Source organism: Lactuca virosa, chromosome 1, assembly GCF_052849685.1.
Source record: "Lactuca virosa cultivar CGN04683 chromosome 1, Lactuca_virosa_CGN04683_v6, whole genome shotgun sequence".
In the NCBI taxonomy this organism is placed as follows: domain Eukaryota; kingdom Viridiplantae; phylum Streptophyta; class Magnoliopsida; order Asterales; family Asteraceae; genus Lactuca; species Lactuca virosa.
Window position 1 is genome coordinate 131621985 of NC_136426.1, and position 72089 is coordinate 131694073.

Here is a 72089-nt window from a genome sequence, read left to right on the forward strand (position 1 = left end):
GATCACTGTCTTTTAGGAGTATTCCTAAATTCCCTAAAAGATGAATTAAAATCTGATGTATGAATTCACAAACCCCGTACGGTATATAGTGCTATGAGCCTGGCTTTGGAATTTGATTCTAAACTCACCTGTCATTGATCTGGAAAAAATGTCTCGGGGACCCCAAATTCGAAACCCTCACAAGCAGATCCTAAGCCGACCTCTTTCATCCCAACCCAAACATCAAACCAATCAAGAAATATTTCACGAATTTCCGAAAATGAGAAGCAAAATCGATTTCTAAAAGGGGAATGCTTCAGATGTGGCGAAAAATACAGACCGGGTCATCGTTGCAAATCTGGTACCCTCAAGGTTTTAGAAGCTGATGAAGCCGTTGAAGAGTCTTCGACAACGGATCTAACTGATCTTGATTCCAACCAACAGGAGACTGCTGAAATTAGCTCACATGCCATTCTGGGAAAGTCGCAACCTACCACAATGAAAATCCATTGTATGCTTCATTCTATAGAGGTTTTAATTTTAATAGATGGCGGTTCTACACACAATTTTATCTCAGATGTCTTAGTCAATGAACTTAAGTTGGCTTCTCAACCGGTAACATCTTTTGGTGTTCAAATCGGTAAAGGAGACCTAATTCGATGTGGTCAAATCTACAAAAATCTTTCTGTACAGATTAATGACCTCAAGATCACTCAGGATTTTCATCCCTTCTCTCTTGGTGGAGCTGATCTAGTTTTGGGTGTTCAACAGTTAGCTACGTTAAATACGGTTCAAGCTAACTGGAAGGAATTATTCATGATTTTTTCAATAGATGGAAAACGATATAAGCTACAAGGCATTTCATCCGGCCCTCAAAAGTCATCCAATTTCCAACACCTAGACATTGAACCAGAAACTACCCCTTGCATACCACTCCCATTGGAACCTGTTATCAACCAATACACCACCATCTTTGACGAGCCTCAGCATTTATCCCCGATTCGATCACAAAATCATTCAATCCCATTTATGCCAAACTCCACTCCATCTAACATCCGTCCTTACCGTTATCCCCACTCCCAAAAAAATGAGATAGAAAAACAAGTGGAACAGTTGATGGCCACTGGTTTTATTAAACCAAGCACCAACCCTTTTTCCAGCCTTATACTACTAGTGAAGAAGAAAGATAATTCTTGGCGGATGTGCATCGATTACCGAGCCCTCAACAAGATAACTATAGCCAAAAAAATATCTGATCCCCAATATTGACGAATTAATCGATGAGCTGCATGGTGCTACAGTGTTCTCAAAACTCGATTTGCGATCGGGTTATTATCAAATTAGAGTGCCAGCCCCGTATATCAAAAAAACAGCCTTCACACTCACTCAGGTCATTACGAATTCAAGGTCATGCCTTTTGGCCTAACTAATGCTCCTTCCACATTTCAGGCTATCATGAATGATTTATTCTGTCCATACTTACGACGTTTCATACTTGTGTTCTTTGACGATATTTTAGTTTATAGTCCAAGTATGGAACAACACAAATTTCATTTGGAACAGGCCTTAAGATTACTTCATGACAACCAATTTTTTTGCCAAACTATCGAAATGTTGCTTTGGACAAGAACAGGTGGTGTTCCTTAGACATGTGATCAGCTTGAAAGGAGTTAGTGTGGAAGAAGAAAAGATATCAGCAGTTAAATCATGGCCCGTACCATCGACAGTCAATGAAGTGAGAGGTTTTCTTAGGTTATCAGGGTACTACAGACACTTTGTTCGTAATTATGGTGTCATAGCCCATCCCCTCACTGCATTAACCAAGAAATATGGATTTCTCTTATCAGAAGAGGCCCTTAAAGCCTTTAATGACTTGAAAAAGGCTTTGTTGTCCACTCCAGTCCTACGGTTACCCGATTTTTCAAAACCTTTTGTCATAGAATGTGATGCTTCATGGAATGGTGTGGGAGCAATATTATCACAACAATACCATCATGTGGCCTATTTTCCATCTAACCGTTTAAATCGGCTTATGACAGAGAGTTGTTGGCATTAGTCCTGGCGGTACAAAAATGGAGTCATTACGTGCCTGGTCATCATTTTTTAATTCGTACCGATCATTATACCCTGAAATTTTTGTTAAAACAACGCATTACCACTACTAAGCAGCAAAGGTTGCTACTTAAATTGATGTCTTATGATTTCTCAATTATTCACAAAGCAGGAAAAGAGAACAAGGGAGCTGATGCTTTATCTCAACGAGCTCATTCGGGAGAATTATTGACACTAATTGTTCCTTATTGTGTCGAGGTGGCTGAAATCAAAGCAGGGTATCAAACCGACCCATTTACAAGAGACTTGATTAGCAAACTACATGAAGATCCTTCATCAATCACAGATTTTTCTCTTGCAAATAAGCTTTTGTTTTATCAAGGCGTTTCGTAATACATAAAGTATCTTCCCTCAGACTTAAACTGTTACAGGAAGCACATGATACTCCACTCGGTGGCCATGGAGGTTTTTTAAAAACCTATCAGCGACTGTGCTCTCGTTATTATTGGCTAAAGATGAAACAGGATGTAAGGGTTTTTGTGCAGCAATGTGTCATATGTCAACAACATAAATACCAAACTCTGTCCCCCACCGGTTTGCTTCAACCCTTACCCATTCCAAACCAAGTTTGGGAGGATATTTCTATGGATTTTATCGTCAATTTACCCCCATCAATCCGTTTCGATACTATCTTAGTCGTGGTGGATCGCCTAAGCAAATATGCTCACTTTCTCTGTTTGTCTCACCCATTCACGGCTAAAGGGGTAGCAACGATATTTTGCAAAGAGATTATACGATTACATGGTTTTCCTCGCTCTATCGTCTCTGCCCGAGACGTGGTTTTTCTTAGCAACTTTTGGCAAGAATTGTTTCGATTAAGTCAAACCAAACTGAAATTGAGCACAAGTTACCATCCTCAAACGGACGGTTTAACGGAAGTCTTAAATCGTTGTTTAGAAACATATCTACGTTGCTTTGCTAGTGAACAACCAACCAAATGAAGTACTTTCATACCATGGGCTGAATATTCATATAACACTGGGTACCATACATCCACCAGTACAACACCATTTACTGTTGTTTACGGTAGAGAACCTCCTTCTTTGTTTCCTTATGTTACAGGGGAAACCAAAAATGTAGAACTGGAACATCAATTACTTGATAGGGATGATATTTTGAAGCTCCAACGACAAAACCTCCAAAAGGCCCAAGACCGGATGAAAAACCAAGCAAATTTGAAGCGACGGGAACTCACGTTTGAGGTTGGTGATTATGCTTTCTTGAAGATTCAACCCTACCGTCAAAAAAGTTTGGCTAAGCGTCGATACAAGAAGCTGTCTCCAAGGTTTTTGGCCCATATCGTATTAAACGAATAGTAGGCTCAGTTGCTTATGAGCTGGAACTACCACCCAAAGCTAGAGTTCACCAATTCTTTCACGTTTCAATTCTTAAACCGGCGCATGGCTCCTTTTCTTCACTCCCGGCTGCACCTTTACCCATCACCAAAGACTGGGAAATTGATTGGCAACCATGTTCTGCCATCACTCATCGTTGGGTTCGTGAAGGTTTATACCCTAAAATGAACCTTGGAGGTGAGGTGTTTTTGGATCTAAGTGGCCTTGATCTTCCAAGGTGGTTCTTCAACCTTCTCTTTGCCTCAAAGACATCAAGATACACACTTTCAAGCTTAAAATGAACACACAAGATATTAGGGTTTGCTACGGACGAAATGAGGGTTGGAGGCTGGTGAGAGGAAAGAGACTTGGGACATAAGGATGCTTAAATAGGGTCCAAACCTTAAAATTTTGGGTTTGGGATCTTGCCACATACACCATGCGTACTCAATATATGCCTGACGTACGCACCCTCATCAAAAAATTACAAAAATGCCACTGTTGGCCAATTTGCAACAATTCTCACACATAAGGGTTGGAAATATAATTTACCTCTAATATAAATGTTACGGAACGAACGTAAATGAACAAAAAAACGAACGTTCACGAACATAATTGAACAAACAAGAGCATTGTTCATGTTCGTTCGTTTAACTAACCGAACGAGAATTTGTTTATTTATTAAATAAATGAACTTCCCGTCGAACGGTTCATGAACAGTTCACCTAACATTCAGTTCGTTTACAACCCTACCCAAAACAACAAGGTCAAACTTCATTTCCCCTTAGAGGATGCCTTATTCACACTACAAAGTAGATTTTCATCAACATCAAACAAAAGAAGTTTGGTAGCTGGGTTTGTCTTCTTTAATACTTCCCTTCTATATGCATAAAGCCCAAACACACTGTTTTAATAACACTCTGATTTTGTCATTCCACTACACAATGAATATGTAATCAGAGAATTTATTTTTGACTGGGTAGCAGCAAAATTACCACCTTTTGAAGAGTTTATATGTGAAACGAAAGCAGTATAAACAACCTTAAGAGACTGAAATAAAAAAATGAAATTAAAAATCTTAGACAAAACATCAAATAAAATTAAGAGTTAACAATCCTAAACGATTGAAATTGAAAGACCCAGTAGCACATCAATTAACCTTATGATATTGTATGCAAATCAAAGGAAAAATTGGATTCTAAACCATAAATAACTTTTTATAAGCTTTTAACTAAATTAAACTTCACCTGAAACCTTGTAAATTTGAAAAAATCCAGACAAAGCATACACACAAACACATACATACACCGAGACAATTTTGTAAATTTGAAGAAATCTAGATAGAGCATACACACACATACATGCACAGAGACAACCAGTCAAATAGATATACACAAGCACATTGATGTATAAAGGGAAAAAGTATTTAATAGACTTTACTTACAATAATACATACATTAGTGAAGATGAACTGGGACTCATAAAGGCCCACAGCTTGACAAATCTGAAAACATTCGTCATGTTAGAAAATAATTATTTTTTGGTGAAAACTAAATGAAAATGAACAAAGATTTTGAAACTCATATGTTAAGATAAACATGAATTGGTCCGCTATTCTGCATACCAACAACCACATATCCCTGGTTTTCATTAATCCCAAATCTCAACCAAATTATACACTATATAAAAGTCTCCCTCTTCCCCTTTCAAGTCTACTTTCACTGTTTCTCCTTTTGAGTCTGCCCCCTTGCTGTGTAAGTGTGTTAGGACCTTCTATAGGACTTTCTCTTAGATGCAGTTAGTCATGCTGAGATTGAGGCTTAGGAGAGAAAAGAAAGGTTTAAAATCAAGTATCAAATAACAAATATAAACTCAAAAAGTCGATATATACCTTTACCTTCATCTTCCATCTCAGGCTAATTGGTAATGTAAACTTTGTACAATGTTTTCATCTCCATCAGAAAATTAAAGTAAAAAACCAATTTAAGAATGGAAAAATAAAACCAAGATCTACCTCTTCCTCAGATTTAATCAGCTGCTACTAATTTTCATGACATAAAGCGGTTGTTGGAGTACAGATAAATCTCGAACGAAATGGTTGTTTGAAGCAAGGGTTTTGTTTTGGTGCCGAATCTGGTGATTGGAGTCTAAGAAGAAGATGAAATGTTGTCTCTTTTGGTTCAGCATATTGACAATGACCTTGTAGTCCCAACAGTACCTGCACGTAAAGCTAAAACCCTAAATCATAAAAAGATAGAATCGATTATGGTGGTAACAGGTCCATGAAATTGACATGAAATAGAGAGAGTGGCGGAGTTTTAAATACTAACACCATATTTGTTTGTGTTCTTGTTCCTCTTCATCCCTTCCATGTAAAGGAGATAGAATAAGGCCCAAAAATAGAAAAAACTGATAGAAGGTGTGAAAGAATAGAGGAAAAAATAACTCAAATGTTTTAGATCTATAAGGAACTTTTATTGCTGCTACACAAAACAAACAGAAAACTCCATTAGTTATATAGGCTAGAAAGCATACGCTAGTCGATAGGAGCAAAAGTAAGATTAAAGAGAGATTTAGAGATGAAATATTTAGGGTTTCTTCGGATATTGAATGGAGAGAATGATTTGAATCTAAGGCACACAAGTGGTCAACATATTTCAAGAAAAATTATGGTAATAGAGATTTTAAAATATTATAAAACAAATTTGAAGAGCTTTGGAGCCAAAAGGATCAAGCATTGGACATTTGTAAAACATGCTCTACAAGTTGTCTTTAAGACAATTTTTTAAACGATGCTTAATTTTATTGTACATCAACCTTTAGAACTTGTATTTAATCATTTATGGTTACTCAACTGTCATAATCATATATGATTATTCAATCTGTAAACATACATATATGTATAATAAGTTATGATTAGGCATATACGTATAAACATGTATAATCATATATGATTATACCTCTCTGCCATATAATCATTTATGGTTAGACATATCGGACTGCTGTCGTTATGCTGGAGCGTTTGAACGACAAATGAGAAATATGTAGCTGAGATTGAATCTCAAGATCTTTAATTTTTTTAATCTCAAGTAAACCGTCATCTCTCTCTCTCTCTCTCTCTCTCTCTATATATATATATATATATATATATATATATATATATATATATATATACACACACATTTTTCTATCTTTTTTGACGTTTAAAGTTAAGTTTTTTTTTTTAAATTGGATTTCTATGAATTTCAATTATGTAGAAAAATTCATAGCAGGATAACTACAAATTTTTTTACTTTGCATCAGAATAGCTACAAATTTTAAATTTGCAAGAAATTTTGTGACAGTTTATCTACGAAAAATGATTCTTTGGCAAATTTCATAGCTCAATAGCTACAATTTTTTATTTTGTGGTGGAATAGCTATGTATTTTGTTTCTGTTCATAACTTCATTGCAAATTAGTTATGGATTTTGATTACATAAAATATTATATAGCGGAATATCTACGATTTTTTATTTCGTAGAGAAATTCCAAAGCTATTTTGGATTTAGTTACTAAATGTAACTTATTAGCCATTTTCATAGTAAAATAAATACAGTAAGCCTTTCAGTACTAGAATCACTATCGATTTTGATTTCATTGCTATTTACGAACTTTCTTGAAGTGGTTCATCTGGTCTATGATATATGTGTTATCCAATACTCATTAATTAATCTCAGATACTAAAATCCAATATCCAAATTTAAAGTGAGGCTTCTCGATTAAAGAACGAGATTCAGTCGGTATACGTCTAGGTAATATTCGTTTATGGTTCATCAATCATTGATACATGACAATACCAATTTATTCAATATCGAATACTAAAACTATGTTAATGATAAGTTTCCCTCTAAATGCAAACTAATGCATGTTTACTAGCAACTGAAATTCAGTCCCTAATAAGTTCTCTTTAAAACCAAAAAATTCAGTCCCTAATAAGTTCTCTTTAAAGCCAAATTTGGTTTAATTCTGTCAAAGACCGAAGTTGAGTCCCTAGTAAGCTTCTCTCTAAAGTCAAACCTAACGCAAGTCTATCAATGACTGAAAATTCAGTCCCTAATCGATTTCCATACGTACATAGCAAAAATTATATATGTATATCATAAACAAAAATTCAATCACAAATAAGTTACCATACACATGTAATTTGACACAAACATATCATGGACTGAATTTCAGTCTCTAATAGGTTTCCCTCCAGAGCCAAAATTGTATAGAGACTAAAATTTAGTCTCTAATAAAATATCATCCACATGTAATTATGCACAAACATATATAGGACTAAATTTTAGTCTCCATTATGTTTCCTTTCAAAGTCAAAACATACCAAAGACTTAAATTCAGTCCCTCATAGTTTCCCTTCAAAGTCAAAATTATACATGTATATCAAAGACTAAAATTCAGTCTCTAATAAGGTACCCTCCACCTGTAATTTAGCATAACCATATTAATTTTAGTCTCTAATAGCTATTCTCACTCTCTAACGACTCACATACTGTCCCAAATATTATCAGGGGATGATTAATCAGCCCTAAATACATACCACTAACCATCCGCAATCCAATATACATGTTATCAAAGACTGATTCAGTCCTTGAATTTTTAGTTACAAATGTCCATTTTTCTTGTAGTGAAACTAGAGAGATTCATTATTGATACTGAGATGAAGCTTACAATTACATTGATGCTCTTTCTATAGAGCTACATATGTACAATTGAAATTGTTTATTAAAAAAAGTGGGGCACAAATATATTATCACAATTGGTATGGTAATTATATTGTTAAGTGTTAACCCATTTCCAATATCGGGCATACCCTTAATCCTCCACGAGAAGCAGTTAGTCTCCACAACTCAACAAGCTCAATAAGTTTGGTGTGGAATGTGAAAGAAACTAAAGAATAAGAAAACAACCCACAAACCCTTAGCTTCAAGGGATATGGTACATCATATGATGGTTCTAACTATCATTTATAACACCAATACATAGGCGACGTAAAGTGTTCAAGTACGAGGGATATGACCATCTGTTTAAATAATTGGGCCTTGAATTACATGAACAAGAAGGATACTTCTTTGGTGCTAGAAGATGCACAAGAGGAGCATGTATCTTTTACACTTAAGATATCGTTTGTGAGGTCTTCAGGGTGTGAAGAGCCTTACATCCGAACTCAATACTCCTGAAAAAGAGAAAAGGAAATAAATATCATATGCCTATTTCTAGATAAAATTTGCAATGTGGTCATGGATACAGTCGGTTGTGAATGTCACATACTCACATCTTCCACACTGGTGAAGGAGTTGCAGCTTCCCCCATAAATTCATCCACAACCCTACAAATTGCATTTGCCCAATTGTGGAAACAAAGATAACATGACTCATCAACCAGTAATTTCATTTTGTAATTGGTAATTATCAAGAAGATGTGATATGGGTTCACTACAAGAAAACTGCTTATTAGTGACCATTTTTTTAGTGACGACGTAAAATCTAGTCACTAAATGCACAGTTCATTGACCATATATTAAGTCGTCACTGAATTTTGTGTAATGCTACAAATTTAGTGACGAGTACTATTATAGTCGTCACTCACCGGTCACTAAATTATAAAATTGAATTAAAATATTTTTTTTAATATCAGAACAAATATTAGTGACTAAAAATAATGGTAATTCATTTACAAACGTAATGACCAAAATTAATGGTCACTGCATTGTAACATTAATGACCAAATATTGTGGTCACTAGAAAATTAAACAAAAAATATTATATTTTATTTAAAATAATTACGTTTTGAGAGTTAAATTTAGTTGAATATTATTTTATTAGAAATGTAGCAATTTTTAACCGTTGGGTCTTTTTTATCAATAAATTCAAAGATAAGGGTGTTTTATATAACTTTTCGAAAGTTAACTTTGCGTTTCCTCTAAATCCAGAATCTACGCTAGCGTTTGATTCTTTTACCAGGGTTACGTGTAGACATTTGATCGTCGATTTGAACCAATCTTCCAACTTCATCGCAAATTTCCCTCTCGGTCGGGCCCGAATCAAGTCGACATCGTAAAACGAACTGCAATTGGCTTCATCATTTCAGTATTTCTCTCAGTCGGTCACGAAGAACCAGTATTGGCGATCTTACTCTCGCAATCGTTGTCCATCGATAAGTTTTGGTGCCCTTCACCATCGGCAAGTCGATCGCTGTCTGAATTCATTGTGAGGAAGACCTCTGTCGGCCTCCACCGTCAAGCCGACGACCGCAATTTCAGGTAAGCTCTGTTTCCGTTTCTGATTTTATTGTAATACAATACTACTTTGTGTTATATTGATTTCCAAGCAATTATCACTGAATAAATCTATGTATGTATAATACTATTCTAAATGTGTTTGAGTTCAAGTCTTACTGCCTAAATATGTGTGTCTGATTTCAATTGTTGCTGGATGGATTCACTTTACTGGAAATTAGGCTCAAGTGTTTCAAGAGGTCGGTCAGTCTACCCTAAACTCTTTGATTTGCTAACATAAGTTTATTCAGGTTCTTTCTCTCTCTACTCGCACAAAGTTTAGCATTTTATATGGTTATTTAAACAAATCATGTGTTTACTTGAACATCCAAAATGAAAAATTATTTATATTTAACAACAGATAAAACTGAGGTGTATCTGTTCATCTGTTGTTATTTAAACAAATCATGTGTCAAAGAAAGATACTCTCAAAGCACGTGAATAGTCTGCAAAGTTTGTTTTCATTCCCTATTTTTTTTTAATAACATTGAGATTTTGCTATAACTTGTTGGAGTTAATGTATTTTTTTTGTATAGAACTACAACAAAAGTAAGTGAAATGTTGGGGAATGTGAATACAAACAGTGCCCTTTCAGCATTTGAGAAGATGGATGAAAAAAGTTCTCTTTCTTTCTATGTTCTATCTTAAAACAAAACAAAAGACATGAATGCCTTTCTAACTTTTTTTTTTTGATGTCCTGTTAGTTATGACCATGGAGTCTCAAGCAGAAGCCCTTAATCAGCTAACAACTGATGATCTTGAAGGAAAATGCAAGAACTTATAAAAAAGAAATGGGAGATGATTTTGTTTCTGTTGAACATCTTGTTTTGGCATTCCCTTTGGATAAGAGGTTTGGAAAGCAATTGTTCAGCAACTTGCAGTTAAGTGAGAAGTCATTAAAGGATGTTGTGCAAGTTGTTCGTGGAAGTCAGAAAGTAACTGATCAAAGTAAAAACATTTACCTTCTTAGTTTCACTTTCACTGGTTAATTCTTATTTCCTTCCTCAAACTTGTTATTTTGTAATGTCTGTTGTTTTTATACCGATCAAAGTCAAAATGAATGATGAGGTTATATGGCAAGTTCTCAGGCATAAACACTGCAGTTATATGGCCAAGTAAGTCTTGGGCAATTTTGTCATTAATGTGCTGAAAAGTTACCTAAATGTTAAAACTGTTTCATCCCACTTTTTATTTTATTTTTATTATTTATTTGATCAGAATTACTGCTGGAATTTTTTGCTGAAATGAGTACAATTTAACTGGAATTTGTAACCGAAGCTCATGTCCACTAGCCAATAGTCGTTATGCAACCATCCGTGATCATGATGGTATTTTTCTAAACCCTAAACCCTAGGGATAAAATTGTCATTTTTATAGTAAAATTATCTGGTTATATACTTTATGCATAACTTTCTATTTTGCATGAGTCTTTTACTTGTATATGAAAACCATAAAGAGAGCTCATATGCCAAACAAGCTATGGGAAAGAGTGAAACTGCCTCACAATTATGAAAAAGCCCTTGAAATCATCGACAAAAATCTGGTACAAAACTTTATTTATATCCTTTTGAGTTTCTTTAAATGAAATTAAAAATTAAAATCGAGTTAATATCAACAGATGTATTGGCCACAGTTTCTTGTACACAAGGCAAAACAACGGTTGACTAAAATGACACAAATGCGTATACGCATGAGGAAGCTTGCCCTTAAAACAAGGTTTTTTTTTTCTTTTTAAAAAAAATATCTTATTTGTTCTATTTCCATAATTATAATTAACCAAAATATATAAACTTTTATAGGGAAAAGATAATGACAACTCCAAGGAAAGAAAAGAAGAGAGAAGCTATAAGAGAGGAAAAGGCTGAAAAGGCAGCTATATTGGACAAGGTTTAATTTGTTATTTTTAAAAACTTATAAAATATTTCAGCTTTATTTTTTTTTAATAAAATGTTTTCATAATTTTAATAATTAATATTTCTATTGTCCAGAATATCGAAAAGGAATTGTTGGAGCGTTTAAAAAATGGAACTTATAGTAGTGAGATAGTTAATGCTCATGCTGAAGCATTTAATAAGTTTATTGAACAATTTGAGGGACCAGAAATGGATGTTAATGAAGAGTACGAGGTTTGTTAGTAGAATTTATTTTTCCCAAACTACCCTTTTGGTTTTTTCTTTTATTATTTTGTATAAATGTAAATATTTTCTGGAAAACATGTGGAAACGGAATTTGTTGAAGGCGAATATGAAGAGGAAGATGATATGGAGGATTACAATGGTCTTCCAACCGGTTCCGATGGTAAGTCGAGGGCGATTTTGTAATTTTCTTGACTTATTTTATTAATTATTAATTATTAATTAAACTATAAATAGATTAGAGGATGATGAAGATGAAGATGATGATGATGATGATGATGATGATGCTGAGGTGGCAGTAGATAGAAAGAGAGGAAGGAAAGATTCCAAATATGCTTTGAAGAAACAGGAGAGAGATGCTAAGAAGAAGAAAGGAAGAGTACTTGTTGAGGTAAAACTGTTGAACAACAAATTACAATGTTTATTTTTTCACCTGAAAAATATGGGAATGATTTGACCCTGAAGGGAAATATGAGGCACCTGAAAAATATGTGAATGATTTGACCCTGAAAGAAACTTGTTATTTTGTAATGGTTTTTACCGGTTCACATGAACACCAGTTTTTTGGCCTTTAAGAACCGTATCCGGGACCGGTTCCCGGTTGAACCGGTCGAACCGGCCGGTCCGGTCCGGTTTTCAAAACATGGGTCATATGTGAATGTGATGTAAGAAGTTCATATCTGATTTAAGCTCTTATACATTTACATTTCTGCAATCAAGTGTCATATTAATTGACGATTTGTTCAACAGGTTGCTGCAAAAGTTGCAAAAGGGGAACTAAACTCTGCATTTGCCGTTGTTAGACCTCCTGGACACCATAGTAAGAGTGATCAATATTCAATGCAATGATACATACAGTTTGTCAAATCAACCATTGACTACTATCTTATGAATTATCTAAATTAATTCTTCTTATGTATATTGCAGGAATTAGGTATTAACAAGATACTAATTGTTGATTGGGATGTTTATCATGGAAATGGTACTCAAAAGACCTTCTATAAGGACTCCCAAGTGTTGTTCTTCTCTGTACACAGGTAAATGATTAGTTTCCAATATTAATAATAAATCTCTTATTAAATTTTTTTTGGTTTAAAACTATAAATAATGCAGGGATGAGTATGGGACTTTTTATCCCTGTGGTGATGATGGATCATATGACATGAAGGGTGATGGAGAAGGTGAAGGATACAATATAAATGTTCCATGGGAGAATGGAAAATGTGGTGATGTAGATTATATTGCAGCATGGGACCATATACTGATCCCTGTTGCAAGAGAATTTAAACGTGTTCATATCTTGTAGTATGGTTCGAACATTCCATTTTTTATAAATATCATTGTTGATTGATTCTTTTTTTTTTTGTTATTATTAATGGTCTTGATTTGGCTCTTTTTGGTGCCAAAAAACATGCAATTGTGATGGACACATGCAACAAATATCTCTAGAAGAGAACCAATGGTTCTCATTACAGGTATCAGCATCAAAAACACTAAATTTTTAGCTTTTTTATATTGATTAATCAATTGTGAGTTTTATTTGTCTTTTAAGTTCTATATTAAGTCAAAACTTTCTTGATAAGGAATGAAGTATGTAATGGGGTTAGTTCTAATTATGAATATGAAATTCAGTATGGAGTAACAGATAGTGGCTTTTCTGGAGTAAGAGCTCTAACCAAGCTTTGACTGCTTTAAGTTTGTAAGTTTCTTTGATTGATGGATTTTTGTCAAGTAAAAAAAGTAAATCGTGTTAACTGAAATCGCATACATGTATTGCAGATTAAGATAACATCTTTGTTTGGGCATCATTTGAAAGAGTAATAGATTAATGTATTGCAATACTATTTCACCTACGTTGCTGAAAGGATCAAGAGAATGTAAAGGCATTTATTGTAAAAAAAACTGGGAAGAGTTGAATCTTTTCTTTATTTGGTTTTTTTTGTGTAATTTGCTGAAAAGTTGTATGTCTGCATGATAATTTAAGACTGTACCAAATGGAAAATATTACGGGTTTGTTTAAATTTGAGAATAATTTTTGTTTATCAATGAATAATAGTATATTTTACCATTGACTAGTTACTTAAGTGGGTCAAATGCAAAAAACAACAAAAATCAGTGACGACTTTTTATGGTCACTAATTGGGTAAACCAGTGACGACTTTGTATAGTCACTAATTGAATAACACAGTGACAAATTTTTATGGTCACTAATTGGATAAACCAGTGACGACTTTGTATGGTCACTAATTGATTAGTATAGTGACGACTTTTTATGGTCACTAGTGGGACAAAATAGTGACGACTTCCGTTGATTAGTGACAACATTTAGTGACGAAACGGGTCGTCATTGATTTAGTGACAAAGATATTTTAGTCACTATTTAGTGACTACTTATATGTTTTGGTCACTAAATCGGTTTTGTGACGGACCTATAGTGACGAAAAGTGACGACCGGGATTTTGGTCACTAAATCGTTTAGTGACGACCCTTTCTATTGTTAGTGACCATTTCATTTTGGTCACTAATTAGCATTTTTTTTGTAGTGGTTGTGGTGCGTATGGATGTGTCTCGTATCGTGTTGAGATGTCATAGGCAATTTGATCGATATGTGGTTCAGCATGGAAGAAATATGGAATATGTTGAGAAGGATGACTAGAGCAATGGGACATCTAATGCAATTCCAAGGAGATACTTTATGCTCGCTACTTTGGGTGCCAAATTGTTTGGTTTTGAGACATTACATGAGTAATGCATGGAGAAGGTTGATTTTGGTTCTATTTTTTTGAATTATTGCTACACAATTTTTTTACTGGAAACATGTTTGTTCCTATGTGCTCAGCTCAGGAATTACATGGTGGATCCCTGGATTTCTCTTTTCCCACTTTTGTTCGTTTCGGATTCATTCAACCCATAAAACAGAATAGTACCAATCGCTCTTTATTCCAATCTTGATGTTCGTCTTTATAGTTTTGTTCGTGATCCCCTCATTTCTTTTTATTACCTTGTTTCTTTCACATTAACTTCAATAATACATAATGGTTTTTAAATCAATTAATGATTAATATTTTAAGTTTAACACAGTTGTATGTCCTTTTGGGTGTGACAAAAAATTAAAACTTTTGTCCCTTTGACATCGGTCATACTCTTAGTCTAATGCATGCCAAATATAGTACAATCTGTTAATGGTAAGTCATCGAGTCGAGTCAATATGCGGTCGCACTCCCCTAGCTTGCTTTTACTGTGACAATGTATTAGGAATATGTTTACTTGTCATTTGCTCTCTCTCTAGATTGTAAATACCATTTTCTTCTCACACCATTCTTGCTTTGTCTATCAGCTAAGCAATTTGCATATCATGGGTCATCGGAGAATGAAGCCCAAGAGAAGGTGATCTTGAAGAACAGCTGCTAAGCACATCAATCGCCTGGTGAATTTCAATGTTTTTGTTTAAGACTATGCTTTAAACCATGTTTTATGTTAAAGATCTATGAGATTATCTTAAAAATCATGTGTTTAGTGGTTTGAAAAAAGCTTTAAAGATTGTTCTTTATATGGAGTCTATCGGTTTTTATGGTGTCTAAAGTATCTTAGAGATTGGTACTTTCATGGAGTTTTCTCTCATGTCATATTGCGTCCGATTCACTGTGACCAGGTTTTGACCTTTTTGTGATTTTGTGACAGAGAATGAATCATATAAGAACATAAGAGCAAGCTGGGAGGGACCTAAATGGAATATTTATCATTTTTATATTTACATCCTATCTAGAATATCTTTAAACTAGCATAAATAAGAATTAATCAGAGGGCACTTGGATCACCGAGTAATTTGGATTCTCATAGTCATTGGCAATAGATTGGGCAGGAGGTCCCTCTTTCGAGAGCCTCTCTTATTTCGGGCATAAATAATGATTAATTATCTTCACTGATTTGTTATTTTGAGTTCCATTTCAATTTCATAGTAATCTAGCATTCAATTCCATGTTCTTTCATTATTGTGTTAAGATTTCTATCATTTTCGTTGTCTTGATTCTTTATCAATAAAAAAGCTTCCCCTCTGTAGTGTGCCTTATCGTTAATAGATTTCATATAACTTGGGATTTGCGTATATAAATGCAATAACAGGAATTATGTTTGTTGTTTCTTGTGTTTTTGTTGACCTGTCTGGATCAAAAGCGATTTAACAGGTTCGTAACTGGATTTATATAACGAATTATCCGGGTCTTACTTTTTGTTTTTTAAATAATACAAAATATTATATGCAACAAGTGCACACGTACTCAACGCCAATCAAACATATTACATATGGTTAATAATATAAAAGAGACTATATTTTGTCAAATTTTTAGTTTAACCATCAAATTTTAATTGGTGCTAAAAAACAATCAATTTTTTTGATAAGTTTTACCGCGAGCATTATCAATTGCAAATTTCTGTCAAACAAACAGGTAATGCCCCCCTTTTTCCTCTACAAAAGTCACCGATATTTTCAAAAACATCTATCGCAACGACTATCTGTATTTTTTCTTTTCTGTTTTACGGCTTATTTTTACCAAAAAGTTAATATATAAAAGTTACAGTCTTTGTATTTTATAAATAGAGAACCGACATATGTCGGTACCAAACCTCAAAGGTCAGTTTTTATTTATTTTTTCAAAAATCATCCGGTTTTGGTTTCTATGATTTTATTTTAGGTTTTTTTTATTTGTGTTAAAATCGAGTACCGAATACGTAATCAATCACAGAAATTAGAAAGAACGCGTCAATTAAATAAGATCTGATTGACTCATTTATGTTTGTAAATAGTACAAAGGTTTGAAAGCGTTTAAAATAACGAATAGCACAAAACATACTCTCACCCTAATACTTACCCTATTTATAGGTTGTTACAGATGCACAAAAAATACAAGGATTAAACGTTCAATATCGAATTCGACATGTGCCTTGTATATACATACAATGTCGAAATCACTGATTTCGCACCGTAACAGACTCAAAAGAGTTTCGACTTTTCACTATCTACAATTCAAACCCTACAATCTCCCCCTTAGTGAGAAAAGTCGAAATTATGTCATGAGCTTCAAAGTCTGTAGAAGTACATTGCGAACCTCCATATACCATAAGATCGTCTTTCGAATCTCTGCCTTGTCTTCAGCTTCATTTTTCTTGCAGTTATTGATACGAACAAGGAGATTGGTATAATGAGCATTTGTATACCTCTCAAAATCACTAACTTGAAACAAGAAATTTGCCATCCTCTCATTCTTGTTCTTCCCTCGAAATACAACTCCTAGAGGTTGATGAATAATCTCCTCATCTTCATACCTGTCTATATCAATCTTCCCCTTCATCAATGACCGAAGAGCCTTTGAAGTCTTGTTAATAGCCATAGCAAGCTCAATATAAGTTATTGCTAGGCAATCATAGTAGTTGTCAATGAAAACCTTAATGTGAGCAAAACCAATAATGAAATCATCTTTGATCGACTCAGGCAACTTCGAAACATCAAAATTGCTAAGAATCCTTCGAACATGTTCTCTCGAGTGATGGACATCATCTTCACAAATTTACTTATGACCACACTTCTTCTTCATTTTTCCCCAATACAGCATGAAATCGCATCTTGAGCCTTTTGAACTTATCTTCATCATTGAAATTCTCTGCGATTTTGAACTGAAAAAAGTGAACAACATATGCTTCAAAGGGAAGTCAAGCTGATTGAAATCCGAGTTCTCAATGTCATAGCTGTAACATCCCGATTCCCAGGTATGAGATTTATTATTCTAAAGACAAGTTTCCCTTGGAACTCGTCGAGTTGATGGCCTCAACTCGACATGTGGAACGGCTTTGGGCTGCGCATCTTTTTGGACCAACTCGACGAGTTGGAGAGGAAAACTCGGCGAGTTGGCGGCTGTTTGTGAAACCCTAAAATTTAGGGTTTGCACCCTATATAACCTCCTTAAGTGAGGTTGATCTTTTATCAGCCTCCAAACCCTATTATCGGCTTTGTGAAACCTAATCTTCATTGCGCCTCATTGTATGAGTGAGTGTGTGGCTTTTTAGAGTAAAGAGGGAGAAGATTGAAAGAAGGAGGCAAGGATCTAGCAAACTAAGCTCACATCTGCAGTTTGGCACTCTTTGGACCATTGTAAGTATTCAAGATCCGATTTTTATCTATTTATGTAGCTAGATATTGAGTTTGGTCCCTTTTCCTCCTTATTCTTGGGTGTTTCAATGGATGGACTTCATAAAGTTTGCAACTTGATGAATCTCCAGGTCATGATGGTCTTATAGTGGGTTAGATCTGGTCTTTTGGCAAGTCTTGATGCCATGCATGGAGTTTAGGTCATATTTTCCTTTTTTGACCCATTTTGGGTTCAAGACATGCATTGGACATACATGTCTATAAAGCACCAACCTTTGGGGAGTTTTAAGGCTAGAATCTCTTCTTGAAAGGTTGGGTTCCAGATCTCATGGATTTTGGAGCAAGAGACGTTACAGCATGAGTATTTGGATTTGAGACGGGGTTCTAAGTCAGCGACGAAGATCACCATAATGTTCACGGAGAGGGCTATGTTCTGCTATGAGTTTACTGCATCTGAGCGGACTCATATGCCCCGTTACTTGAGCATGCTCAAGACGGAGATCATGCATTTTGTTTCTACTCAGCACTACAGTTCATTGTTGGAGATGCAGGAGGCCGCCAGGCGGCGTGAGATTGAGATTGATATGTAGACGACAGAGCAGAGGTGGGCCCCGTCGTAGTCGCAGCCAGCGCCAAAGCGGTTTTAGAACGCTGATGTCTGATCTGGGGGCCGAAAGGGCCGCACTTACGGGAAGTGCGGCAAGGCGCATGAGGGTGCTTGTTGATCATCGTCGGGGTGCCACAATTGTGGTCGGCAGGGTCACATGGCAAGAGATTACCGCCAACAGGCTCCATCACTCAGTTCCAGGATTTGTTATCATTGCGACCAGGTTGGCCATGTGAACGCCAACTGTCCATCGCTTACTGCCAGGCCGGCGCAGGCTCCAGCACCGGCCACTTTGAGGATCACTGACGGGATTCAGGGCAATGCGAAGCCCCCAAGGGCTTTAGGTCGCGCTTTCCAGCTCACTGTCGAGTAGGGCAAGATAGCACCCGATGTTTTTATTGGTATGTTTCTATCCCTTATCTTATTGATTATTTTTGTTTTCTGCTCATTTGTTTGTACCTTTCGTAGGTACATTTCTAGTGAACTCCTTGCCTGCTTTACTGTTGTTTGACTCGGGTGCGAGTCGGTCCTTTGTTTCTCGGTCTTTTAGTAGGGAGTTTGCTTTGCCCATATGGGATTTGGAGTGTCCGTTGCGAGTTTCTATCACTAACGAGCATGGGGTTTTGGCTTCTTCGGTCTATCAGGGTTGCGTTCTGGAGATCTTCGGGGTATCCTTTCCAATCAATTTGATTCATATTCCTATGGGGGATGTCTGCATGATTGTGGGTATGGATTGGCTGAGCCGTTTCGGTGCCATGATCGACTGCGAGGATCAGCGCATGGTAGTTCGAACCCAAAGTGGGGGAGAACTGGTTATTTATGGAGAGGGCACCAAGTTGGGTTCAGGGTTTTGTTCGGTAGCCAGGGCTCGACAGTATATTCAGCACAGACGTGCAGGTTACTTGGCTTATGTGGTGGACACGCGGGTTGGGGGTCAGGTGTCGGTTGCTGATATTCCTAGTGTCAGGGAGTTCGTTGATGTATTCCCGAAGGAGTTGCCCGGTTTGCCTCCTGAGAGGCAGGTCGAGTTTAGGATCGACCTTGTGCCAGGTGTGGCCCCTATTGCCAAGGCACCGTAACGATTCACACCACCTGCAGATGCAGGAGCTGTCATCTAAGCTGCAGGAGCTTCTAGGAAAGCAATTCATCCGTCCGAGCAATTTTCCATGGGGAGTACCGATTCTGTTTGTCAGGAAGAAGGATGGTTCATACCAGATGTGCATCGATTATAAGGAGCTGAACAAGTTAACGGTGAAGAACCGTTATCCCCTTCTGCAGATTGATGATCTCTTTGATCAGCTCCATGGAGCATCTTGGTTCTCCAAGATAGACGTGAGGTCTGGGTACCATCAGGTCAGGGTGAGAGAGGAGGACGTGGAGAAGATCGCGTTCGGACTCGTTATGGGCATTACGAGTTCGTGGTGATGCCTTTTGGGCTCACCAATGCTCCTGCGGTATTTACGGATCTGATGAATCAGGTATGCAGGCCGATGCTCGATCGCTCGGTCATCATGTTTATTGATGATATATTGGTATATTCCAAGACCAGAGAGCAGCATGAGGAGCATCTTTGTGAGCTTCTGGAGGTTTTGAGGTGAGAACGGCTTTATGCTAAGTTCTTGAAATGTGAGTTTTGGTTGCGAAAGGTTCAATTCCTTGGACACCTCGTCAACCAGGATGGGTTTTTGGTCGATCCGGCCAAAATCGAGGCGGTGATGTAGTGGGAGGTTCCGAAATATCCCTCAGATATTAGAAGTTTCTTGGATTTGGCACGGTACTACCGAAGATTTATTCAGGATTTCTATAAGATTGCGGTACCCCTCACTCGTCTGACGAGGAAGGGTGTGGATTTCCGGTGGGGCCCTGAGCAGTAGTCAGCATTTGAGACCTTTCGGCAGTGACTTTGTGCGGCCCCATTTTTAACCCTCCCTAAGGGAGTTGAGTATATTGTGGTTTTCTGTAATGCTTGCATCATCGGGTTGGGGGCAGTCCTCATGCAGAGATGAAGGGTGTTAGCTTATGCTTCGCGGCAGATGAAGCCGCATGAGACGAGATATCCCACACATGATCTTGAGTTGGCCGGTAGTTTTTGCCCTCAAGATTTGGAGGCATTACCTTTATGTGGTTCTTTGTACTATCTACACGGATCACAAGAGTTTGAGGCATATTATGGATCAGCCGAACCTGAACATGCGGCAGCGCAGGTGGCTAGACATAGTCAAGCATTATGACTGCGAGACCCTTTACCATCCAGGTAAAGCGAATGTGGTGGCGGATGCCCTGAGCCGTAAGACGGCTGGATCTTCTGTTTCGGTGTCATGTATGAGGATATTTGTGGATTCTCCACTTGTGAGTTTGATTACGGAGGCTCGGACTGAGGGTGTTCGAGAGTAGAATTGGAAGATTGAGAGGATCAGGGGTGAGATTACCAAATTTGTTCCGGACGGTCGTGGTTTGTTGACCCGTTGCGGTCGGGTATGGTTTCCTGTGTCTTGTGGGGTCAGACAGATTGTGCTAGAGGAGGCTCATAAGTCTCGCTTTTCTATCCATCCGGGGGCCACCAAGATGTATCGGGATCTGAGATTGAGTTATTGGTGGCCATGCATGAAGAGGGAGATCACCTGCTATGTCGAGAGGTGCTTGACCTGCAGGATGGTCAAGACCGAACATCAGAGGCCGTATGGAAAGCTGCAGCCTTTGGAGGTTCCCATGTGGAGATGGGAGAAGATTTTGATGGATTTCATCACCAAGTTGCCGAAGACGGCAAAGGGTTTTGATAATATTTGGGTCATCGTGGACCGATTGACCAAGAGTGCCCAATTTCTGGCAATTCGGGAGAGCTCATCGGCCGAGAAGTTGGCCAATGTGTATATTCGCGAAATCGTTGCTCGCCATGGCATTCCAGTCTTTATTGTTTCCAACCGTGATGTTCGTTTCACCTCCCGATTCTGGCAGAAGTTTCATGAGGAACTGGGCACGCGGCTGCATTTCAGCACATCTTTTCATCCGTAGACCTATGGCCAGAGTCAGCGGACCATTCAGACCCTCGAGGATATGTTGCGAGCATGTGTTATTGATTTTGGTGGGAGCTAAGACTCCTACCTACCTCTTGCAGAGTTCTCTACAACAACAACTTCCATTCTAGCATTGGTGCTCCGCCTTTTGAGCTCCTATATAGGCGGAGATGTCACACCCTGGTCTGTTGGGGAGAGGTTGGTCACAAAGTCATGGGTCGGACCGAAGTGGTTCTGTAGACTACAGAGATGATTCAGCAGATCAGACAGATATTGCAGACTGCACAGAGTCGGCAGAAGAGCTATGCCGACCGATGACGATCTGAGTTGGACTTTCAGGTCGGTGACATGGTGTTGCTTAAGGTCTCACCTTTGAAAGGTGTGATTCAGTTCAGGAAGAGGGGGAAATTGAGCCCCCGATATATTGGACCATTCCGGGTTTTTGACAGTGTTGGCAAGGTTGCTTATAGATTGGATCTTCCGCAGGAGCTCAGTCAGATTCATAGCATTTTCCACGTTTCGCAGTTGCGGAAGTGCGTTTTGGACGAGGATGCAGTGGTATCATTGGATGATATTCAGGTTGATGAGCACCTGAACTATGTCGAGAGGCCGGTAGCTATTCTAGAAAGGAAGGTAAAGGTTCTACGTAGCAAGGAGGTACCTTTGGTAAGGGTACAGTGGCAACATCGGAGGGGATCCGAGTGGACCTGGGTGCCGGAGGCGGAGATGAAGGAGCATTATCCGAATTTGTTCACCGCAACAGGCTTCGAGGACAAAGCCTAGTCCAAGTGGGGGAGAGTTGTAACATCCCGATTCCCACGTATGAGATTTATTATTCAAAAGACAAGTTTCCCTTGGAACTCGTCGAGTTGATGGCTTCAACTCAACGTGTTGAACGACTTTGGGCCGCGCATCTTTTTGGACCAACTCGAGGAGTTAGAGAGGAAAACTCAGCCAGTTAGCGGATGCTTGTGAAACCCTAAATTTTAGGGTTTGCACCCTATATAACCTCCTCAAGTCTTTGACGCTGATCTTTATCAGCCTCCAAACCCTATTATCGGCTTTGTGAACCCTAATCTTCATTCCACCTCATTATATGAGTTAGTGTGTGGCTTTTGGGAGTAATGAGGGAGAAGATTGAAAGAAGGAGGCACGAATCTAGCAAGCTAAGCTCACATCTGCAGTTTGCCACTCTTTGGACCATTGTAAGTATTCAAGGTCCGATTTTTATCTATCTATGTAGCTAGATCTTGAGTTTGGTCCCTTTTCCTCCTTATTCTTGGGTGTTTCAATGGATGGACTTCATAAAGTTTGCAACTTGATGAATCTCCAGGTCATGATGGTCTTATAGTGGGTTAGATCTGGTCTTTTGGCAAGTCTTGATGCCATGCATGGAGTTTAGGTCATATTTTCCTTTTTTGACCCATTTTGGGTTCAAGACATGCATTGGACATACATGTCTATAAAGCACCAACCTTTGGGGCGTTTTTAAGGCTAGAATCTCTTCTTGAAAGGTTGGGTTCCAGATCTCATGGATTTTGTGCTTAATAGTTAAGCCTTTGAGTTTTCAAGCCTTGTGGATGGGCTTTTGAGCTTTTGGAGTAGTCCCAAAGGATAAATTTGGAAACTTTATCCTTTTAGACACATTTGGAGGTTAGATCTGAGCTTTAGAGTCCCTGAAATCGAAGAATCAACTGTATGTTTTAATATGGGGAAAACTCGGCGAGTTGTCCAGCCAACTCGGTGAGTTGGCTGGGGTTTTCCCCGACTTTCTGAGTATTGTAGAACTCGACGAGTTCAAGAGGTACACTCGGCGAGTTTGGTCAACATGGACTATTGACCTTGACCTTTGACTTTGACTTTGACCATGGTTAACCAAGTTGGACTTTTGAGGGCATTTTGGGTATTTTGAGATTTTGATGGAATTGGTCACATGGGCATGCCAAGCTCATACTGAGAGCTTAGCGGTATTCAGTCAAATGACTGATTAGGCAAGCCAGACATAAGCTGTGGGATGAGGGCAAGCCAGACTTATGTTGTGGGCTCATGGGTAATCCAGTCTGTTAAGATGTGGACCCAATGCATGTTGTTATTATATTTTGTGCCATTTGTTATGTATCAGTATTTTGGGGGAACACACTAAGCTTTAGGCTTACATTTTGGATTATGTTTCAGGTACCTCGGAGGATCGCGGGAAGGCGAAGGCGTGCTCGTGCACCTCCTCATATTTTGTTTTTATGATTTTGGGATTTCTCTAATGTGAAACTTATTTTGAAAACAATTTGTAAACAATGATGGTTTGTGGTTTATTTTAAAAGTTTAAAATTTTCAAGAATTTTTCGAATGTTACAATAGCTCTTTTTCGAGACTTTGCGAAAGTAGTCGTTCAGCCCAATCGAAACAATGTCTTCAATGGGTTCATAACACCACTGCTTGTTGGAATCACCGTTATTTAAGCCAGGTGGGTCATTCTGCCTTTGCCACAGAATGCTGTTTATTTGCCTTTGCTTTTCAATTTCCAAGGCCTGTTGCTTTTTCTTTTTCCTCTTCAGAAGGAGTCACCACAATACCTTTTCCTTTATCCCCTTAATCATTTTTAGAAGATGGGTGGTTTTGAACTTGAACTTGAACCTCCAACTCCTTCGTTTATTGAGATCTCTTTCGTGACTTTTGATGGTTAATAAATTCTGGTAAATTTCGGATATCACCTATGCACCGAGTAAAGACTTTTCATGAAGTTTTATGCATTTCTAAGGGAGTTTTTTGTTGATTTCTAATTTTTTTTGGAGAGAAATAAATAGCAAAATATATTTATGAATGTCCAAAGCCATATTTCATAATTTTTGCATCTTTTAGACATCATAGATACTCCATGAAAGTTTTTCCAGATTTTTCCAAGACAATTTCTTATTTTTCCCGATTTAATGAATGTTTAAGGGATTAAATTGATGAAAAATAGATACACTTATCGAAAAATTATGAAACTTCATCAGAATATCTTATATTACATTTAAATCATGAATAAAAAGTTTAATAAATTTCTCTTACTATTTATTATTTTTCATGAATTAATGCTTATTTATGAGAATAAATCACGGAAAATAGTTAACCTATTCTAAAAATTACAAGAAAATCACATGACATCGTGTATTACAGTTTAAGCACAAATATAAAGTTTGGGCAGTTTTCTAAGCAATTTAGTATTTATTTTCTTTTTTAATTGAATAAATACACAAAAATCATAAAAATAGATTAAGTTGTTCAAAAACCAGTTTTGATATTTTTCTCAGTTTGTATACATCAAATAACAATCTTACAAAAATGTTGAAGAATTATCGAATCGTTTTGCTATTTATGCTATATTTCTTACACTAGATACACATAAATCCAAAACTTGGACTCCAATATATGAAAATCAATTTTGGTAATTTTTTCCAGCTTTTATATGTCTAATAACACTAGTACAAAGAGTTTGGGAAATTTTAGAAACTATTTTCTAATTATCTCTATTTTTGTTAGCATAAACACACAAAAATCATAAAATCGGGTTAAATTGCTTGAAAATCAATTTTAGTATTATTCCCAGTTTATATACATTGTATAACAGTTTCACAAAAATATTGGGATTTTTTATTAACTGTTTATCTTTTTCATAATTTTATGATATTTTCAAGGAATTTAATGGTGGAAAAAATAGTTTAACATAACTAAAAATCATAATAGTTAGAACTGAAATGCAATGTTTGGGAAATTTTAGAACTAAATTGATTTAGTTTTTGAATATTTAATCATTGGAACAACTCTTAAAATGTTAAATATTAACATTTCAATAATGAGAATTTTCCACTTAAATTGTTATATAACAATTGACACAATTCTATTGTAGAAGTTAAGTATACTAGTCTTAGATTTTGATTAGAGACTCACTAGTGTAAACCATTATTGTAGGAATCGGTAGTGGTACAAGTGGAACTTAGCTCAAGGCATCATTTGCATCATCTCAAAGTATTGTGAGTATTCACGCCTTCCCCTATTTTCGGTTTTTGTGTTTTGGGGTGGAAAAACGTGTCCAAAAAACTATTTATTGTTTGTTATATTTAAATTGATTTGTATCAAACTTGATTGCTATATTTTTCTACGTATGTTTGTGCAACTTGAAACCTGAGGCCTTATCGTCTTAAGTCCCTTCCACTTTACTCCAACCATTAACTCTTTGAGCCAATGGTGATTATGGATAGCGCTATTAGGATTTGACAACTCCCCACTCGCTCGATTGCTTGAGTGCATGATACCATATTAATCAATGGAACGATAAGCATAGATCTTGATAGGGCGTCAGTTATAGGCTTGGTTGTGAACTCATTGTTTTCTCATATTCATACAAACTTGTTTACTTATTATAGCAATAAAATTTGTTTCTCAATATAGAAACAAACTTTTACTACTGGAAACTTATTTACTTGTTTTAGCGACGAGCTTGCTTGCTCCTTGTAGCAACGAACTTGATTGCTCATTATAGCAATGAAACTTGTTTACTCGTTTTAGCAACAAACCTTATTTCCCAAGAGGATATGAACGTTGCATCTCATTTAGGCAACATACTTTATTTCTCATGAGGACAATCAACTTTGTTTATGCAAAATTATTTACTCATTTTAGCAATATATTTTTATTCATGGAAACTTTTATCAAAACTTTGATTTCGATTTATGAAACCAATATTACTTTTAATCTGTGAAATCACAAACTACTTTTATAGTTGACGCTCATTTTACATGTTTTTTCAGGAATCACCTAGTATGAGGCACGTAGAGACACAACACTTGTAGGAGCATTTGCATGCGTTATTCCATTTTAATACGTTGTAATTACTTTTAAAAGTTGTTCAAACTCATTTTAATTTGTAAAGTTTTTAATATTATGATTGGTGTTGTCTTTTAACTTTTTCTATGGGACCATTTGTACTGCCACGCCCCGTGTTTCCGATTTAGCGGGGTGTGACATTTTATTTAACATTGTTACAGAAAATGATTATAGTTTATATATCAACATGTTTATGTATCAACGGAAATATACAAAATTAATTGTATAGAATTATATGTCATTTTATATATAAAAAAATGATCAAAAGAAGAACACCTACTATAACGTCCCGATTTTCATCAAAAAAATTTCATTTTTATTTATTAAAATATATCATTGTTTAATTACAATATGTGGAAAACATGATGCGAAAGCGAGTGTGTACAGTCCAGCCTTGCACTTCTCACAATCTAAAGGAGTACATGAAAAACATTTATAATCAACTGGGTAAGCACAAGGCTTAGTGAGTTCCCCAAAATACCACATATTACAATAAAGATACATGCATAAAAATAATGGCTCATGAACTTTCACCGATCTACCAATAATATATGTATCTTAGACTTACGAACCAACCATTTCGTCTTCAACGCGCTATTTGTATCTTAAAATTACGGCCCATCCGTTTCATTTTCAACACGCCATATATATCTTAGAGTTACGACCCAACCATTTAGTCTTCAACATGCTATGTGTATTTTAGGCTTACGACATGACCATTTCGCCTTCAACACTCTATCCTTACCGTAACTAATAATTTAAGTTCAAAACACTTAGCACATAAAGAATATAGTATCAGCTCTACTTTATCATCTCTTATATCCTAATTATACATGGATGTATATATATATATATATATATATATATATATATATATATTGTATAGTGAGATAACTCACTTGGACCATTACTCAGATTATTGACACATATCCCTATGACAATCTAACTGGAAGGTAACGTATATATTAGCTATTATCCTATAATATTATAATTTATTAATATTTAAGGCAATCTGGTAGAAGTTAGATTCTTCAACTTACTAGATCATAATGAACACTAAGTCACCAATAGCCTTCTTGAAAGGCTATAAATACCTAACATGTATCAAGGTACATCTACTGCTGAAGCAATTTGATCCTATGCCTGCTCATGACACGTCATGCTACTACTCATCTACTGGGATTACGATGTCGGATCACTCTTGTCATCATCCCCATCGGTTCGGAAGACTCATGATCAACTTCTCAGTGGCCATGAAAACTCACAATCATTACCTCCTTGTCTTGAAAGAACCTAATCATTATCCTTCCTTGATATCTATTAATCACAATAGATCTCAACTACTTAAAATTTTGAGACTACAACAAATTTGAGACCCTTAACCTATACAATCGAAACAATAAAGTCTATTCGGCGTCCTACATTATAATACAAATGTTAGAGAATTTAATATTAACTCACTCTCTTATCCACAAAAGGAATAACTAACCACATATATAGCCTACCCTGAAGTCTTAGAGCAACACTGATGCATCACTAGATGCATATGTAGTCACACGTAGCCAAAAAAGATAGATAGTTGAACACTAGTTCTTACTCAAAAGCAATTAATCAGATGCGAAACATGTAATAGAGCTAGATTAAGAGTTCTGAGGCTATCTCCTTCAGATCACGTGCAACCATTAAGGTACTTAGTTGACGATCCTTTTGTGTTCTCTATCATCGTAACTGAAACCCTGTATCCAAAACTTGAATAGTTTGAACTTATCCTTTATGTTTCCCTCCCATCTTACTTCCTAGAAATCTAAGAGGAAATCCTTATATCCTCTCACTGCTTTGGATATTGAACTTTTATTGACATAACTGTAACAATTCTTCAATTGGTGTGGAATCTCTCTACCTAAATCTCCAACAACTACCACTTCTTATGCGAGTCTTAAGGAAGATTCGCTCTGATACTTGAACTCTAAACTAATTCATGTTAGGGATTCTTAGTTAATCTCAACTGCTAACGATAACATCATGAATATCCGGTTGAACCAGGATCATCAACTTGGTCCATTAATCCTAATAGGTATACTGCTGATACATCTGTAACCCTTGGTAGGTATTATCTCCTTTCTTGATGGAGATAGCCCCTCCTAAATGATCTACTTCTAGGCGTCTCTTATTTTCACTCTACACACATTTATATGATAACCTAAGATGATCATTTGACGAAATACACTTTCTCCTTTGACATTGAACCTAAAGTTGAAATTCCTTGGCTCAGGATAACTAAATCCCTACTATGGTTTCAATCAACTCTCTAAGTTTTATATATGTCTTAAGTACTCGACGCTCCCTATGGAAAACTACACCACCTACTAAATTCCTTATCTAACTGATCCCGTGCAGCGAGGATAAGTTCCTCACCCATGAAGGTATGAACCCAAATGGTTTTCATGGCTATCTGAGTAGTACCTAGGAATTTGGAAAATTCCTAAATCCTATCAGACGCTTGGGAGGAAAGACCAACCTTTCCTTGAGAAACAAGAAACTCATAGCGAATGGGTATTCTAGTAGAACACTTCCTTCTTCTTTTACTAACACAATGAAATCGAATTAACAACTTTCTTCCACTAGTGTCACAACTCTCTTGGACCTTGACATTGAAATTGAAAGCCGAACTACCCTTCGCACTTTCGGCTTAAGGGTCGGTTCTCCTCCACTTGGGTTTTAACCCATCATCTGTTGTTGTTCATAATTGAACGAAGTCCAAGCTGGCTTTTCTTATGTGATTCTTTGATCCTTTTGACTTTAAAGAAACTCATAATTGTCATATCCAATGACTTATAACATTTTCATCATAGTATTACTTCTTGAGCCTACCGTAAGTGGTCTTCTTGCATAGTATGACAAAAACATGATAAGGTCATGACAAGCAAAACATTGTCTATAGAGGCACTAATGCTTATACATGTCTACATGGTACGAGAGGATTTTTATTAATGTATTAGAAATTTCGAGCAACAACAATGTTTGCTAGATTACATACTGATGCATTTGAAGATAGATTGGACATAATAGCATATTTGAAATCCTATTTGAAAAATCTACGAGGGTTTGTTTATTCTTATTCAATAGGAAATGAAACAACTACCTTTTCGGCTATAAGGCCTTTCGCCAACGAATCTAAAACTTCAAGTGTTGGAGCTAAAATTGTTCTTTACGCTTCCTGTAACACCGCATGTGCTGGGGTCTGAATCATCTCTATGGATAAATGTGTGCAATTGGCCTTAATGTGACCTTCTGATGAAAACAATGGCATACCCCACCTCTAGCGTGCAATTTTGACGTTTATGTCCCTTTTGTCTGCACCTTCCACATTTGATCTTGTGATGCATCAACTTTCGGTTACCCCAAGTGCTTGTCATAACACCTTCAAGCTTCTTGGCTGTTGTTTGCAAAGTTGGATCTTGCACCTATTTTCTCTTTCCCTGTTGTGTTGCTAAAGCAAACTCTCCTTCCTGAGCGATCATAACAAACTCATCAACAGTTCGAATTGTCGTAATCTACTCCTTGAACCCGATGATCAATCTGTCAGTGACCCGTTCAATGATACCTGGCAATTCTTATAGTAAGGTGTATGAGATTTCAACGATAATTCAATCATGTAGGGATGTGTTATCACTTCCAATCTCAATGATCTTTTCTTTATGATGTGTAGTGGACATTCTGTAAACCGAACTCGTTATCACATATTCTGATAACCTCTGCTGCAAAAAGGTCCTAAAGAGCTAAACGTTTCTATCTATAAGACTAACACTAAGACCAAAAACATCTTCCATATGTATTCCTTCTCGTACTAACCATATGCTATTTCCTTCTTTGGTTATGATAGGTTGACACACAACCATGTCATAGTGGGTAACATTCTAGAGACTACTTACTTATCCCCAACAAAGGTTGTAATCCTTCTATAGATCACCTTGATCATATTCTCCGTACATAACTAAAGTCGTACTATGTCAGTCAAGATTCTCAGAACTAACTTTCTTTCATAAATCTACATTATTCTGACTTGATCCTGTAACAGCTGATTCAAAGTAATTTTTATCTTAGACCATGTTGGTGTTAATTTTTGGCATTTTGGTCCAAGCGCCAGGCGTTTGGCTTTGGACGCCAGGCGTTCAAATGCCCGACATTTTATGTTGGAGGCAAGGCTTGCATCCTGATTATGGAACTTTAAGGCCCCCAAACCCTTTCTCTCATCAGCCTCCATCTTTACAACGACCCCTCTTGAAAACCCTAGCCCCATTGTTGCATTTTGAAGCTATAGTGTGCGTTTTTGCGTGATCCAAAGAAAGAAGAAGGTGGTGGTGAAGCTTGGAAGCTTGAAGACGCTTTAAATCTAATATCTTCATCATCCTAGCAACCTCCATGAGGTATAAACTTCTGAAATTGACCTGTATTTCATTAGATCTTATTAGCCTTTAGATTTTGAAGCAGTTTGGTCCCAAATCTTAGCCTTTATGAGTATGGCATACTCTTGATTTTATATGCTTTCCTTTTGGATTTTTTGAGGTGTCTTGAGACATAAAAATATGATGTTGGATCTTCATAATCCTCCATGAAAGTTTTGAGGTGTCTTAATGGTTTAAGGAGTTAGAGTTTTATATTTTAGGCTCATTGTAACCATGCATGGCCATAAAGTTTGCAGTTTATGGCTTTAGACGTTTCATTAGCTATGGATCTGAAGTTTGGACTTGATATCTTAAGACATTAAGTCATTGGTTTAGAATTTTGTGAACAGTGAGTAAACGCCAGGCATTTGCATGTGAACACTCGGCGTTCGGATGCCACGCGTCATGGGGAGGAACACCAGACATTCTGTACAGAAGACCGTTGGGTCGATTTTGGGCTTTGGGCCATTAAGGATCTTGGGCTTAGTCTAGTTTGGATCGTATAGAAAGGAAAAAATGTTCTTTTGCCCTTATCACGATGAAGGATGGATTGGACCATAGTTATAGGTTGAACCCTAGTTATTAATTGGGATTATTTCTGGATTTTGTTTAGTGTGAGGAGCAGTGTTTGTAGCAGATCAAGTGTTGTTTCAGTTATTCATCAGTAAGGTGAGTTTTTCTCAATGTATAAATGGGTCGGAGGCACCAATGCCAACCTATTACTCGGTTATGTAGGACTGATAGTTGTTATGTGATATCTATATTTATGAGTACATGATCGGGTTGAAATATAACCCACAGAAAGGTTCCAGGGTGGGGCCCATATATGTTTATCAGGGTTGAAATATACCCCAGGGAAGGGACCATATGGCATGATCGGGTGAGATACACCCCATGGCAGGACCCACTATGGCATGTTAGGGTTGGAATATACCCCAGGGCGAGGCCCCAGGGTGGGTCCCATATGTGTTATTGGATTGGACTTATATATATCCATGGGCGAGGCCGAGTTGTATGTTAGTGTGTGGTACTTTGGGGGAACTCACTAAGCTCTGTGCTTACGGTTTTATGGTTATGGTGTCAGGTATTTCCGGTTCGAAATGAAAGGGGGGCAGATTGATCGCAAAGCATCCACCCATGTTTATGCATTATGATGATTTTGGAATTGTACTATGATAACTATTTTTACATTAATATAATTTTGAATAATTTGTATTACTAAATGGTGTTTTATGATTGAATTAAAAACAAAATTTTTACCTTGAAATTTTGGGTTGTTACAAGTTGCCATCAGAGCCTTGGTTTGAGGGATTCAGGTACCCTCTCAGGTATGTCTGAACTCAAACTGGGGAATTGATAATCTTTTGAAAGAAAAATGGGTTTCTAAAAAGGTTTTGTAAAAGAGAATAAATTTCTAAAAGGATATTATAAAGACAAAGGGGGTGTGATGCTTGCAATCTGCCGAGCTCAAGTAAGTGATTCCCAGAATACCCACACATGATGATATGTCATATGATATGAATGTTTTCATGCTACGATAAGGATAGGTATACTTTCAGGAATTACATGATAGATTGGCCTGATATGTGATGCCTTGTAGCCTAGGAAGCATTGGATGTTATGCTATATTGGGAATATGTATTGGTATCAGTAATTGCTAAGTGTATGCTTTTAAAATTGTAAACGATTAGGATCATATAGCTCTAGAATGATACATTTTGCCTTATTTCCTATTCCTCGTTTGGTTATGGTCCTAGGGTAGAGTATTTTATTCGACAATTTATTGATCCTCTACTGTGTATAATTTGCATGCGTAAGACAACTAGCAGTGAGAGTGGAAGTTCCTAGCATGAGTTGTAGTATGTGAGTTTGAATGTTCTTTGGATATTATATGGATTGGAGTTCTACTACACAAATGTTTCTTGCTTTGTGCTATATGGAACTCTTAATTGATGTGAGTTAGCTATTAAGTTAATATGTTGAGTCATATGGGGAGTTCTTTAGCTGTTGATGGCAGGGTGAGGTTGGAAACCTAGGAAAGCCTAGGAAGTGCTTTAGTGGGTTTAGTCGCGTGTTTTAGCAAATGTTGAAGTATCAGTTTAAGAAGATGACTTGGAGGATTCAGGATGATTCTTGAGGAAAGTATGAATAGGTGTGGAAGGTATTATTGGGCTCATACTATTGAAATTACGGGATCCATACTCGAATTGGGGAGAGTCTTGGAGAATCTAGGAAGCCTATGGGATGAGGATTCTTGGGTATGTTCTGATCACTTGAATGTTGTTACTTATTATGGTGATGAGCACTCAGGAAGGGGGTTCAGGATCATGCAACGGCCCGAAAATCCTTCCATAAATGAGGTTAACCTCCATTTACTTGAGTATTAGTGGTTGTAAACTTATTTTGATTCTAAGCATACGAATTGAAATAAAAATAAAAAGATGTTAATTAAAATCTAAAAGAAGTAATTTATATTTAGTGGGTATATAATTTAATTAAATGGTTTTGTAGGAAATTGAGGTAAATAATTTAATTACATGGATTTATGGGATTTAAGATTGAACATAATTTGCTCAATTGGTAAATGATCTTGAGGGGCCAATGTGTAAATAAAGGAAACTTAATATTTTATGTTGTTAAGGTTAGGGGTGTTTGGAACTTAAGGATGAAAGTCTAGGGGATAATTGGTGAAATTCGTCCATAACTGTCAATTGGCAAAAGATTCAATCTAACCTTATGAGTTTAACATTGTTTTCTTGCGACTTATCTTCCACTAGAAACTAAAAGGGCTATCAAAAATCGACCTCTTGATTGTTCCCTTCATTCATGTCCACGATAAACAAGGAGGGAGAAAAAAAACGAGTACAAAGGGTGTTTTGCAAGCAAGAATGAACCGGAGGGTGAAGAGGAAAGGGGACTGCGATTTTGTATGTGACATCCCCTAATTTCTCGGCTAGAAAAGACCGATTTAATTTATGCTTTTTAAAATAAAATCAGAGAAATCTTTTTAAAAGATATTGCAGAATTGGTCCCCAAAACAAAACATGATAAAAGTTTATCAAAAGCTTTCTTTAAGAAATGTATAGTTTCATTTCATATCAAAACCTCGGGATGTCATCTTCTGATACAGATCAAAAGCATAAACAAGACATTATAACCCTTACAACGGTTATTTACAACTACTGGCCTATAATCAAAAAATCTCTCATCGTCCTCCGACTATGCTCGGGGTCCACTACCTGTAACATAAAAAGCTAAGTGGGTCAGGCTTGGGAGCCTGGTGAGCATATAGGGTTTTCAACCCACAATAATAATAAACTTATTAAGTTCACCAATCAACAATAACCCTGATTACCCATTCCCGTTGTCCTCACTTTACGTCCCTAAACACCTATCACAAGGGACCTATCCTAAGGAATATCATCGGGATGGACACTACTGATAAGGGGACTCCTCAGCCATACATGTCCTAAAGGCAACCATGAGGGGGATGGAGTACGCCAATGAACATTTAGTTCATCAACACCTACAAGTTAAGAAACCTGCTAGTGTGCCACTGGACTGTCTAGAAAGGTCTGTGGTCGTCATCTATACTCCGTTAGACGACTACAACAACAACAACAACAACATCGAGGCCTCTCACCATTTTAACACACATCGACTATTTCGTCTACCCATGTTCTACCCAACATATTTGTAGATAAAATACATATACATTTTAAAACTTGTATAAAACATCTGTTCAACAGTCACCTCAAATAAACACTTAATATAATTACACATAACATGTATTTTATAGAAAATACTTCATATCTAGGTGTAAGATGAAAGTGACTAAACACTCACATGATTTGATGATAATCGGGCAGCAATTCGTTTCCTAAAACGTTCGTTTCTAATAAAACCGGGAGTTTTATTGAGAAACCGGGCTCTGCAAGGGTCGGGCTTCGAAACCGAAAAGATAAATTTATCGGGCTTCTCGGGCACTTCGTGGCGTATTCCGAGGGTTATAATTGATACCGGGGCTTTGGGGAATGTTAAAATGAAAGAAATATGAAAAAAGGGGTGAAAATGGACAATTTCTTAAAAATATCCGAGAAGGCTCGCATCCTTTTATTTATAGGAAGAGGCTGCTGATCGGACGGATGGAGAGAAGCCACGCGGCAGCAGATCCGAAGGGGGCAGATGGCTCGTACGTGGGCTGCACATGCGACGGCCTCGGTGGCAGCTTCTAAGTGGACCGAGGTTTAGTCCGAGGAGGAGGGTTCGTGGCGCCTGGTGCGAAGGTCGGACACGCCATAAGGGACACGCGTCGGATTTTTAGTGGACCACTTCGGATGGCTCTCTGGTTCGGATGACTCAGAAAAATTTCGGACACATGGCATGATTTAAGCGAGGGTGAGGTGGCTGAAGTCCACCTTGCGAAATTTCTCGGTTTTGGCAATTTTTCTCGATTTTCGCGCCAAAACTTCTAAAATCCATAACTTTCGCATACGAGCTCTGTTTTTGACGTTCTTTATATGCACGCGTAGGTAAAATTATGCTCTACAACTTTCGTTTAGACTTCGTCGGCTAGTTTTGACTTTAATTTTTATATTATTATTTTTAACAGACCGGGACAGGAAATCCGTTAAAAATTCATAACTTCTTCATTCGACGTCCGTTTTCATCTGTCTTTTTACCGTTGTGCTACTATTGACGAGACCTTCGATTCTTGTTTAGTTCATGTCGGCTAAAAATCACTCGATCTAAAATTCGAGTTTTTAGCTGTCTACTGCTAAGCTGAAACTTCGAAAAATCATAACTTCCTCATACGAAGTCAGATTTGGGCGTTCTTTTTATACATACTCTCGGTTTAACGAGCACTACGACTTTCGTTTAAATCACTAAGGCTAAAAAGTAGTTTATCAAAAACTCACTTTTTACGACATTCGGCACCGTGTCGGTTTTGTCGTGAAACTTCGACAGGTCATAACTTCTTCGTTATAACTCGGATTTTGGTATTCTTTATATATCTGGAATCCTTGTCACGGCCACTACAACTTTCTTAATAGATATCGACTTTATCTAATATTTAGTTTCGATGCTCATTTTTATTCTTAATTAATTAACTCCTAGTAATTAAGCATAAAACACATAAAACACATAATATTCACATAATTCCTTTTCATTTCTTCAAAATGAGTTACAAAGGTTAACCTAGACTATCATATCAATATTAATGCCTAGCCTAGAAACACGGGCATTACAGTTCTCTCCCCCTTAGGATGATTCCGTCCCCAGAATCACATATCAACAAACAACTGCGGGTAGCGACTCATCATGTCACTCTCCGTTTCCCAGGTGAGATTTGGCCCATTCGTATGTTTCCAATGCACAAGCACTAAATCGACCATCTTGCGTCGCAACTTCTTAGTCTTACTGTCAACGATTGCCTCAGGTTCTTCAATCAACCTCTTGTTTTCATCGAACCTTAATTCAGAAATGGGAATTATGTCGGGCACATCTCCCGTGAACTTTCTCAAATAACACACATGAAAGGTGTTATGAATACCCTCCAGTTCTTCCGGTAATTCTAGCTTGTAAGCTTGATTCCCGATCCTCTGAAGAACTTTAAATGGTCCAATAAACCTTGGACTCAATTTTCCCCTTTTACCAAATCTTATAAGTCCCTTCCACGACAAGACTTTAAGTAAAACCGAATCTCCAACTTCGAAGTATATTGGTTGTCTTTTCTTGTCAGCATAACTCTTTTGTCGATCTTGAGCTGCTAACATCCTTTCCCTAATCACTTTTAACTTTTCAGCAGTCTGATGGACTATTTCAGGTCCCATAAACTGCTTTTCCCCAGCTTCCAGCCAATATGACGGCGTTCGACACTTTTCTCCATATAAAGCGTGATAAGGTGCCATCTTGATGCTTGAGTGGAAATTATTATTATAGGAAAATTCTACTAGAGGTAAGTGTTCATCCCAGTTACCTTGGAATTCTAGGGTACATGCTCTCAGCATATCCTCCAATGTTTGAATTGTTTGTTCGCTCTGACCATCAGTCTGCGGATGGTAAGCTGTACTCAAACACAACTTGGTACCAAATTCCTCTTGTAGACTCCTCCAAAACCTTGAGGTAAAACGGCTGTCACGATCGGATACAATCGTTAACGGAACACCGTGAAGCCTCACAATTTCCTTCGCGTAAGAATTCGTAAGTTTATCCATAGACCATTTCTCGTTGGTTGCTATGAAGTGCACACTCTTAGTGAAGCGATCAACGACCACCCAAATCACGTCGTGACCGTTCCTTGTTCTGGGCAGTTTAGTTACAAAATCCATGGTGATGTCTTCCCATTTATCCATGGGTACAGGTAAAGGTTCTAAACTCCCATACGGTTTCTGATGTTGTGCCTTAACCCTAGCACAAGTTACACACTCGGCCACATACTTAGCAACATCGAGCTTCATCGTCGGCCACCAGTAATAGGGTTTTAGATCCCTATACATTTTCGTACTGCCGGGATGAATCGAGTACATGGTCTTGTGAGCTTCTTCCATCAGAAGATCTCTTACTCCTCCCGTCTTAGGTACCCAAATCCTATCTTTCAATACCTTCAGTCCTTGATCGTTTGTATCAAACACCAACGTTTTACCCAAACGTTCCTCCTTCCGGTCAATTTTCTCTAAAGCTTCCTCTTGAGCTTTCTTTATACTTTGCACAATTGTAGAGACAACTTCAATTCTCAACACTCTTGGCCTTTTCTTTTCAAGATTTACCTTCCGACTGAGAGCATCAGCAACAACATTTGCTTTACCAGGGTGGTAAAGTATATCACAGTCGTAGTCCTTGAGTAACTCTAGCCAGCGCCGTTGCCTCATGTTCAATTCCTTCTGATTAAAGAGATATTGAAGACTTTTATGATCAGTGAAAATTTTACATTTAGTACCATAAAGATAGTGCCTCCATATCTTTAAGGCGAATACTACCGCTGCCAACTCCAGATCATGAGTGGGGTAGTTCTTTTCATGCTCTTTCAATTTCCTTGATGCATACGCTATCACTTTATCCCTTTGGGTCAGAACACATCCTAACCCAACTCCAGAGGCATCACTATAGACTGCGAAGTCATCAACTCCTTCAGGTAACGAAAGAATTGGTGCTTCACACAATCTCTTCTTTAACTTTTCAAAGGCTTCCTTATGCCTCTCATTCCAAGCATAAGTAGCTCATTTGTGGGTCAAAGCTGTTAATGGAGTAGCAATCGAAGAAAAGCCTTGGATAAATCGGCGATAATATCCGGCTAATCCTAAAAAGCTTCGAATCTCCGTAGGACTTTTTGGTTGTTCCCACTTCATTATAGCTTCAATCTTTGCTGGGTCAACCATTATTCCTTCTTGGTTAACTACATGACCTAAAAATTGGACTTCTTGAATCCAAAATTCACATTTGGAGAACTTTGCATACAGCTTCTCCTTTTTCAGAACTTCTAGCACTTCACGCATATGCTTTTCATGCTCCTGCTTGCTTTTCGAATAAATCAAGATATCTTCTATGAATACTATCACGGATTTATCAAGGTATGGTTTACAAACCCTGTTCATCAAATCCATGAAAGCTGCTGGGGCATTGGTTAGTCCGAATGACATAACCAAAAATTCATAGTGTCCATATCTTGTTCTGAACGCAGTCTTTTCGATATCCTGCTCTCTCACCTTTAGTTGATGGTATCCTGACCTAAGATCGATCTTCGAGAAATAGCTCGAACCTTGCAACTGGTCGAACAGGTCATCGATCCTCGGCAACGGGTACTTGTTCTTTATTGTTGCTTTATTCAGCTCTCTGTAATCGATGCACATTCTCATGCTCCCGTCTTTCTTCTTTACAAATAACACAGGGGCTCCCCAGGGTGATGAACTAGGTCGAATGAAACCTTTGTCCAATAACTCCTGAAGTTATGTCATAAGTTCTTTCATCTCTGTTGGTGCTAATCGATACGGTGCTTTTGCTATCGGCGCCATTCCTGGTAACAAGTCGATACGAAATTCTACTTGTCGATCAGGGGGCAATCCGAGAAGATCTTCAGGAAAGACTTCCGGATAGTCACACACCACCGAAATATTCTGCACCTCCTTCTTTTCCTTCTTAGCATCGATCACGAACGCTAGGTATGATGTACATCCCTTGGCCAAACACTTTCTGGCTTTCATTAGGGAAATGATTCCAGAGTTTACTCTGCGTTTGTCTCCATACACCATAAACGACTCTTTCCCTGGCGGGTTTACCTTTACTATCTTCTTCCTACACAATATTTCGGCATCATTGGCGCTAAGCCATTCCATTCCTAAAACTATGTCGAAACCATTTAACTCGATAGGCAATAATTCCTCGTGGAACTTATTCCCATCCAAGTCAATGAGGATGTTTTTCATACGATGGCTAACAGGTACAAACTTGCCACTAGCAATCTCGACTGTTATAGCATTAACTAATCTATCTACAGGCAAAGCTAGTTTTCTACCAAATTCATGCGAAATAAAGAAGTAATTGGCTCCAGAATCAAACAAAATTTGGGCATGCAATTCGTTTACGAGAAAGGTACCTGAAGCGAGATCGTCTTCTTCTTTCGCAGCTTCAAGTGTCATCTGAAAGGCTCTCGCCTTCGGCTTTGGTGGAAGATTGGGTTTTGCTGCATCCTTCTTCTTCGGGTAATCCCTCAAAATATGCCCTTCTTCATGGCACCCATGACATACGTTATTAGTGAAGGTGCATTCATTGGCATAACGCCCTGGCTTTCCACACTTGTAACAAGTGACTTCCACGCTGCACTTCCCAACATGTTTCATCTTGCACTTGTCACACCACTTGGCTTCGGCTCCTCCTCCGAATTTTCTCGAACCAGTCTTCGAGAACTTGTTCTTTTTATTGGAACCTGAAGTTCCTTCAAACTTTCTCTTTTCGCCAACTTCAACATTGTTGGCGGCTCTCCCCTTAATCATATCTTCAACAGACTTGGCAGCCCAGATAGCTGCCTCCAAAGTAAGTGCCCGACGTATTGGCACCGCATACTCCCATGGAAGTCCCTTTGCGTACCTGTCAATTTTTGCCAGCTCATCTGGGACAATACGCAAAGCAAACTCCATTTTGTCTGTGAAGTTATTTGTATATTCATCAACGGCCATACTCCCCTTCTTCAACGTTAGAAATTGGTTTTCTAACTCAAGCACGTTTTGGGCCGAGCAGTACTTGCGCTTGAAGTGCACCAAGAACTTTGCCCAAGTCAGTTGCAGTGGCTCATTAGGGCTTAGGGTTTTCCCCAGAGTGTTCCACCAACGAGCAACACTACCCCTGAACTGACGCACTTCAAAGGTGGTTTGTAACTTGCCTTGGCAACCACAAGTTATGAAAGCCAATTCCATTTCCGAGATCCAATCCATTACTCCGACATGATCTTCTTTTCCAGTGAAGGTCGATGGCTTGCAAGTCATAAAGTCCTTATACTTGCACCCATTTCTCTCCACTCTAACCTCGTGGTTATTTCTCCCAACCACAAGCGGTTCACTATGACCAACCGATCTACTGTTGTTTCCTTCTTCAGATCGATCGTCATTCAATTCACGTTGTTCAACAGGAACTGAAGGTTCATCCCTGTTGTTCAGCAACATTTGCCTCAATTCCTCCCTCTGTTCAACCATCATGGTCTGAATCATAGTTCATACTCCAGCCATGGTGATGGGTTCGTGTGCAGCTCCTACTATAGGCACCTGTTCCACCACTTGAGGTTGAGGTTGTTGGTTTCTGTTTGCATTTCCCGCTCCACTCCGAGTTCTTGCCATTATAATCTATATACCGAATAAGGCGAATTTAGGTCTTTATCCTTGATAGATATTTCAGTTCCCTTATCCCTCCGAAACGTTTACATGTTAGTTCTAATCTCGTAATCATACGCTTAGAATCCTACACACATAAGGTTTCCAGATCCGGTCGGCAACAGACCATAGATCCAAACAATTAATGGCATATATGGCAAACATATAACATTTAGCACATAAAAGCATTTTAGGCACCTTTCCTAAAATAAACTAGTGCTTGTGTCTAAAATATGGTAGACACTCATCTCACAATCATCACTTAGCATTCTAAGTTTAAGTCTAGAAATCCTACAATTTCTTAGTTCGCTTAAACTAATGCTCTGATACCAACTGTGACATCCCCTATTTTCTCGGACAGAAAATACCGATTTAATTTATGTTTTTTAAAATAAAATCAGAGAAATCTTTTTAAAAGATATTGCGGAAGTGGTCCCCAAAACAAAACATGATAAAAGTTTATCAAAAGCTTTCTTTAAGAAATGTATAGTTTCATTTCATATCAAAACCTCGGGATGTCATCTTCCGATACAGATCAAAAGCATAAACAAGACATTATAACCCTTACAACGGTTATTTACAACTACTGGCCTATAATCAAAAAATCTCTCATCGTCCTCCGACTATGCTCGGGGTCCACTACCTGTAACATAAAAAGCTGAGTGGGTCAGGCTTGGGAGCCTGGTGAGCATATAGGGTTTTCAACCCACAATAATAATAAACTTATTAAGTTCACCAATCAACAATAACCCTGATTACCCATTCCCGTTGTCCTCACTTTACGTCCCTAAACACCTATCACAAGGGACCTATCCTAAGGAATATCATCGGGATGGACACTACTGATAAGGGGACTCCTCAGCCATACATGTCCTAAAGGCAGCCATGAGGGGGATGGAGTACGCCAATGAACATTTAGTTCATCAACACCTACAAGTTAAGAAACCTGCTAGTGTGCCACTGGACTGTCTAGAAAGGTCCGTGGTCGTCATCTATACTCCCTTAGACGACTACAACAACAACAACAACATCGAGGCCTCTCACCATTTTAACACACATCGACTATTTCGTCTACCCATGTTCTACCCAACATATTTGTAGATAAAATACATATACAGTTTAAAAGTTGTATAAAACATCTGTTCAACAGTCACCTCAAATAAACACTTAATATAATTACACATAACACGTATTTTATAGAAAATACTTCATATCTAGGTGTAAGATGAAAGTGACTACACACTCACATGATTTGATGATAATCGGGCAACAATTCGTTTCCTAAAACGTTCGTTTCTAATAAAACCGGGAGTTTTATTGAGAAACCGGGCTCTGCAAGGGTCGGGCTTCGAAACCGAAAAGATAAATTTATCGGGCTTCTCGGGCACTTCGTGGCGTATTCCGGGGGTTATAATGGATACCGGGGCTTTGGGGAATGTTAAAATGAAAGAAATATGAAAAAAGGGGTGAAAATGGACAATTTCTTAAAAATATCCGAGAAGGCTCGCAGCCTTCTATTTATAGGAAGAGGCTGTTGATCGGACGGCTGGAGAGAAGCCACGCGGCAGCAGATCCGAAGGGGGCAGATGGCTCGCACGTGGGCTGCGCATGTGAGGGCCTCGGTGGCATCTTCTAAGTGGACCGAGGTCTAGTCTGAGGAGGAGGGTTCGTGGCGCCTGGTGCGAAGGCCGGACACGCGTCGGATTTTTAGTGGACCACTTCGGATGGCTCTCCGGTTCGGATGACTAAGCAAAATTTCGGGCACATGGCATGATTTAAGCGAGGGTGAGGTGGCCGAAGTCCACCTTGCGAAATTTCTCGGTTTTAGCAATTTTTCTTGATTTTCGCGCCAAAACTTCTAAAATCCATAACTTTCGCATACGAGCTGCGTTTTTACGTTCTTTATATGCACGCGTAGGTAAAATTACGCTCTACAACTTTCGTTTAGACTTCGTCGGCTAATTTTGAATTTAATTTTTATATTATTATTTTTAACAGACCGGGACAGGAAATCCGTTAAAAATTCATAACTTCTTCATCCGACGTCCGTTTTTGTCTGTCTTTTTACCGTTGTGCTATTATTGACGAGACCTTCGATTCTTGTTTAGTTCGTGTCGGCTAAAAATCACTCGATCTAAAATTCAAGTTTTTAGCTGTCTACTGCTAAGCTGAAACTTTGAAAAATCATAACTTCCTCATACGAAGTCAGATTTGGGCGTTCTTTTTATACATACTCTCGGTTTAACGGGCACTACGACTTTCTTTTATATCACTAAGGCTAAAAAGTAGTTTATCAAAAACTCACTTTTTACGACATTCGGCACCGTGCCGGTTTTGTTGTGAAACTTCGACAAATCATAACTTCTTCGTTATAACTCGGATTTTGGTATTCTTTATATATCCGTAATCCTTGTCACGACCACTACAACTTTCTTAATAGATATCGGCTTTATCTAATATTTATTTTCGACGCTCATTTTTATTCTTAATTAATTAACTCCTAGTAATTAAGCATAAAACACATAAAAAACATAATATTCACATAATTCCTTTTCATTTCTTCAAAATGAGTTACAAAGGTTAACCTAGACTATCATATCAATATTAATGCCTAGCCTAGAAAAACGGGCATTACATTGTAACTCAATTAGGGTTAGCAATTGATTTTGGTATGCCTTTGATTCCCTTCTTTGGATATTCATTCACCAATTGAGGAGAATTGGTTGATAGCATTGTGAATTTCTTCCTTTTTGATGTTATTGATCTTATCTTCTTCCTCCTTACAATCTCTGAGTGTTCATATGATTGAGTTCTTGTTTTATTGGGAGAAATTGGATGTTTATTTTGCTGTCAATTTCAAGTATGAACTCTCCCAAGAATGATATGCTTCATGTTTTTGAAATACTTCAAGTTTTTCAGAACATTGTATTCTTTGGTGATTGATAGAACTTATGTTATTGCTACATTGATTCAAGAGGGTAGATTTCTGTAAAAGACCATATTTTGAGCCATCCAAAAGTTCTTCAAAACAGTACCTAAAAGGTCTTAATAAGAGGCTTAATGATGGTTGAAACTCAAGCCCTAGTGGTGTTTTCTCTTTTAGCAAAGAATTTCGTTTTCCTATTAAAGCAATGTACTTAGAATCATAGCTTGAGTTTAAATTGTTATTATAACTTCTTGACATGTTGCTACTGTTAAGAACTCAATTTCCATCTTTATAGTTAATTTTTGTTATAGCTTAATGGGTTTTTTTGAAAGAGCTTAATGGGTTAACTTGTCAATTAACCCTTAAAATGTAAAGCTGGGAAATTCTGAAAAATTACCAATCTGCCCCTGTTTTGAAAAAAAATCTTGAGAAATCATTAGAAGTCGGAATGATGATCACTAAACTCTCAAAGTTTGATTTTCGGGTCTAGTTTTCCATGATTTTTCCCAAGACCTGGTATTGTCCCTAACCAATGTGAAAATCGTCTTTTTCACCGACTGGTCGAAAATTAGTTGGACGGATAGGCTGTCTTGCAAAATTCATAAAAAATTCTATCAAAATCGTATGGACTTGTGCGAGCACTTTATGAAAAGATCAAAGTCTAATCTACTGGAATATGAAAAACAATTGCAACTTATACAATTTTAAGTGGGGATAAAGTGGCCTCGAACTGGCTGCTATTTCAGGTCAAAATCTGGGAATTTGACTGAAAAACTGATTTGCATGTTTGGGTAGTAGATTGCTATTATTTTTTCATGTAAACTTCTAGTAATCCATTTATTTGTACTTTACTAGGGAAAGGTTTGATACCTTAGTTTCTACAAGAGTTGAAGTGTAGAGAGGACGTGTTTGTGACAAAGGTGAGTCAATCTTGGTGATTATTTAAAGTACTTGTTTGGGATTCCACATCTTAGAGGGATTGGAATGAACCTAGATCATTTAGGTTGCATGTACCCCAATTGTGAATGATATTTTTAATTGAGTGATGTTTCCATTATCCTATACTTTTTTGTTATTATTATGAAGTGAAGGTGTGATAGATCCATGATAGAAGGAGATGTATTGATTGTGTGTGAATATATGCGTGCAATAATTTGTTGGTAATATTTGTCTATGATGGTTAGGACAATGCATGATATTGATATAATATGCTTTAATGAGGATGTGATGATATGTGGATGATTATGTAAAGATGTAAAATGCCTTAACTTGTGATACCTTGTTTCATGTTTACATAATGTGAACTATGGAAGTAATATGCCATCTATTATTATTAATTGAAATTGAGCATGATTACTTAGGGAGGTTTGTAGTGTAATAATTATGTGATGAATTAATAAAATATTAATTAAAAAGGGGAATACACTTATTGGGCGTAAAGGGTAGCAACCTAGACTTAGGTGTGTGTACCCTATCTGAATACTTTTGAGGGCCTTATAGGTTGGAAGATACCTAAAGGGAAAGAGCTTAAGGCACTAGTGACGCCGAGTGTGTAATAACTCGTTATTTAAAGTCATTAAAAGTCAAACTTACTGAATAAAAGTCAATTTCTTAATTTGTTAAATTTATAAGGCTTACATAATGATATAATAATGGAAATAACTTTATTATATTTGTGTTTTAGAAATTTGGAATTAAAAACACTTAGGCCGAAATCACCAAATCAAAAAATAAAGGGACCGAAATCAGATTTTAGTCACGACCGAAAACCCTCGCAGGGACCCTAGTTCGGACCGCAAACGTTTTGATTGCAAACTCTACCCTGACCGAAATCGCATGCGAAGTCCCACCCCTTTTGACCGAAATCTGCTTTTGTTCTCGGTGGGATTTTTAACCGAACTCAAAGTGATTTCGGTGGATCCTAGACCGAGATCCCTCAACATTATCCATTGGCACACACTTCAAGAAGATAAATTGCACATTCCAATGTAAACGTCCCATCACCTTTTCACCCCTATTTATATACTCAACCGAAAACCTCCCTCATTTTATACATATTTCCTATGAAAACTTCACATTTTAACTCAAAACTCTTAAACCTTTCTTCATATCTTCAAGCCTTCATCCAGTGTATCTTCAAACCTTCAAGTTTTCTTCCAGAACATTATCCAAATTCCCAGAAACTAGTTTCATATAGTTTGATTTCTAAGAAAAACATTGTAAGTTTTCATATATAATTTAGTATTGTTTAACACTTTAACTTAGTATTTAAATTATTATTTCATCAATTTAAATATGAAGTCGTGTATAAATATTATTAGGACACGACTATAATCACATGTTCTAACCCGAGGATCTTTGCAACCACATCATAACAAACCAGGAACTAACACACAAGGTGAGTTCATACCGCTACGTTTTTATGATTTTTCATTGTTTTAGGAGGGGGAGGGGGAATACAAGTATAACACAAGAAATCTTATGTTAATATCTAAATGATTTCAATATTTTGTCAATCGTTGTCGTTATTAAAAACACACACACACACACACATATATATATATATACATATATATATATATATATATATATATATATATATATATATATATATATATATATTATAATTAGGATTCAACAGGCTTAGAATTGATGATTTTGCTTTATTTCCTGTTCCTTGTTTGGTTGTGGGCTTATGGTAGAATCATTTATTCGACTTCCTTTTTAATCGTAATTATATAAATATTATATTTATATAAGTATAAAACTATTTAAAACGTGTTAAAAAATGTTTTTACAAATTTATTTTACTACCATTCGGACATAAAATGTTAAATTTCATGAAATATCTTCATCAAGAATTTAATATTTCAAACTTACAAAGTTGTTAATAATACAAGGTTTTCTTTCAGTAGAACAAACATATAAACTATAATAGGTATAGTTTATGGAACTTACATATCATTTTACCAAGTTCAAGATACAATACAGAAAGAAACATATAAACTATAATAGGTATAGTTTTTGAATCATATGCACTATATTATCAAGTTCAGAATACATTACGGAAAACAAACTTATAAACTATAATAAATATAGTTTATGAGATATACATACCGATACTTATTACAAAAGGACTTTTCATTATTCTACACGTAACCGAAAATATCTTTGTGAGACATACTTAACATACTTATCTAAGTACCAACGAAAGCCCTGAAATTATAACCAGAGTCTCATGGAGGGAGAGCGTCACACTTATGTACATATCTATACGGGACTGAAAATCCCACACCTTAATTGTTAGCTACAGTTAGGCCAGGAGGCTTGGGGTGGCAAATTTCGTATCGATTCTGACGCCTGAAGAATGTCGTGTTCAGGCCACCATAGGTCATCAAGCATGGTTATAATAACTCACAATTTTGTATTGAATAATACGATTAGTGTACAAATACGTAAACAACTTCACATAGTTTTATTAAATAATAGAACTACAATACACTACTTTACATTACAACCGGTGGAATCCAGGCACTTACATTTACAGAGTTTTCATACAAGAATACATACAATATACTATTTCCCAGTACAGAGAAACTTACATTTTAGAGAAACTTTCATTTTCATTTGGTTTTATTTAACGATAAGACTACGATATACTATTATTGAGTACAACAACATTTACATATTTTGGTCTTATACTATTAAGACTACAATTCATTTACAACAGAAAATATAGGATTTTCTGGAAGAACATACTTACATTTTCAAAGAACAATAGACAGATTTCAAATACAATCACGTTTATGAACTCACCAACTTAATTGTTGACACTCTTTTCAAAACTACTAGTATTCTCAAGGAATCAGTAAACAGGTACCCACAGGTTTTGAGAAGACGGAGCTTCATTGATTTACGTCTTCTAGTTTTTTCTATACATTTTGGTGTCAAGTAAACATTGATTTGAACACAGATGTAAAACTATAATTTATCAATATCATGGATGTTGTACTTTGATCACTGTTATGCAATTGTTGTGATACTATACATGACGTCATCCACCCCGAAAGTTTCTTCCGTTCTGGTTTGGGGGTGTGATATAGTGGTTTTTCTAGACCACCACTCGGGGCATGGTTCATGGACACTAAGGTGTTCAAGGACTGCAGTGATATTGGTGTAGTGATGGCACTGGATCAAATATCACATTTGAGTTGGAGGTTCTAGGGATGGGAACAATGGCATGTACTACTCTAGAACGACAATGTGCATACTTGTATGTACAATTTCGTAGTAGCGAACGTATCGAAGCAGGAGCAATGTTACGAGTGAGAGTCTCGCATCCCTTAGTGCATTGGGTCGAGCCGATCACGTTAGTAGTGAATGAGGTTTTTACCTCTTGGGTTAGTGATGGTCCCAGGGTTAGTGATGGACCCAGTGGGGTAGGGTTGGGTCATTCACTTAGTAGCGAACGGGTTTTGTCTTCAGGTTAGTGATGGACCTACATGGGGGGTGTCTACCTTACGGGTTAGTAATGGACCCATGTGTGGGGAATCTTCCTTGCGGGTTATTGATGGATCCAAGGCTAGAAATAATTATTTATTATCTAATATGAAAAGATAAATAATAACAGTAGATCCTAATGATACTCTAGTGAAGTCATTACGATGTATGTGATGTAGATGATGTATATGATGCATGTGATGTATGTGATGTATGTGATACATGTGATGCATGTGATGTATGTGATGATATGTTATGTGTGTTTTCCTAACATTGTACTTATGGTTGACTCACTTAGCATTTGCTGATACTTGTTTCTTTGCTTGTTGTTGCGTTGCACTGGTACATGTAGCATACTTTGACGGCTTGCTGAGGATAGGGAATTAGGGTAGTTACATTACATTTTTTTCTTAGTATTGATACCGTTTGGACATGTCATGGATTTTTCTTAACACTTGTTTTTGACATCTTGTTTTTTATTTGGTTTACGAACTATATTATGATGAATGATGTTTTTTGAAAATAAACATAACATTGCACTACTAGAAAACAACCCTTTAATGACGCGCAAACAGTGACACGTAGTGATTTACGATACACAAAAACGTGTGTCCTAAAAATAATGTCATCTCTTCTAAAATTTGAAAGATTTACGACACACCCTGAAATTAGTGTCAGAAAAGAAAAAAAAATATGGAGGACGCCTATCATAAAATGTGTTTCATGTAAGTGTGTCACTTTATATTTTTTTAATGAAAGATGCGTTTTAAGCGGGAAATGAAATCCCCAAAATTTAAAACCCGGCTATTCTATGTGAAAAATTAAAACCCCATCCACTTCCAATTAGCAAGAAAGAAGCCTAGGGTCTTCGTCTTCCTTTCTCTCTCTCTAACCTAAAACCTAACCTGTGATTTCATAGAGATCTCGCATGGCTTCGCATATCTCACTTAAATCGTAATAACAATCAATCATTATCTCCACCTATTGCCATCATGTGTCATTTTTCTCTCCTTGTCCCTACTCTTATTGCTTTCCCCTGTCCCTTCCTCCTCCTCCACCCCGTTGTTTTCGGTCGCTAATACGCTGGAGTCGGATGAACCTGCTGTGTGCACAGAGGTTGAGGATTTCGGTCACTCACCTCGCCTTTCTTGCAAAATCTCTGGTACACACAGGAAAACATAAACCATAAAGGGCTTAAACACCTGCGCCATCTCATTTGATGTCGGTAACCCCTCCTTGGCACTTGCCACCAACAACCACTCTGCTCTAGGGTTTAGGGTTTATCATATCCAGGACATTGGTACAATACAACAACCAGTTTAGGAATCCAACTATCTCTGTTTAAGCGTCTTCAAAAGAACAAAAATGGCAATGTCAATCGCCTCACAACTGCAGGCAATCAAGTCAATTGTCAAAGCCGACACAGACCCTCTCAAAATACCGTTTACCCGTCCCTCCATCCTGTTTGACGCCAAAGAAGCAGCTTATATTGACCTTGATGCTCTCTTTAAGCTTGCCCTTTCAGGTATTGATATGAATAAATGGGTATTCAGTGCACACCAACTCTTTTATTTTTTGCCTCTTAGAACTAATATAATGAAATTGTTCATCATAGTACTGGTGTTGGTTTCAGTAAATCTTCTTTATGTTAAAAGATTCATGGGCTTTCTGTTTTTAGTTATATTCTCAAATATTCTCTCCTTCCATGAGTCTTTTTCTTCAGCTTATAGATCTAATTTATGGTGTCTTGTACTCTATCTTCAATTTGTTAACGGAAAAATAGTTCCATGTTTTCATCCAGATAATACTTGCCCACGAGAAGTCCTTTGAAGCTAATAAATATTCCTTGATCAAATCTATATTCTTTTCAGCTCAGGTAAATTTTCTTATGGTAAAAAATATTTTTATCTAAAAACAAGAGTCAGCCATATATTCTTCACATTTTTTTCTTCTTTAACAGCAAGCGTATATGCGTGTGATTATATCTCTTCTAGAATCATCAACCCACCATGTTTTGAAGTCCTTAATAAGACCATTTATCAAGCCATTACTTCATGTGCTATATGTCAAGAATTCTACTGGGGAACCGATAATAATTCATTGATTTGTGCTCTATTATATTCGTCCATTACTTAACCATTTTTTTGTGTTTGTAGACGACTATGAATATATATAGACTCTATTATATTAGTCAATTACTTAGTCCATTGATTTCTAGTTTCCATGGATCCAACCTTAATTTTTTCATCCTCAAATGTAATACATGTTTGCTGAAATACCAGTAGACGACTATAAATATATATAGACTCTATAAATGGTCGTGTGGGTATTTTTTTTCTTCCGAAATTGACATAACTATATCTTTGACAGTCATGTTTATTTGTTCGGTTGTGCAAGGACAATTAGATGGAGTTTGACAGCACATGCAGCTAGGGAAGTCGATTGGAGTGGGACAGCAAATAGAACAAATGCAGCTAGGGTAATTGTTTTCTGAATTTGACATAACTATATCTTTGATTTGTTTTTTCATCTTACCTTTTTTGATTGTTTTTTGTTATTCTGATTCTGATAATGGTGGAATGTTCTCAAGGGAAGTGGATTGGAGTGGCCAATCCTGCAATGAAGGGATGCACCATGGGAGTGGTATACAGTTTCACTAACCACACTTGCTTGTGTTGATGAAAACAAGTATCATGTGGGAACAGAAGCATAACAATAAGAAGTAGAAACAAGAAGGTGTTCCTTAATAGCAATTTAGTATTAGGTTATATATTAGGGAAAACCTCTTAATAACAATGTACAATCAGATCCCTTTAATACCAATGTATGACAATTTTTCACATGATGTTATTGGATGAAATTTATTGTTTTGGTATATATTTGTTTCCATATTTTTGTATTATGCGTAAATTAGTATCGTAAAGACGCGTCGTAAATGTATATCGTAAATAGTTGTTGAAGTTTATGACACGCAAATATGTGTCATCTTCATTTATGATACGGGATTTAATGATGCGTAATGTGTGTCCTAAACGTGTGTCGTAAGGTTATGACACACAAATGCGTGTCATCTTCCTTTATGACAGGACCTTTCTTGACAAGCAATGCGTGTCGTAAATGCTCTTCATAAATGTGTGTCGTAAATAGATGACGTGCAAAAGCGTGTAGTCTTTCGTTATGACAGGGCCTTCCTTGACACGCATTTGCATGTTGTTTGTTTGTTTTACGACACACATTGCGTATTGTGTGTTGGTGATGTTTCCTTTAAACTTTAAATATGACTTCTGCTAACGTATTGTGTTAAATAAATGTTTTGAAAAAAAATGGGTGAAAATCACGATGTTATAAGATAGTATCAGAGCCATGCTGTGAGTAAACTGAATATAGAGGTCGGTGTTCAGACTCACAGTGTAGATTGGCTCAATTAGGTCATTTAGGATCTTAAGGGAGGAGGGTGCATGTTGAGATATATAGGATATGTATATGTAACTTTTGAACTTTCACTTCCTTAATTTGTTGTATGCCTGAAACTCTTTGTTATTTAGGAACATGTCGCACACCGATGAGAATTTCCCTGTTGTAGGAGCTTGTAGGGCCAGGACAACCGTACACACGAGATGCCACTGTTTATTTTTCAGACCCCACCTATTGGTCGTCAGTCGCGAGTTCAGCCAACGCATAGCGAGTGCAATACTGCGAGTGCTACTACCATTGTCGAGTTGTTTGGGGAGAAGGACCCAATTTCTAGTAGGAGATGGTTAGCAGATCTGGCTATCGTTTTCAGGACGAGTTTATGCCCCGAGGGGTCGAAGGTCAGATTTTCCTCATGTTTTATGAAGGATAGCATCCGAGATTGGTGGGCGGGGGTAGACTTCACTTTGCATCACACCCCCAAACCAGAACGGCGGAAACACTCGGGGGTGGAGGACTTCATGTATAGTATCACAACAATGCATACTAGTAATCAAAGTACAACAACAACCATTGTATTTACAAAGTAATAAGTTTTACAACTGTGTTCAAAAGATAATGTATATGAACTCAAAAGTACAAGTTTTAAAAGACACGAGTTTATAGATCTCCATCTTCTCAAAAAGCTATGGATGTACCTGTATCATTGTTTCCTGAGAATACGAGTAGATTTGGAAAAGGTGTGAACAATTAAGTTGCTGAGTTCATAAGTATGTTTGTAACTGAAATCTGTTTTCCTTGTTCATTGACAAAGTAAACATGTTTTTCCCAGAAAATCCTATATTTTCTGCTATGTTAATCTGTAGGAAAAATGTGTGATACTTTCTGTACTGTGAGTTTGTAAAATGTAGTTTAGTTCTCATTTAACCATGAAAAGTATGTTTTCCCTGTATTGAAATGGTAATTTGTGTTTATACTTGTAAAATATTGTATTATAGTCTTATAATTAAATAAAACTACGTAAAGTGTTACTTATTCATACACTAATCATTTTCTTCAATACAAAATTGTGAGTTATCATAACCATGCTTGATGACTTAGGATCGCCTAAAACACAACAGTTGTCACCGCAGGCCTGCCGGCCTAGCTGTTGCAAGCAGCTTAGGTGCGGGATTGTCAGTCCCGTATAGATCTATACACAAGTGTCACGCTCTCACACAAGGAGACTCTGGTTATAATTTTTAGGACTTTTGTTTTATACTTAAATATGTACTTGAAGCGTGTCTCACAAGTGCTATATTGATGATTACATGTAGAATAATAAAAATTACTTTGTAATAACTATACCGAAAGTAAGTTTCATAAACTATATAAAATATAGATTTATATGTTTGTTTCTTAGTGAAGTATTCTGTTTGTTTTCTGATAATGTTCTCTGCTTGTTTTCCATCATATATTCTATCTGTATTTTGTTATGTACTATGTTAGTTTTCCTCTTATGTACTTTGAAACTTGAAACCAATGAATGAGTCCTCTACACTATACCTATTATTGTTTAGCTGTTTGTTTTACTGTAAAAACAAAAAAAAAGAAAAAAAAGAACATGTAATACTGTTATTCCATGAAATTCTCTGTTTGTACCCATGTATTATCAAATAGTTTGAAAACCATTTTTATATAAATGTAATATTTATATAATTGTGATTAAGTAGATCTTTGATTAAATAATTTAACCCTAAGCCCACAACCAAACAAGGAACAGGAAATGAGGTCAAATTACATATTTTAAATCTTCAGAATCCAAATCATATAATTTACACACACACACACACACACACATATATATATATATATATATATATATATATATATATATATATATATATATATATATATATATATATATATATATGTAATTTTAACAATTATAACAATTTAAAATATATTAAAACATTTAAAAATCTTTTGAGATATTAACACAGTTTCATTGTGTTTCACTTGTATTCCCCGCTAAAATAGTTAAAATCATGAAAATATAGGCGTATGAACTCACTTGATAGGTGGTGATTCGGGGCAGAGTTTTGTTTCTTAGAAGGGAGTTTTCTTTGGCGTAACTGAGAGTTTTTGATGAAAAACCGGCTTTACTCGGGCAGAGTTTCAGCTTAAAATTGAGGACTTCGGGACTTCGGGGCTTGCTTCAGGTGGTAAGGAGGTACCCGGGACTTCGGAGGGTTTAGAAGAGCTTAAAGAGTGTTTAAGTGGAGAGAAGATTTGGAATTTCTAAACAAAACCCGGAGGTCTCACATCCTATTTTTAGGAGGTTTCTGGCCCCCAGTATGTTGTGCGTAATATTCGTGTATGCTGGGCGTACTACTAAAAACCTCAGTACGTTGGGTGTATGTCTTGTACGCGGGGCGTACTAGTTCGAGCCTTATCCGATCTTCGGACGGGGTGAAGCTACGAGGCACGCGTCGAGGCTGGTCCCATTATGCTGGGCGTAATCTTTTTGTACGCTAGGCGTAATGGCCACCTGGCTTCGGACGCGTCGATTGAGCTAGATACGTGTCACTTTGCGAAGAAAGAGGCTATGTGGACAATCCGAGGCCTTGCTTCTCTTGTACGCTGGGCGAACTTCCCTTTTTCAAACTTTAAAAATTCATATCTTTTACATACGAATTCCGTTTTTGACGTTCTTTCTATCCACGCATAGGTGAGACCATGCTCTACGACTTTCGTTTAGACTCCGTCGGCTAATTTTGACTTTATTTTTAAAGTTATATTTTTAACAGGCCGGGACAGGAAAAGCCCGTTAAAAATTCATAACATCTTCATCCGACGTTCGTTTTCGTCTGTCTTTTTACCATTGGATTTCTTTTGATAAGATCTCCGATTCTCGTTTAGGTTGTTTTGGCCAAAAAATGCTCGATCTAAATTTCGAGTTTCGGGCTGTGTACTGTTGTATTGAAACTTAGAAAAATCATAACTTCTTCATACGAAGTCAGATTTGGACGTTCTTTTTATGGACTTTCTCAGTTTAACATATACTATAACTTTCATTTAGATAGTTAAGGCTAAAAAGAATTTTATTGAAAGTTCACTTTTTACGTTTAACAGTGTTTTGTCGGTTTTATTGTGGATTTTCGATAGGTCATAACTTCTTCGTTATAACTCGGATTTGGGCGTTCTTTATATTTTTGGAATCTTTAACACGATATCTACCATTATATTCATACCGAACAAGTATATTTAACGTTTCATTTTTTAGGGTCGATTATGTAAATGCACATAGTATTCAAAAATTTATCTTTATTATTTTAAAAAGAACTACAAAATGATCTATACTATTACATAGATTCAAAATAACAGGTTGTTAAATTATCCCCCCGTTAAAGGGAATTTCGTCCTAAAATTTAATACTCCCTCCGTCCCAAAATTATAGTTCATCTTTCCTTTTTGGTTTGTCCCAAAATAATAGTCCACTTCTAAAAATAAATAACATTTTTACCTAAATACCCCCTCATTATTACTTAACCAACTAAGCATTTAATGGAACATTAAATTCAAAGTAAGGACAAAACTGTCATTTTATTAAATAAAGTTAGTGGTAATTAATGCTTTTCTTAATATGTGTGTTTTTTGTATGTGGACAATAATATTGGGACGGAGGGAGTATTATAGAGATATACTAAGACTAGGGAAAGAGATGCGGGTACTTTTGTTTCATTTGATCCTCTCGCTCCCAAGTGAATTCATGTCCTCGTTTTACATTCCAACGAACCTTCACTATCGGGATACGACTTTGTTTAGTTCTATTCATTTCCCTGTCTAGCATTTCTACAGGTTGTTCTATGAAGCTGAGACTCTTATTTAATTCGATTTCTTCGAATGGGATAACAAGAGTCTCGTTAGACAAACACTTCTTGAGATTTGAAACATGAAAAACGGGATGAATGTTACTGAGTTCATGCGGTAGATTGAGTTTGTAAGCAACCGGACCAATTCTAGCAATGATCTGGAATGGTCCAATGTACCTTGGATTCAGTTTGCCCCGTTTACCGAAACGTACCATTCCTTTCCATGGTGAGACCTTCAATAGAACGCGGTCTCCAACCTGGAATTCCAAATGTTTTCGTTGTTTATCCGCATAACTCTTCTGTCTATCTCGAGAAGCTTTCAACCGTTCCCGGATTTGAACAATCTTTTTTGTGGTTTCACGAATAATCTCAGGACCGGTTAAAGTACTATCGGGTGTTTGGTTCTTTGCTAGTTGCATATCGCCTACTTCAGCCCAACACAGAGGGGATCTGCACTTACGGCCATAGAGAGCTTCAAAGGGTGCAACTTTGATGCTAGTGTGATAGCTATTGTTGTAGGAGAATTCAACTAGTGGTAAATGGGTGTCCCAAGCTTTACCAAAATCTATCACACAAGCTCTTAACATGTCTTCCAGCGTTTGTATGGTCCTCTCGCTTTGCCCATCAGTCTGAGGATGGTATGCTGTACTAATTCAAGATTGGTTCCTAAGGACTTTTTGCAATGATTGCCAAAACCGGGAGGTAAATCTACTATCTCGGTCAGAGATAATAGATATTGGCACACCATGCAATCGTACTATTTCTTTTAAGTACGTCATTGTTAACTTCTCCATTTTATCTGATTCTTTTATTGGCAGGAAGTGGGCGGATTTGGTTAATTAATCGACAATAACCGAAATGGTATCATGACCACCTGTTTTTCTGGGTAACTTGGTTATGAAATCCATTGTAATTCGCTCCCACTTCCAGTTAGATATATCTGGCTGTTGAAGTAAACCTGAGGACTTTTGATTTTCTACTTTAACATTGGTGCAAGTTAGACACTTACCCACAAAAGTAGCTATTTCGGCTTTCATGTTTGGCCACAAATAGAGTTTCTTTAGGTCCAGATACATTTTGTATAAACCCAGATGAATAGAGTATCGAGTTTTATGAGCTTCATTCATGAAGACATCTCTGTAGCCTCCGAACTTCGGTTTCCAGATTCGATTCATGAAATAACGAACTCCATCACCCTTGATTTCCAATTTCTTTTCCATTCCTCAAAAGGCTTCACCTGTCATGTTCTCAGGTTTCAAAGCTTCCAACTGAGCCCCCTTGATTTGTACGGATAAGTGGGAATGGATAGTAATAGTTAGAGACTTTACTCGGCGGCCCGAGTACTCTTTCCGACTCAGGGCATCTGCTACCACGTTGGCCTTGTCGGGGTGATAACGAATCTCACATTCGTAATCATTTAGTAGTTCTACCCATCGTCTTTGTCTCATGTTCAGTTCTTTCTGATCGAAGATCTGCTGAAGGCTTTTATGATCAGTAAAGTCTGTGCACTTTGTACCATATAGATAATGTCTCCAGATCATCAAGGAAAAAACCACTGCTCCCAGTTCAAGATCGTGCGTAGTATAATTGAATTCATGGTTCTTAAGTTGTCTGGAGGCATAGGATATAACCTTTCCTCGTTGCATAAGAACACAACCTTGCCCTTGATTAGACACCTCACAATAGACTACAAAATCTTCCGTCCCTTCTGGGAGGGACAAGATCGGTGCACTACATAGGGCTTGTTTTAAGGTCTGGAAAGCAATTTCTTGTTTCTCCTCCCATTCAAATGACACACCTTTTTGAGTCAAGGTGGTGAGTGGCTTTTCAATCTTAGAAAAGTTCTGAATGAATCTCCTGTAGTAGCCAGCGAGACCTAAAAATTGTTGAATTTCTGTTAGAGTTCGTGGGGTCGCCCAACTTTCGATAACCTTGATCTTGGAAGGATCAACATGTATTCCATCCTTGTTGACTACATGACCTAGGAACTCCACCTTTCGAATCCAGAATTCACACTTGGAGAACTTCGTATACAATTTCTCCACCCTCAAACTTTTCAAAACTTGTCTCAAGTGTTTGCTGTGTTATTCCTTACTATGAGAATAGAATAGTATATCGTCAATGAAGACTATGACGAACTTGTCAAAGTAAGGTCGACACACTCTATTCATAAGGTCCATGAATACTGCAGGTGCATTCGTTAGACCAAAGGGTGTCACTACGAATTCGTAGTGACCATAGTGAGTTCTGAAAGCAGTCTTCAGAATGTCTGACTCCTGGACTCGCAATTGGTGGTATCCTGATCTCAGGTCAATTTTGGAGAAGAAATTAGCTCATTGGAGTTGATCAAAGAGGTCATCTATCTGTGGCAAAGGGTATCGATTTTTAATGGTAAGTTTGTTTAATTCCTGGTAATCTATGCACATGCGAAAAGATCCGTCCTTCTTTTTCACGAATAAGATCGACGCTCCCCAGGGTGAGAAGCTTGGTCTAATGAAGCCTTTGTTGAGTAGTTCGTTCAGCTGGCTGGACAGTTCTTGCATTTCTGAATGTGCAAGACGATACGGGGCTTTAGCTACACGGGTAGCCCCGGGAATCAAGTCGATTCAAAATTCGACTTGGCATTCAGGAGGGACTCCTGAGATATCTTCAGGGAACACATCAGGGAAATCATAGACTTCTGGGATATCCTTGATGCTTTTCACTTCTTGTGTCTTATCAACAACGTGAGCTAAGAAGGCGCCGTAATCTTTACGAAGATACTTCTGAGCTTTGATGCAAGAAATGATTTGAAGATTCGCACTAGATTTGTCGCCATAAATAACGAGAGATTCGTTACTCGGCAGATTAAGACAGATGGCTTTCTCGTAACACAGGATATCAGCATGGTGAAGACTTAACCAATCCATGCCGATTATGATTTCAAAACTTTTAATTGAGACCGGCATAAGGTCTATTCGTAATGAATGGTCATTTAAAGTAAGTGTGCATCCTATGTATATGTCATTGGTACTTTCGGTTTTTCCATTGGCCATCTCAATGGTGAATGTATCTTTTAGTGCTTTGAGATTTTATTTAGAAGGTGTTTGAACTTATGGCTTACGAAACTTTTCTCTGCACTGGTATCAAAAAGAATACATGCATATGAGTCGTTGAGAAGAAACGTAGCGGTCACCACATTAGGATTCGCTACTGCTTCTTCATAGCCAATCGCCAAGACTCTTCCAGTACCACCAGTGTTCTTTAACTTAGGACAATTTTTCTTGAAATGTCCTGTTTCCCCACATTCATAGCATGCTTGGCCTACTCCTGCAGTAGGGACTTGAGAAATAGGTTGCGCTGGTGCCCTACAGAAACGGGCAGTATGCCCCTTTCTGTTACAATTCTTGCAGTGCATTTCTCTAAAAGCTCTAGTATGGTGGAAGTTGCATTTATTGCACTTTGGTAAAGATCCAACATATCTACTTGGGGTTGCTGGAGTGGTAGACAAAGTGGTAGGAACAGGAGTTGGGACTGCAGCAGGAACAATAGCAGCGTGTGCTGCCACTGTTTGTTGCTTTTTCGAGGGCTCTTGAGATGATTGCCCTTTTCGCTTGTTCCAGAATTTCTTCTTATTACCGCTCCCTTCCTTGGGTTTCTTCGGGATAGGTACCATAGAGCCATGACGAACTTTGTGGTCTACCAGTGTCTATGCTAAACGTTTGGCACTGTCAAAGGTGAGAGGTTTAGCAACTATAACATTTCCTTGTATCTGAGGAGAGAGTCCCCAAATATACCTCTCGACTTTCTTGCTCTTGGTGCAAACCATCCCAGGACACAAAATAACCAGATCACTGAACCTGGCAGTATATGCAATTATATCAGAGTCTTTCATCGTTAGACTCCAAAGTTCTTCCTCTAGCTTTTGAATTTCTCCGCGGGGACAATATTCTGCTAGCAACATGGTTTTTGGATCATCCCAGCCCATAGCATTGGCGATTGGAAGGGATAAGGATTTAACATAGCCATTCCACCAGTAAAGGGCTCTGTCCAGGAAGGTACATGCTGCAAACTTGACTTTGCTTGCTTCAGGGCATGCACAAATCTCAAACATTGATTCTATTTTCTCGAACCAGCGTGTCAGAGCAATGACACCTCCAGTGCCATCAAAAGTTATGGGCTTTGCATTTGTAAAATCTTTATATGAAAACTCACGAGGGTGTCCAAGACCTTCGCCATGACCAGAAACTGGAGCACCATTGTCTGTTCCAATTTTACCACCGGAGTTGATTTGTGCCATGGCAGCAGCCACTGCTGCCTAAAAGACAGCATCGTCAAATTGTGGAGGAGGCGGTGGCGGTGGAGGCGATGTTGGTGCTTCATTGACATTGGTATGTCTCGTATTCTTTCTGGGAGGCATCTTTATCTATAATGATTTGAGAAAAATAATGATAAGTATTCAATAATGATCATGAGTCAGGTAATATTTGAACATGAAAATTTTCAATTCTGAATGTATCATTTCCTGACTTGTTATAGTGTTCTACTAAGCGGAAATTCTACTAATATAATTAAACATTTGCCAATTTTATTTATGGAAACACTTGTAATGAAATTGTATAGTTGAACATAATAAGTTTGCTTTAAGTTTGTTAACCAAAATTTTTGAAGTAAGATGTTTATGAAAATTGTAATAACTCCTAATGAAGTAATATGCTTATCATTTTCATTGATATATTGTTTTATACATGAAGTTGGGAAAATTTTGACCTAGATATAGGTCTATATTACATCAACAAAAAGGGAAATTAGATAGCATTACTACCTACGAGTAGTGTATTCACTTAATCGTAGGATGGAGTTTTACATATAGTAAAAAGTAGTGTATTCATTCAATATCTTAATTTACATTAAAATAGAAAATAGAAGTAGTGTAAACACTACTTGCGGTGAGTACGACTCCTAGTACTGGGCTCTGCCACATGGGGTTCTGATTCCCTTAAACGCCTCTCCAGTGTAGTCTGACGCTCTTGGAGTGCTATCATTTCAATTTGAGCAGCAATCATTTCTACATGGAGCATGTCTGTGTGGTGTCTGGTTTCATCGTGATCTCCGTCTAGACGATGAATATTTGCGGCGTTTTGTTGGGAGCCAGCAGTGACTTCTAGGATTCGGTTGTTCGATATACGGGATTGATCAAGTTGACGAGAAATACGGCGCACTATAATAGGGAGGGCCCTGTCAGCCGATCCTCCATTACTGATGTCATAGAAATTTCTGTTCATACCAAATGGAGGGCGTTGTCCTTGTTGGTGGCTCCATCTGTGTAGTTCTTCGCCCCATGCTGGGGTCGGACCTTGAAAATGTTGTCTGCCTACTGGGTGTTGTACTCCTTGCGGTGGGTTATATACATGTGGTTCTGAGTCTGTGCCACTACCATAACTCCCAAACACATGTTGATCTTATCTTAAATAAATATAGTTTTACACTTGTCGCAACACTACCATAACTCCCAAACACATGTTGATATTATCTTAAATAAATATAGTTGATCAGGCCATATTGATCCCATATATAATTACATAACTGTCCAGGTTTAACTGTAGTGTCGAACATCCAAATACTTTTATGTAGTTATTACTATGATACTATTTCTGTATGTGTGAGTGTTAGTATACTTTTTATAAAATACTTATATTTTAAAAGTATACTTGTAGTCAGAGCACTTCGGTCCCATTGTATTTATAGTTGTATATGAATTGATATAATGATTTCACTATAAACAATGCTCTGATACCAATCTGTCACACCCCCAAACCAGAACGGCGGAAACATTTGGGGGTGGAGGACTTCATGTATAGTATCACAACAATGCATAATAGTAATCAAAGTACAACAACAACCATTGTATTTACAAAGTTATAAGTTTTACAACTGTGTTCAAAACATAATGTATATGAACTCAAAAGTACAAGTTTTAAAAGACACGAGTTTATAGATCTCCGTCTTCTCAAAAAGCTATGGTTGTACCTGTATCACTGTTTCCCTGAGAATACAAGTAGATTTTGAAAAGGTGTCAACAATTAAGTTGGTGAGTTCATAAGTATGTTTGTAACTGAAATCTGTTTTCCTTGTTCATTCATAAAGAAAACATGTTTTTCCCAGAAAATCATATATTTTCTGCTATGTTATTCTGTAGGCAAAATGTGTGATACTTTTTGTACTGTGAGTTTGTAAAATGTAGTTTAGTTCTCATTTAACCATGAAAAGTATGTTTTCTCTGTATTGAAATGGTAATCTGTGTTTATACTTGTAAAATATTGTATTATAGTCTTATAATTAAATAATGCTACGTGAAGTGTTACTTATTCATACACTAATCATTTTGTTCAATACCAAGTTGTGAGTTATCATAACCATGTTTGATGACTTAGGATCGCCTAAATCACGATGTTCTTTAGGCGTAGAAATATGGTACGACAGTTGTCACCCCAGGCCTGCCGGCCTAGCTGTTGCAAGTAGCTTAGGTGCGGGATTGTCAGTCCCGTATAGATCTATACACAAGTGTCACGCTCTCACACAAGGAGACTCTGGTTATAATTTTTAGGACTTTTGTTTTATACTTAAATAAGTACTTGAAGCGTGTCTCACAAGTGCTATATTGATGATTACTTGTAGAATAATAAAAAATACTTTGTAATAACTATACCGAAAGTAAGCTTCATAAACTATATAAAATATAGTTTTATATGTTTGTTTCTTAGTGAAGTATTCTGTTTGTTTTCTGATAATGTTCTCTGCTTGTTTTCCATCATGTATTGTATCTGTATTCTGTTATGTACAAAGTTAGTTTTCCTGTTATGTACTTTGAAACTTGAAACCAATGAATGAGTCTTCTAAACTATACCTATTATAGTTTAGCTGTTTGTTTTACTGTAAAAAAAACCTGTAATACTGTTATTCCATGAAATTCTCTGTTTGTACCCATGTATTATCAAATAGTTTAAAAATCATTTTTATATAAATGTAATATTTATATAATTGTGATTAAGTAGATATTTGATTAAGTAATTTTACCCCAAGCCCACAACCAAACAAGGAACAGGAAATGGGGTCAAATTACATATTCTAAATCTTCAGAATCCAAATTATATAATTTACACATATATAAATATGTAATTTTAACAATTATAACAATTTAAAATATATTAAAACATTTAAAAATCTTTTGAGATATTAACACAATTTCATTGTGTTTCACTTGTATTCCCCCCTAAAATAGCTAAAATCATGAAAATATAGGGGTACGAAGTCACTTGATAGGTGGTGATTCGGGCAGAGTTTCGTTTCTTAGAAGGGAGTTTTCTTTGGCGTAACTGAGAGTTTTTGATGAAAAACCGGCTTTACTCGGGCAGAGTTTCAACTTAAAATTGAGGACTTCGGGGCTTGCTTTAGGTGGTAAGAAGGTACCCGGGACTTCGGAGGGTTTAGAAGAGCTTAAAAGAGTGTTAAAGTGGAAAGAGGATTTGGAATTTCTAAACAAAACCCTGAGGTCTCGCATCCTATTTATAGGAGGGTTCTGGCCCCCACTACACTAGGCGTAATATTCATGTACACTGGGCGTACTAATAAAAACCTTAGTTCGCTGGGCGTACGTCTTGTACGCGGAGCGTACTAGTTCGAGCCTTATCCGATCTTCGGACGTGGTGTAGCTACGAGGCACGCGTCGAGGCTAGTCCCATTACGCTTGGCGTAATCTTTTCGTACGCTGGGCGTAATGGCCACCTGGCTTGGAACACGTCGATTAAGCGAGATATGTGTCACTTTGTGAAGAAAGAGGCTATATGGACAATCCGAGGCCTTGCTTCCGAGTACGCTGGGCATACTCTTATACGCTGGGCGTACTCTTATACGCTGGGCGTACTTCCCTTTTTCAAACTTTAAAAATCCATATCTTTTACATGCAAATTCCGTTTTTGATGTTTTTCATCCGACGTCCGTTTTCGTCTGTCTTTTTACCGTTGGATTTCTTTTGATAAGATCTCCGATTCTTGTTTAGGTTGTTTTGGCCAAAAGTTGCTCGATCTAAATTTCGAGTTTCGGGTTGTGTACTGCTGTATTGAAACTTAGAAAAATCATAACTTCTTCATATGAAGTCAGATTTGGACGTTCTTATTATGGACTTTCTCAGTTTAACATATACTATAACTTTCATTTAGATAGTTAAGGCTAAAAAGCGTTTTATTGAAAATTCAGTTTTTACGTTAAACAGTGTTTTGCCGGTTTTATCGCGGATTTTCGATAGGTCATAACTTCTTCGTTATAACTCGGATTTGGGCGTTATTTATATTTTTGGAATCCTTGACACGATCTCTACCATTATATTCATCCCAAACAAGTTTATTTAACATTTCATTTTTGAGGGTCGATTATGTAAATGCACATAATATTGAAAAATTTCTCTTTATTATTTTAAAAAGAACTACAAATTGATCTATACTATTATATTGATTCAAAATAACGGGTTGTTACACTTTGGGAGGCGAAGCCCTGGAGACGATGACTTGGGATGAGTTTGTGATCCGATTTAGGGCCGAGTTGCCCCAGCTATTGAGGTGCAACAGTTGGCGAGGGGGTTTCAGGACCTTCCCCAGACGATTGAGTATGTGGAAGAGATCACTGCCAAGTTATGGGAGAGAGCTTTGTTGGTTCCACAATAGGCAGCGAACGAGGAGATGAAGAAGGTAAGGTATCATGACATGGTGAGGGATGATATCAGGGAGTTTGTGAGTCTGTCAGGGTGCAAGAACCGGAATGATATGATTGCTAGAGCCCGAGAGATTGAGATTGGTTTGGAGCACCTTGGGAAGAGGAAGCCAAAGCAGACACAAATTTTAGTGGTTCAGGTGAAGAGGCCGAGGACTCAGGATTCACATTCTAGAGGCCATCAGGGATGGGTCTGTTGTGCCAAGTGCAGGACGACCCATGAGGGAGGATGTCCGGAGGCAGGTCGATGATGTTTTAGTTGTGGTCAGATGGGTCATTTTAGTAGGGATTTCCCCCGTGGGTCAGTTCCGATGTGTTTCCACTACAACTAGGTGGGCCACAAGAAGGCAGACTGTTCGATGTTGAGGGGTGGAGCAGTGAGTGCACCTACTCCAGTTACTTTGAGGATCACTGACGGTTGTGAGGGCTGGGCAGGAACCCAACAACGATGAGCCGAGCATTGCAATGTCATTCAGTGGAGGCCAGGGTTTCATCAGATGCTATTACGAGTATGTTATCTTTTTTTTTCTCCTTGATTATTACCAGTATTTATATTGCTTTGGAATCTTGTTTGGATATGAATAATCATTATCCTTGCGTTAGTTCTCTTTTATTTCCTGGGTTATATAATCAACATTTGTTATATGCCAATTTTCACGCCAAGAGTCATTACTGGGTCGCATCTTGCTTAGTGGGATTCAGTTGATTAGGTTGTTGTTCCAGATATTTGATGAGGTCAATTAAGGAGTGTCGTTGGAAGGTCTATGCTCAGATTAGCTGGTTATTTCTCCAATAAAGTCATAGTTTAGTCGTATTACCAATTGTTCAGGTAAGATCGGCCGTCGTCTGCGGAAGGACCTTTGGGTCCAATCACTATCGTTGATAGGGGAAGGAGCGGTAGCAAGAAGATGGTAGTGGCAGTCGCATGAGGTTATTTGGTCATCAGATGTTCCGAGGGAATTTCGAAATCGTGAAGGTTGAAAATGGCTAGAATGCAAAGATCCTTCTGAACATGGGAAGTTGGAGTGAAGATTCGCCAGTTCCAGTCAAGGGTTATAGTCTTTGTCACCAGCATAAAGGATCTACGGATTTGGTGTTGTATTATGGGAAGTGATTGGGTTTATCGGGCTTGTTGAGATTTTGGGGAGTATTCATTTGGATTTTAAGAGTTGTGCGACCATCGAGATTGGCTAGTAATGGAACACTGACATGTGTAAACTCAGGATGTTGACAATTTGAATCAAAAGGTTGCGAGATGGATTGGAAATCCATCAAATCTTATGGATTGAAAGGATGCAGTCGAATACAATTGGGGAGAATCGTTCAGATTTCTGGGAGCTGAATCAGGTGTGAAACTAGAGAGAGTTTTACATCCCAGTTGGAAGGGAAGACGAATCAAGTGGTCGTCTAGATTGACGTTGTGTAAGTTGGGAGTTCGGGAAACTTCCAACAGTTGGTTAGCATCTTTTATGTGATGTATAGTAGGTATGTGGATGAATCCAGTTCGAGGGTGGTGTTAGGGCCTCTCTGTCTGTTCTTGTTTGATGAAGGCATTAGGGTTCGAAGGATGAGCCAAACACCAGATTAGGATATAGTTGTATATGGGTTCAACTCAGTTTGATTTTGGTCGGTATGGTAGAGGTGTGGTAAGAACATCGACGATGACCATGGCAGAATTGAAGTGTTGTAAGACTGCTGGGTGGCCGTAGCATTCACCATGATACTAGACTGTCGTGGAAATGTTGTAAGTTTGCAATATGATCATAGTGTTCACTAGAATGAGACAGACCATCGTTGAGGTGGTCGTTGGTATAAAGGAGGATTAGTTCGTGCCTCGGGCAAGGAGGACAGTATTATCGGAAAACATTACTCTGTATTAGGAGGAGGACCATTGGGGTCCGAGACAAGGTTAGGAATGTGTAGCTCTCAATGGGGGTGAGACCATGGGCGAGGCTCGTATGATTATTTCAGTGCAGGTGAGACCTGGTAGAGACCAGTTGGGTCAAAGTATTGGATCATGGTTCTGTTGGGTTTTGAGCATTCTAACACTTCCTAAGTGTACATGCAACCCTATTAAACCTTGGATCTATGTTTGTCTAAGATACATGCAAAATATTATTTTCCAAGGTTTATAACCTATCTAGCATGGCATGGGGTACTTTTAACCATAAAAGAACTAGATGAATTACATACCTTTTGTTGATTGTTGATTCCTTGGAGTTTGAGAGCCAAGCACCAATAATGTGAATGCCTCAAATGGAAATCACAAATCACCACAAACTTGGAAAATGTATGAGAGAGTATACTAACTCTTGATTTTGGCCACCACACTTACACACACATTAGTGTTTTTTTCATGCAACATAAGCTTGTTTATATAGTGTACATGGTTAGGGTGAAACCCTAATAACCCATGTCTTATCCTCTTCCAAGGATCCATGGGTAAAAGCTCCATGGATCATCCATGGACTTCCATATAAGCTTAGCCCATTCCAAATGAGTGTTAGCCCACACCATATAAATATAATAGCCCATGATTTAATTAGTCTTCCTTTTAATCACTAAATCAATTCATAATTAATTCAAGATTAAAACTAATTAAATAATCATGACTATATATTAATATATTATAACTTATAATATATTAATAAATCGTAAGTATACAATTCTCATAAAATTATCCATAACTAGTTCGGGTGAAGTGCAACCCAAATGGACCATGCCGGGTCGGGTCAAGTATATACCAAATAAGTTATGGACTTAGACACCTTATCCAACAGACTCCCACTTGGATAAGTCTAATAACTGTATTTGCCTATATTACTTCAGGAACCAACCGGCAATCGTAGCTCTCGAAAACTCTTGTGAACTATGAAGCGCCATTTTAGATAAGTGATCATATAATCCTATGCTCTCATGATATCAGCCGGACAAATACATGGAACAATGTCTTACTTATTGTCTAGCAGTTGTTTCTCGATTTCCGATTTGTTTGACAAAGAACTTAACTGAACACATCAATTTAGTTCTGACCGGGCCCGGTACACGGGTCAACACAAAATCATCGAGGGGCCCAGATATCGCTTCTATTTCTAGAAGGAACAGATAAACTTCGACTCATATGCTTGTTCTACTACTTATTGAATTGCACACAAAGGCACGTTTTATAACATCAAGTTACTGATGCGTTTACGTGCAATCAATGCACAACCAACTCATAGGTAACAACTCATATCTCTAGGTTTGAAGACTTATATGATATTACCGTCTCACGATCACTCGAGATAAATTCCATGAAGTGATACAAGTGAGCGTGGGTTTATTCCAATACTCATAACTTATGAGTACTCATGAATGTTGTAGCAACCATTGCTATGGCTAAACACCTTTAGTCATCTACAATCCCAATTCATGACAATGTTGATTCATACCTACTTCCGACGTATGACCGATTGTGGAGGTTTGAATAAATTAATTATTCTGGAAGTCAAAACATGCAAAACTGAAACAATAGTAAATAATTGACAATGATAGCAACACTTTGCTCATAAATAAATCACAAATTTTATTCATCATCAAACGTCGATTACATTTTACAAGTTCCAGAAAAATTATCTAATCTGTAAAACTAATATCGTCCCTCAGCCCGATGCGCCTCGCATGCTGCAAATGCTTAACCCTCGTCAGTCTCTTCGTAAGGGGATCCGCAGGATTCTCATCTGATGATACCCTCTTTGCCACGAGGAGTCCCTCTTCTATCTTGTGTCTTATGAAGTGATATTTTCTGTCAATATGTCGGGATCTGCCATGATCTCTTGGTTCCTTGGCTAAGGCAACCGCACTATTGTTGTCACAGAAAATCTCCATAGGCTCCTTAATAGCTGGTACAACTCCAAGGTCTCCGATGAAGTTCCTCAGCCATATCGCCTCCTTTGCCGCTTCACTCGATGCTATGTACTCTGATTCACCAGTCGAATCAGCTACAGTCTCTTGTTTGGAACTCTTCCAAGTGATTGCCCCTCCATTTAAGGTAAAGACCCAGCCCGACTGAGAGCGGAAGTTATCCCTATCAGTCTGAAAGCTAGCATCACTATACCCTAGCACTCTCAAGTCATCACTCCCACCAAGGGTAAGGATCCAATCCTTAGTCCTCCGCAGGTACTTGAGAATATTCTTTACCGCAGTCCAATGAGCCTTGCCAGGGTTCCCCTGATATCTGCTGACCATGCTCAAAGCAAAGGCCACATCAGGACGGGTACAAGTCATATCATACATGATCGAGCCAACAGCGGAAGCATAAGGTAATCGACTCATCTCAGCTATCTCATCTTCTGTACTCGGGCTCTGAGCCTTGCTCAGTTTGGCATTGCTTTGGATCGGTAATTCTCCTTTCTTGGAATTCTGCATGTTGAACCTTTTCAACACCTTATCCAAGTAGATACTCTGACTAAGTCCAATTAGTCTTTTACTCCTTTCTCTTAATATCCTTATCCCTAGGATATAGGTAGCTTCTCCAAGGTCCTTCATAGCAAAGCACTTCCCAAGCCAGGACTTAACCTCCTGCAAGGTTGGGATGTCATTTCCTATGAGTAGTATGTCATCCACATACAGTACCAAAAAACTAACTATACTCCCATTAGCTCTGACATACACGCAGGACTCATCTTCACTTCTTGAGAAACCAAACTCTTTGACCTTCTCATCGAAACAAAGATTCCAACTTCGAGATGCTTGTTTCAATCCATAAATGGATTTCTCAAGCTTGCACACTCTATTGGGGTACTCTGCACTGACAAAACCTTCTGGCTGATTCATGTAAACATCCTCAGCCAACTTTCCGTTAAGGAAAGCGGTTTTGACATCCATTTGCCATATTTCATAATCATGAAATGCAGCAATGGCTAGCATAACCCTAACAGACTTAATCTTTGCTACTGGTGAAAAGGTTTCATCATAATCAATACCCTGAGTCTGAGTAAACCCCTTCGCAACCATTCGAGCCTTATAAGTGTGCACCTTCCCATCCATGTCGGTCTTCTTCTTGAAGATCCATTTGCACCCGACTGTCTCACGCCCTGGTACATTGTCAACCAAGTTCCAAACTTGATTGTCATACATGGACTGTATCTCGCTGTCCATAGCCTCCTTCCATTTAGCAGACTCTGGGCCTGCCATGGCTTCCTTAACACTGTTAGGTTCATCCAGATTTACCAGTGTATTGTCACTGATAAATGTATCACCTTCCGTAGTAATATGAAATCCATAATAAAACTCAGGTGTGTTCCTAACCCTTGTGGAACGCCTCGGAAGTATAGACTCGTCAGCTGGATCAACAGGAATTTCCTCCTCAAGTTGATTGCTAGTGTCTGAGGTTCCTTCACCAATCGAGTCTTGAATTTCTTCAAGGTCAATTTGCCTCCCACTGTCTCCTTGGCTTATAAATTCTCTCTCTCGAAAGACCCCTCTCCTAGCCACAAAGACCACATTCTCACTGGGTCTGTAGAAGAGGTAACCAAAGGATTTTTGTGGGTAGCCGATGAAAATACACCTTTCACTTCGAGGTTCGAGCTTGTCATGAGTTTCGCGCCTCACGAAAGCCTCGCAACCCCAAATCTTGATGTGGTCCAAATTGGGAACTTTCCAAGTCCACATTTCATGAGGTGTTTTGGCAACCTTCTTTGTAGGGACTAGATTAAGGATGTGGGCGGCAGTCTCTAAGGCATACCCCCAAAAAGATATTGGTAGCGAAGCTCGACTCATCATAGAGCGAACCATGTCCAACAAAGTTCGATTGCGCCTCTCAGCTACACCATTCAGCTGTGGTGTCCTAGGAGGTGTCAATTATGAGACAATCCCACACTCCTTAAGATAGTTGAGGAACTCAGTACTAAGATACTCACCACCTCGATCGAATCGAAGCATCTTAATGTTCCTGCCCAATTGATTTTCTACTTCCTGTTTAAACTCTTTAAACCTTTCAAAAGTTTCTGACTTATGTTTGATTAAGTAGACATAACCATATCTACTAAAATCATCAATAAAAGTCACATAATAGCGATTAGCATCCCTTGTGGCGGTTTTGAATGGTCCACATACATCAGTATGTATAAAGTCCAACAAACCCTCACCCCTTGCACAAGTACCAGTGAAGGGTGATTTTGTCATTTTTCCAAGTAGACAAGACTCACAACTATCATCCGACTTGAGGTCGAACGACTCCAAGACTCCATCCTTTTGGAGCTGGCCTATGCGTTTCTTGCTTACATGTCCAAGACGACAATGCCACAAAGATGCTTTATCCAAGCTAGTAGAAGAATCAATACATAATACATTATTTCCTAAATTATCTACAACCGATACAGCTTCATACACACCATCACAAGGTAATGCTTTAAAATAAAGAATATTATTAAAGAAAGCATTAATACTACCAACTTCATTATCAAAAGAAAAGGTAAAACCTTGTTTGTACAAAGCATGAAAGGAAATAATATTCCTCGCCATTTCAGACGAGTACACATATTTATTCAAATCTAACTTTAACCCACTATCTAGCAACAAAGTATAAACTCCAATCTTGGTAACAGGCGCAACCTTCTTGTTCCCCATGATTAAGTTTATCTTTCCGTGCTCCACATCCTCACTTCTTCTTAGGCCCTGCAAGTCACAACAGATGTGAATACCACAACCTGTATCAAGAACCCAAGAATTAGAATATGGTGAGTTATTAGACAATATAGTGTAAATACCTGCATGGGATGGTTTCACTTTCCCATCCTTGACATCCTGCAAGTACTTTGGGCAGTTTCGCTTCCAGTGCCCCTTATTTTGACAGTAGAAGCATTCAACATCCTTAGGGATGGCAGAAGGAGTGATAGAACCACCTTTGGTTCCAGATGAGGAGCCTTCAAGGGACTTTCCCTTGGTACCCTTCGAAGGGTGCTTCCTCTTCTTCCCTTTGCCTTGCCCGATAGCCAAAACAGGGGTAGTAGTAGGAGTAGGAGTAGCAACCGACTTACTCTTAAGACCACTTTCGGCAGTCTTCAGAAGTCCTTGAAGCTTACTGAGTGTGACTTCCTCCTTGTTCATGTGGTATGTCATACGAAATTGATCATAACATGAGGGCAAGGAGTGCAAAATGATATCAATTGCCAACTCCTCAGGAAGTTCACATTCAGTTTCATTAGACGGTCCACATACCTTTGCATTTTCTGCATGTGGCTCGTGATTGGTTCGCTATCCTTCATACGGGTAGTGATCATGGAGGAGATTATTTCATACCGCTCTTGACGAGCACTCTGATGGTACCTTTCCATCAGATCCTGATGCATCTCAAAAGGGTAATAGTCCTCATAGGACTTTTGGAGTTCAGCTGTCATGGTGGCCATCATGATGCATGCCACCTTGGTGGCATCTCTTTCATGTGCCTGATACTCAGCGACCTCCTCAGGAGTAGCAGTGGACTCATCAAGCTCCTTTAGCTCCTTATCGAGGACATATTCCTTGTCCTCGTAACGAGTAACCATCCTGATGTTCCGGATCCAATCCATGAAGTTGGAACCATCAAAGATGACCCTCCCACAAAGGTTCATGAGGGAAAAGGAGCCAGTAGGGTTAGAGCCCGAAGCTTTGTTGTTGGAAGACATCTGAAAAGAAGAAAACAAGTTTAGATTAGATATATCGAATCCTTAATAATACACCCAAATGTAATATTAAGGCTAGGATCCAACACAATATATTATAACTTAGAAGAGGGATGCCGTAATCTAAGCTATAATATATTTGAAGGTAGGTGAATGACGATTCACCAATTTCCACCATGAAAACGAAATGAATTATTAGGT

The 72089-nt window shown here is 37.7% G+C and overlaps 2 protein-coding genes and 4 long non-coding RNA genes across 8 annotated transcripts; 5 read left to right on the forward strand and 1 right to left on the reverse strand.

Moving 5' to 3' along the window:
* Window positions 1-4947: 4947 nt before the first annotated feature.
* On the reverse strand, window positions 4948-6022 carry LOC145106657 (uncharacterized). Of its 2 annotated transcripts, XR_013707619.1 has the most exons (3): window positions 5756-6022; window positions 5317-5643; window positions 4948-5244 (listed from the first exon to the last, which is right to left on the reverse strand). It is a non-coding gene; the product is annotated as an uncharacterized LOC145106657 (long non-coding RNA). The 2 variants fall into 2 exon arrangements; XR_013707618.1 differs by having other exon boundaries at window positions 5317-6022.
* Window positions 6023-9581: 3559 nt separating this feature from the next.
* Window positions 9582-10207, forward strand: LOC145106660 (uncharacterized). Its single transcript, XR_013707620.1, has 3 exons — window positions 9582-9728; window positions 9926-9994; window positions 10105-10207. It is a non-coding gene; the product is annotated as an uncharacterized LOC145106660 (long non-coding RNA).
* Window positions 10208-10279: 72 nt separating this feature from the next.
* LOC145106665 (uncharacterized) lies at window positions 10280-11060 on the forward strand. Of its 2 annotated transcripts, none has more exons than XR_013707621.1 (3): window positions 10280-10362; window positions 10448-10727; window positions 10962-11060. It is a non-coding gene; the product is annotated as an uncharacterized LOC145106665 (long non-coding RNA). The 2 variants fall into 2 exon arrangements; XR_013707622.1 differs by having other exon boundaries at window positions 10448-10858; window positions 10962-11047.
* Window positions 11061-11208: 148 nt separating this feature from the next.
* LOC145120800 (uncharacterized) lies at window positions 11209-11878 on the forward strand. The gene is made up of 4 exons (XM_079056597.1): window positions 11209-11286; window positions 11362-11459; window positions 11543-11630; window positions 11732-11878. The coding sequence occupies exons 1-4, from the start codon at window positions 11209-11211 to the stop codon at window positions 11876-11878; spliced, it is 411 nt and encodes a 136-aa protein (XP_078912723.1).
* LOC145120808 (histone deacetylase 5-like) lies at window positions 11775-13172 on the forward strand (the record flags this gene model as incomplete). Its single annotated transcript, XM_079056603.1, has 5 exons — window positions 11775-11869; window positions 11982-12041; window positions 12121-12269; window positions 12806-12915; window positions 12992-13172. Coding segments are annotated over exons 2-5 (477 nt in total), but the record flags the coding sequence as incomplete, so codon positions are not given.
* An 8-nt stretch (window positions 13173-13180) lies between these two features.
* LOC145106671 (uncharacterized) lies at window positions 13181-13890 on the forward strand. Its single transcript, XR_013707625.1, has 3 exons — window positions 13181-13353; window positions 13511-13577; window positions 13658-13890. It is a non-coding gene; the product is annotated as an uncharacterized LOC145106671 (long non-coding RNA).
* Window positions 13891-72089: the final 58199 nt, after the last annotated feature.

Excerpts from the sequence above, each read along its gene's own strand:
- LOC145120800 (XM_079056597.1), top strand. The coding sequence starts at position 11,209 with ATGCCAAACAAGCTATGGGAAAGAGTGAAACTGCCTCACAATTATGAA. Across the intron at positions 11,460-11,542 it reads AAGCTTGCCCTTAAAACAAG|GGAAAAGATAATGACAACTC; the intron begins GTTTTTTTTTTC and ends AAACTTTTATAG. Across the intron at positions 11,631-11,731 it reads AGGCAGCTATATTGGACAAG|AATATCGAAAAGGAATTGTT; the intron begins GTTTAATTTGTT and ends TCTATTGTCCAG.